The 72089-nt window shown below is 44.6% G+C and overlaps 1 protein-coding gene and 1 pseudogene across 1 annotated transcript; both read right to left on the bottom strand.

Annotated features, from left to right (window-relative positions):
* Positions 1 to 20226: 20226 nt before the first annotated feature.
* On the bottom strand, positions 20227 to 33815 carry LOC142847383 (fibroblast growth factor receptor 3-like). Its single transcript, XM_075968091.1, is given in 18 exon segments — positions 20227 to 20287; positions 20289 to 20368; positions 20536 to 20641; positions 20787 to 20924; positions 21122 to 21192; positions 21273 to 21395; positions 21513 to 21700; positions 21779 to 21889; positions 21965 to 22086; positions 22309 to 22514; positions 22805 to 22956; positions 23455 to 23599; positions 25258 to 25448; positions 25528 to 25651; positions 26176 to 26345; positions 29166 to 29219; positions 29514 to 29783; positions 33713 to 33815. Coding segments are annotated over 18 exon segments (2415 nt in total).
* A 14693-nt stretch (positions 33816 to 48508) lies between these two features.
* Positions 48509 to 50506, bottom strand: LOC142846905 (tyrosine-protein phosphatase non-receptor type 11 pseudogene; annotated as a pseudogene).
* Between the last annotated feature and the right edge of the window lie 21583 nt (positions 50507 to 72089).

The following is a 72089-nucleotide window of genomic DNA, read 5'->3' as shown; positions in this document are numbered from 1 at the left end:
CATTTGTATCAGACAGGCTCAATTTAAAAAGATTTTTGTATATATATGTGCCCATGGTTTTTGGTCTCTGTGCTTTCACCCCTCCCTTCCCTTAGTAGCCAGTCTCTCTCAGCACCATGCTGCCAGAGGCACTGGCCCCTCCCCCACTCCCTCAAGCCCACACTTCCCAACCTCCTCCTATGGAGCTACTTTCTTTCCCCTCGCTTTCCCAATGTGGAGGTTCAACTTCCACCTTCCCCTTCCCCTCCTACCTCACTGCTCCACTGCTGAACCCCCTCTGTGCACTGGGCTAGCCCCTCCCATGCTCCCTTTTCTCTTCCAAATCTCCCTCAGGTAGAAAAGCAGCTAGGTTCCTTTTCTACTAATCATTCTGTTTCCTCAGTCAGTACCAGATATTAGGAAAGAGTTAAAGAAAAAGTTAAGGATGGTCCCCAAACTCCTATATGGGAATTGGTGAATATGGCCTTGGTGAATATGGTGGATATTGGTGAATATTGGTGAATATGGTGGGAGTGATGGAGACCAGGTGTCTACTAACATGGGCTTAGACTCCTACAAGCCCTAGAGTAATCCTTGGCTGGGAAATAGTAGGTTCTGGATCTCTGAAGCTGTGCTACCTCAGACTTGTGTGACTGCGGAAGGTTGGAGCTAAAAGGAACCATGTGCACAGAGTAAAGACATTGTTTAGGACATTCTAGGAAGCAGTAGCTGAGCCTGAGCCAAATCCTCTCAGGACTGCAGGGTTGTCCTTCAGCTAGCAACAGGTTGCTTCAGCCAGTCTGAGCTACAGTGTACTCATCTGTAAAATGGGAATAAGAACACCCACCTCAGATTGTCGTTGTACCAATTAAAAGAGCTTATTCTTCTTTTAGTTAGGACTACTCTCCCAGTTTTTGAAATAAAGCCCCAAGTTTTAGATGGAAACCTAGCCACCCCAGAATGGTCATGCTTTATCCATTTCTAAAGCATCTGTGGTGGTTAATTTGAAGGAATTGAGTGAAGGATGTCTCTGTTAAAATCATAAACCCTTCACATGGTCTGTGCAAAGTGTCCCCTGGGGACCTCACCTCACATTAACGCCAACATTTTCTGAATCTGTGACCCATGAGAGCTGTGAGGTTTGAGTACACATGCACAAGACACTCTCTCTCTCTCTCTCTCTCTCTCTCTGCTTTACAAACATTCCCGAATTTTATCCTCAGGCTCAAGGTGAATTTGAAACTCTTTCGTTCAAGACAAACGTTATCTCCAACCTCCATGCCTGGGCTGTGTAATGACTCATCTTGAACATCAATGTGATTAGATAATGATCTGTGAGATTAATAAAGCATCTCTCTGTGTCTTTGAAGGCATTTCTAGAGATGACTGACATGTAAGACAGTAAATGGACAGGGGAGGACCCAGGATGGATGGGAGCAGTGCCATCCAACAGCATGTGTGTGAAAGAGGAGAAACAGCCATCACATGCTAACCCTGCTGTTCTGCAGAAAGCACATCAATATGCTGCTGTTGCCTTTGGATGTCATCTCATTCTCCAGTCCCTCAGCACAGCCCTACAGCAGTAGCTCTCAGAGGCTTCTAACCTTCATCTTCAGGGTGGGACTGCATCACTAATTGTATCTAAAGCAGAGCAGCTACTAGATTCTCTGGCTTTCCAGCCTGACAGACAACCAGGAGACTGTAAAGCATCTCGTGCTTGTGCATGCTACTCTAATAAATCCCCTTTTGTAACCTGAAGATTTGTTAGCATCATGCTATCCATCCATCCATCCATCCATCCATCCATCCATCCATCCATCGTCTGTCTATCTATCTATCTGTCTAAAACAATCTCTTCTCATTTTACATATCTATCTCCATTCCCACTCCCTTCCCTTCTCCCGCTCACCCCACCTTTCCCCCACCCCACCCCCAACCACTCCTTAGAGAGGGTAAGATTTCCCATGGGGAGTCAACAAAGTCTGACACATCTCTCTTAGGCAGGACCAAGGCTCTCCCTTGTATATCTGGGCTAAGCAAAGTATTCCTCTGTAACACCTGATTCTGTGTTACCCCCTTGGTACAGTTCGCACGCCACTGTACCATACGTGAGTCAAGCAAGGGCCTGAAGATTGAAAGAACACACAAAGAGACCTGGGTCATTCGAAAGGAGATCAGCTGAATGCCATTTATTCAACTTTGAGGAAATCCTTTTGTACCTCCCTGCTGCACAAGGATTTCTGACCAGGCAGGTGGGAAATTACCACACCAAAGATGGAGTCAACAATGCCCTACCGCTAATCACCAGGTGGGACAGAGGGAGCACAGGAATGAACAGAAAGCTTTAGTTAGCTGACCAGAAACTGTCCTCAAGATGAACCCAAGGAACAAGGGTAGACTGGGGCCCTATATTCCTCCAAAAGGAATGGGCTCCAAAAAGCCAGTTCAAACACTAGGGATAAATCCTAGTCCCACTGCCAGGAGTCACACAGACTTTCCAAGCCATACAATTGTCACCCACATTCAGAGGGCCTCACTTGGCCCTATGTAGGTTCCTCCACTATCAGTCTAGAGTCAGTGAGCTTCTGCTAGCTCAGGTCAACTGTTTCTGTGGGTATCCCCATTATGGTCTTAACCCCTTTGCTCATATTATTGCTCCTCCCTCTCTTTGACTGGACTCTAAAGAGTTGTCCCAGTGCTTAGCTGTGGATCTCTGCATCTTCTTCCATCAGTAACTGGATGAAGATTCTATGATGACAATTAAGGTAGTAATCAATCTGATTACAGGGGAAGGCCAATTCAGGCACCCTCTCCATTATTGCTTAGGGTCTTAGCTGGTATCATCCTTGTGGATTCCTGGGAATTTCTCTGGTGCCAGGTTTCATGATAACCTCCAAATTGCTCCCTCATTCAAGATTGATGTAGGAAGTCCTTCTGTATAGTGTTGCTTTTATCAGTCAATGAATAAAACTGTTTCGGTCAGTGGCTTAGCAGAGTAAAGTCAGGCAGGAAATCTGAACAGAAATATAGAAAGAGAGTAGGTGGACTCAAGGAGATGCCATGTAATTGCCAAAGGAAACAGACACCCAGAACCTTTACCAGTAAGCCATAGACTTGTGGCGATACATAGATTATAGAAATGGGTTAATTCAAGGTGTAAGAGCTAGCTAGAAATATGCCTGAGGCACTGGCCAAGTGTTGGGCTCTGGTCTACCCTTGTTCCTGGGGTTCATCTTGAGAACAGTTTCTGGTCAGCTAACTAAAGCTTTTTGTTCATTCCTGTTCTCCCTCTGCCCCACCTGGTGATTAGCTGTAGGGCATTGTTTACTCCATCTTTGGTGTGGTAATTTCCTACCTGCCTAGGTGGAAATCTTTGCACAGCAGCAAGGTATATAAGAATTTCCCCAAGGTTAAATAAACAGCATTCCACTGATCTCCTTTTGAATGACCCAGGTCTCTTTGTGTGTTCTTTCAATCTCCAGGCCCTTGCCCAACTCGTGTACAGTGGCACACGAACTGTACCGAGGGGGTAACACAGAATAGGGTGTTACAGACACACCGTGTTGCTGTTAAGAGAACTTTATTTTGGAATGCTTTCATTACTTTCATCTTATAGATTTATGAACACTCTCCTTTCTTTTGACTGTCAATAGTTTTAAACTAATTTCCTAAAAGAATGTTTCATTAGTAAAATATAGTCTACCAAAAAGGAATAGCCTCAGTACTAAAATGAACAGAAAGCTTTTGATCATGCTTTCTCCTCATCCTTTAAAGTAATGGGAACTAGGAGATAAACTGAGGTTTCTGACTTTTTCATAACATTAGATACTGTTCTTCAATTTAGAAAAATTATTTTTCATCAAATTTAATTGTTTTTTAATATAAGTGTCAGTTATATAATTCTATTCTAATTAAAAAATTAAAGTCAGAAACTTCCAGCTTTGTATTTCTCACTATTTTAGGATCCAGAACTGGGAGAGTTTGAAATGAGGGCATAAAATTTTCTTCAATGCATATATGCATTGACCATGGACTGAGCAAGATGGTATGCTATTTCCTACTGTTGCTCAGCTGTTCAGATATTCTTGTTTGGCTTACTTCATTTTGAAATTGAATCAAATTACTTTAGATTGAAAATTTGGTTGCAATGATATTGTTGCTTACAGAAATAAATTTTAAAATTTCTATTCACTGTCCAGAATTTTATATAAAATGTAACTGTCTGTGTGTACAGTTGTTCAATATACAATATGCATAAGAATGGGGAGTGGTTTAGAAGAATGAAGGGATGATATTATTTGCAGGAAACAAAAGCTATTTCTAACAAATTTCAACAGAGAAGTTGGGAAGCTCATCAGCTTATATCCACTACTAAATTTAAGGACACTCTGTTCTCCACAAAGGTATACAGAGAACAAAAGCAAACAATGCTCTTCCATAGTTTAAAGTACACTTATGATATCTTGTTCAAACAGTGAATTATGGAAGGCATACTGTTGAATATTTTCACTATAATAAAAAAAATTATAAAAATGAATATTGCCAGGTGGTGGTGGCACACACCTTTAATCTTAGCACTTGGGAGAGAAATTCAGTGAATACTGAACCCTGAATCTGTTCTTGTTTATGTTCCACACCTTTTTCTACCCCGTTCCAAAAGGGGATGGGGAATGCAGCATACTTCACTAACATGGTACAAGGAATAGACAGAGCATCCACAATCTTTGGTCCGTGTGGAGCAGATACACCTTTATACTCAAAATACTAAATAGCTGTAGCCTAGGTCAGGATCTCTGTGTTGTAGCCACCCATAGTTAACAACTCAGAGAAAGCAAAACAAGCTCAAACTCATTAACCACTATGCAAGGTGGAATGGACTCACACCTGTGGGCCCCCACAATAGAAATAATCCTATGGTAGGTAGTGTCAGGACAATGCACATGCCTATCAAATATGCTATACTTATAAAAATGCAACATTTAATTGTCAATTAGTCCCTTCAAAGTCTGGGTGAAAAAAAGAATTCACAAGATTAGGCTATAAACAAACTGGCTTTTTTCTCCCTTTCCTCTGATTAAAGTCAGTTACAATGCTGTGAAATGTCTTGGAACATGTGACAGGGAACGGGGAGAAGTGTTTGGTCAAGAGCCAGCAAGAAACTAGGTCCTCAGCCCAATAGACTGAGATACTGAACTCTGCATACAACTGTATATGAATGTAAGATGAAGCCTATCAGCCTTCATTTCTCATCACTAAAGTCAAGGTGTTGGCTGAACTTTCTGAAACTCTAGCAGAAAATCTATGTTCCTATCGCTAGAAACTTTCTGCCTTCTTTGGTTAACAACCCCTTTCCCCTTAAAAGGCAAGAGTGTTGAGTCTGGTTCAGTCTCTCATATGGTATCACATTGGCACTCCCTCTATATTTCCCTCTTGCATTTAAAAGCAACCTAGAGATTATACTTAACCCACACAGATAATCTATTCCAAGGGCCATCTAATGAAACCTTACACAAATTTAATTCTCCCTTTTCATGTGCTATTAACATATTTACAGATGCTAAGGATTAGATTGGGCATCTCAAATGTTCTCACGATTGTTGACTGTATGAAGTAATGGACTGTTATCAGCCTATTAAATCATTCACAATGCATATAATATATATTATATACACATCATTTACAGAAAACAAGGGTTCCTCATTCTTGTAATCATCATGTCATTTTAGTTTGTTTTAAACTCTAGGTCTTGCTGCCAGTTTGCTTTAATAGCACAGACTATGCTCTGGCATTTAAAAAAAGCAATCCATGCAAAAAACAACACCCTAGAAACCTCTGGAGGGGGGGGGAAGAGGTTTGGGATTCTTACCCACACCCTCTCCAGATAGTTAAACCACTTGATCAGTCCAGTAGCTACATGGAAAAGATTTATTTACAGAGATTCTCTTTTTTATATTATTACTTAATTAACTTATTAATTTTGTGTCTAAGTGTGTGTGTGCTCATGAGGGTGTGCACACATGTACATTTTCTAAATCATACATTTAGTGTCAGGTCTTTTGTACCACTATCTGGGTCCTAGAACTTGAATTCAGCTTGTTAGGCTTGGCAGCATGCACCTTTGCAAAATAAGCTATCTCGCTAACACTTGTTTACTGAGATTTACTTTATGTGACCTCATTCTGAGCTCATTCAGGGACTAAGCTGTCTGTAGGATGATAATTTTTTGGAGAGCCACTGGATGAGAAAAATGAAGCCATTTGAGTTGCCAAGAGGCTGAACAAAAGCATAAAGGAAGATTTTTAGGAATGAGATGTCTACAAGGTCTTTGAAAACTTCAAACCTAAATGTTTTGTGATGAGAATTTCTCACCTTACTAGACCTGGAAGGAGGTGGGAGGTCCTTGGACTTCCCACAGGGCAGGGAACCCTCACTGCTCTTTGGGCTGATGAGGGAGGGGGACTCGATTGGGGGAGGGGGAGGGAAATGGGAGGCAGAAATCTTTAATAAATTAATTAATTAATTAAAAATAAATAAATAAAAAGGTTTCATTTATTTGAAGATGATATCTATGTGTAAAGCTGTTCAGATGACACAGAAGAATCTGATGCAAATAAAACTAAAGCTATTTTTAATAAAAAGAAAACTTCAAACCTATGCCTACAAATTTACTACAAAAATGTGCATACCAGCCAATAAAAGTAGACATACATTCTGAACAGATACTCCATTACAAAAGATTGACAGGTGACAAATATGCATATCTGCAGATAATTCAACATTTTTACCCATTTGGGAAATACCACTGACAACCATAATGAGACTATGCTGCAAACAGCAAGCACTGAAGAGGATATGGAGAGCTAAGGGCAGGTTAGCCTGAAGTCACACGTAAATTAACCTCGAAACTTAGTAACACCACTCCTAATGAAACTAGAGAAGTGAGCCCTACACTTACATAAAGACGCATATGTCTCATAATATTCCCAAGCTATTACATTCTGGAAACTATTCGGTGTAGATTTGAAAATACAACTCACACGACTTTATAGGGAGGACGTTTCAGAGATCCTTCATGAAATCCTAAATTCACGTTCTGAAATTCACCTGCATTTATTATTTAAACCATTTTTATATCAAAATGTAAACCGAGGGTAATGTTCATTAACATTCCATTTCCTAGATAGCAGGGAGAATGACTTAGGTCACATCCACACCTATGCCTGCTCTGTCACGTAGACTGAAAAACACCTCTTCCCCAGGGGATCTCTTAAATCACAATAGAAGGAACAGGATGGCCTTAGCATAGCCTGACCACTTACTTAGGATGGTGTCAAGTTGTCTCACTCTCAAAAGGCAGAGACTCCTTTCTGTGTAGTAGATGCAATTGTGCCTTGCCAGGCCACTCAGAATTCTGAATGCCATACAATGTAAGAAAATGGGCCTGTATAATCCACCCTCTACCATCCGTTCCCTTATATTAACTTTAATAAAGCCTTGCTTCTGCAACAGGGCAGATGATTGTGTTTGCCTTAGGCAAAGACTCCTGCATCTACCGACGTTTACCATCAGAAACTAGCATTCTAATCATGGAGTTCCTGTCTTAGGCATCTGGGGAGAAGCTTCAAACCCATCTCTGACCTCTGTGAATAAAAGAGATTAAGGGAGAGAAATACCTTTGGGCTCTGTGTTTCGGAGCCATACTTTTTCTGTCAGGAGAGATCATAATGTTTTATGAATAATCATGCTCCTATAAGATATAGTGTCCTATTTAAAGGAGAGGAAGATTGCCTGAGTTGAAAATGTTTCTTCTGCTGGTCTAGAGCACCTCTTGATAATTTTATACTGTTTCAAAATCTAGACTTCTTAACACATGCATTAAGTCCAAACATTTACAGGACATGTCAAAACTTTTCTCAACATCTTATAAGCAGTTACAAACATTATCAGGTCAATACTATAATTCTAGAATGGGAATTAACAATAAACCCACAATTTAACATATGACACATTTTTAAATCCATATTAATCAAAAGACAATAAAAGTTTTTTCTGATAGGTGAGAGTCCAACGACACTGCTGCTATCAAATACCAGTTCCAGTCTCTGAGCCGCAGTTAAACCCTCAGGCCTGCCCCCCTCTTGAGTGAAGAAGGGCTTCAATCATTTCTAATTTTGTGTCTTTCCTTCCATGAGGAGAAAGCTTAGGTCTTAGTTTGCAGGTCCAATATTTTAATCAAAATGAGTTCTGTGTCCCAAAGATTAAAACAGTCAAAATTTCAGTCTGCATTTCAGCTCCAAAGTAAACAGGATTCAGACTGCAAGCAAGTTGTAGTCATCGTACAGCAGGACCTCTGTGACTGCGTGTGTGTCCCAAGTTTCTGGAAGCGGCTCAGAATGGCATCCAGCAATGCAGAGTGATGGCATCAGGTCCCGTGAATCAGGCACTCTTCTCTATGGGGGTGGAGAAGACTGTGGGCTTTTTATCCAACTCCTCTCACTTGGATTCCTCTAGGGGATGTCATCAGCTATGATGTCATCGGCACTGCCACTCCTTTCCTGTACGTGCAGTCATCTCATCCAGCTTTATTTTCTTTCTGTGAAAAAAGGACCCCAAATTAATATAGGGCTGGGTCTTTTTATAATTCATCACAAGGGTTTTTTTCACCTTGCCTTAACAAAGGTCACTTTGGTGCCACCATGCCAGAATCTGTTTGCAACGTTTATCCATTTAAGCTGTTTTCAAGAAGTTACAAGCACACTCCACAATTCCTTTTTATTATTAACCATATATGCAGTTCTTTCATTGGATGAACCATCTGTAAGATTTAGCAGAATATCCTTTAAAGAATCTTTAGCTATAACATTAGCAAAATACAGCTGTGCAAATAACAGCAACAATCGGCTGGGAAAAGATTATTAATCTGGCTTTTTAATTGAACAAACACAATTGTCCAAGAATCTTTACTTTAAAATTATCAATTAATTTATTGCTTATTATAAGAAACATTGATCATAGTCAGTACTCTGCTAAAACATCCCCTAGATTTCATATGCTCTTTTGTACTGTTCAATCCCCTGCTTTAAATTAAGAGTTTAATATCTAACTGGCAGAATGGGAAGGTGCAGTCATAAAAAGCAAACCATTTTTTCATAAAACTGCTGTAGAAGTAAGTTTTGTATTCAATATACATTCTTGCTAAGGCTGAATCAAAATTAATATAATGTACTCTCTGATTATTGTATAGTATATTCTACCTGCTTGAGTACCTGTTCGGCAGCTTCTATAAGCTGTCTATTGGAAATTGGCTCAATGCTTCCTCTAAGAATTTTATTTAGTGGCTCAAGAACTGCTATAAAAATGTTATGAAGAATTTAGCCATTGTATCTAGTTAAAAGTTTTTAAACTATCCTCCTTATAAGTTATAAGTCTGCCTAGCTTACAGGAAAGTGGAAATAAGAAAGCATATTCAAAAAATGATGCTGGCATAACTGGGCATCAACATGTAAAAGAATGAAAATAGATCCATATTTATCTATGTGGGCAAAACTCAGGTCTAAATGAATCAAAGTCCTCAACATAAAACCAACCACACTGAACCTCACAGAAGAATAAGTTAAAAGTACACTAAAATGCATTGGTGTACCTCAAATATAGCCCTAGTGGCACAGACATTGAAACAATTAATAAACGATATCTCTTAAAACTGAGAAGCTTCTATAAAGCAAAGTATACAGTCAACAAGATGAAATGTCAGCTTATAGAATGGGAAAAGATCTTTACTAATCAACTCCAAAACATACAAAGATCTCAAGAAATTGGTCATCAAAAGAAAAAATAATTCAACAAAAGTACAGGGTACAGACCTAAACTGAAAACTCTCAGCAAATGAATCTGAAATGACCGAAAGACATTTAAAAGATGCTCAACATCCTTAGCCATTAAAGAATGCAAATCAAACAACTCTGAGAGTCCATCTTATACCTATAAGAATGGCCAAGATTTAAAACACTGATGTCAACTTATGCTAAAGAGAATGCGGGGTAAAGAAAAAACTCCTATGCTGCTGGTGGGAATGCAAATTGGCACAGCCACTTTGGATTCAATTATAACAATTTATATATGTATATATTATACAATAATCTGTCTGCATGTATGTCTGCAGGCCAGAAGAAGGTACCAGACCTCATTACAGATGGTTGTGAGCACCATGTTGTTGCCAGGAATTGAACTCAGGACCTTTGGAACAGCAGGCAATGCTCTTAACCACTGAGCCATCTTTCCAGCCCATAGTATAGCAATTTCTCAGAACATTAGACAATAAACTACTTTAAGATTCAGGAATACAACTTTTGGGCCTATACACAAAAGATGCTCCACCTTACCATAAGGACATGTGCTCAACTATGTTAACAGAATTATTTTGTCATAGCCAAAACCTGAAAATAACCCAAACTTACCTCTTCTACACAGATGATAAATGAGTTGAGATAGAAATCAGAGAAACATCACCCTTTACTAATAGCTACAAATACCATAAAATATCTTGGAGTAACTCTAACTAAACAAGTGAAAAAAATCTGTATGACAAGAACTTTTAAATCTTTGAAAAAACAAAGTTAAGACATCAGAAAATGGAAAGATCTCCCATGCTCTTGGGATGGTAGAACCAACATAGCAACAAATGGCAATTTTACCAAAAGCAATCTACAGATTCAATGCAAACACCCATTAATATTATAGCAGAATTCTTCACAGACCTCAAAAGAACAATCCTCAACTTCATAAGGAAAACAAAACCTCAGGATAGCCTAAACAATCCTGTACAATAATGGAACTTCTGAATCATCACAATCTCTGACTTTAAACTTCACTACAGAACCACAGCACTGAAAACAACTTGATATTGGCAGGTCATGCTCCCTCTCTCTGCCACTTGGCTTTGTCTTTCTGGGTCTTTGTCTTTCTAGGGAGCAGGTGGTGCCCGTTCCTCATCCCCATTCTGCCTGGGTACAAGTCATGCTTTCTAAGTTCAAAAGTCCCATCAGAGGTCAGAGGTGAGTGGTACATTTATAGGCTCTCTGGTATCTGTCATTGTGGCTGCTCTAAGATCATGGCATGCCATCACAAGCTCCAGTGGGTGTAGCTGTGCTGATTCTTACTATCTTTTCTTTTTTATTTTAACTTGTAATCATAAAATTAGGAGAATTCCTGAATCTTCTACTCTGTCCTATTGGCTGACTCTGGGTGCTGACTGTGGGAGGTAGTATTAGCTCTCTGAACTTTGTCTCCTGCTTGCCTTACAGACAGACAGGTTAGACTCAGCTCACTACTTCATGTGGATCAAACTCAGTTAGCTACAGCACATGTGCATGGACAATCTCAGTGGTAACCTAGGTCATTTTTGGGCCAAATGCTATATTCCCTTCATTCTTTCTACCCATTCAGCAGCATTAAAAGCTGCATCTTTGTGATCATAATGCCTACAGACTCTAAATATCTCTGCCTTTGTTTCTGCTCCACTTTAACTTCCTTTAGCTGCTAACACACATAAATGAATACTGTCTCCTTGTCACATCTATATACCTTATTGTTTATGATTTTTATTCCTGATTTATTCTCCCACTTACATGCTTTTTAAAATTCTACCCCTTATTTCTGAGCACTCATTCCTTACCTTTCCATCTGTGGTGCAATTTTCTCATGGGTTCCTCACGTTCTCCTCCATATTTCTGGTCATTCTTCCATGTGTTTGGAGGCTCATCTATCAGCCTCACATTGTGAGGAGCCAATATTCAGGGATCAGCCCAGACATAAACTCTTCCTCATACCAGAGTGGAGGTGTGAGAAGGAAAACACAACTCACACAACTCTATTGGGAGGGAGGTTCAGGGATCCTTCATGAAATCCTAAATTCACACCCTAAAATCCATCCTCGTTTATTATTCAAATAGCTTTTATATCAAAATGAAAACTGACAGAGAAGTTTAGCATTCTGTTTCCAAGGAGGCAGGGAGAATGACTTAGGTCACATCCACATCTATGCCTGTTCTGTCACATAGGCTGAAAAACCACGCTTGAGACCTAAATTACAACAGAAGGAGCAGAAAACATATTATCATATCCTGACCACCTGCTTAGAAGAGCATCAGGTTGTATCACTATCAAAAGGCTAAGCCACCACCGTCTGTGTGGCAGGTGCAAATTGTGCCTTGCCAGGTTGCTCAGAATTCTGACTACCCTACAGTGTAGGAATATGGGCTTGTATAATCTGGCCCCTACAATATTCCATTCATAAATGTCACCTGGTTCAACACCACCTTCTGTCATAAAAGAGGCCTTGGTGGGAGATGGAGGAGACAACTTGAGAGGCTTCATGGTGTTTGTGATTTATATTTTAAAGTTAGATTGAATGCTACTCTGTTGTTGTGACAGCATTTATGTGACACCCTATCATGTTTTCTGTTATCTGAGATAGGATCATACTCTGAGTTTGTCTCAAATTTATAATCATTCTGCCTCAACTTCAGAATTTCTGGGTTTAGCAGCCTGTACCACCATAGCCAACAAAATGTATTTCTCAAAGTGGATTGTCAGATCTATATAATTTGCATTTATAATGGACATGTAATTTGAGCTTATATAACTACCACTAGGTTGCCCTCTCTAGAAGCAACTACAGAGCTTAAATCAGACCTAACAGCATCTTCCAGTTTCCTCTCTCTCAAAACCTTGTATTTGTGCCTTTCATGATGTCTTGCTGATATAGAGTGAAAGTTTGCAAGGACTAAGTTCTGAATAAGACACTTTGATGAAGGTGGCACATGCCTCCTCCTTTAAACATTAACCCCAGTCCCAAATCATTTCCCTATCTTGGCAACTGGTTTGACAACACCTTCAGTCCTAAAAGTGATCCAGATGGAATAGACAAGGTAGAACTTAGAAACCTCACAGTAAATTTTAAAAAATAAGTTTATTAGGATACAACCTTTTTCTCTTTTTTTTTTCCTTCGGAATGAGTTTCTATTTTAATTATCATAAAATCACTTGAACTTATGCTTTTGTTATTTCTCAGGCAAGAGAGACTACGTCATTCTACATTCCTAATGTTTATCACATCACTGGGGGCCAGGGAATGCCATGGGTGCAGGCTGAGTCATGCAAGCTCCCTGTCCATGCTGAGTCACAGGAACACCAAGTTGATGACCTGGTACAAAATCAACATCAGGTACCAGTTCCTCACTGGGACTAGACACAATATGTCTTGGCCAGTTCTGCAGAGTAGTAGCAAAGTCTATTCTACCTATGTGTGGACTTGACTTGCTTAGGGTACCTGTCATATACAAGAAGCAGTAAGATGTTGAGAGGGTGACTAGCTACTTTTAATTTTAATTCTCTCCTCTTTGTAAGAAAGCAGAGCTATATGGTAGCCTCTCAGACATGGCCAAAGAGGTTTTGTGGTCCAGGTATTGTGAGGCTGGGAGAAATGAGATGAGGTGAGAGGAGGTGAAGAGAAGCAGAGCAAGAACTGTGGGATGGTAGGTGTGCAGTGCTGGCCACAAGGCCCTCCCTTGTCAGCCAGGAGTAGGCCAGGAAGGCCAGAGTGTCTCACTTTTCTTGTGTGGAGCCAGAGGCCTGCAAATGTGCAGACCCCCAGTGTTCAGATACTCCTTAATGAGTCTCCCCCTTAAGATGCTCCAGATCCTTCCCACCAACACTACATCCCACCAGAAAGTGCCAGCCTCCAAATAGAGCCACACAAAACACATCCACTATAAATAACATGAGGTTTAAGCCCACCCCAGAGGTACTCTGGCCCAATGAGAAACTAGGGAGGAAGTGTTTTACCCCCGCCCCTCAACATGTGCATTCGGTCTGGAAGGCTGAGCATGTGCACACTAGAGACTGTTAAAAGAGCTGCCAAGGAACTGCTGAGGCAGTGGAGGAGGAGGTCTGTGAAATTCAGCATGGTGAGAGTAGCCCCGAGGCCATGGAGACCTGACTCTGGGCCTCTGACTGGTGGGTCTCACAGCTGGCAGACCACCATCTCCTCAGAGTCTGGTGACTCCTCACAGCCCATGTTCTCATGAGGGTGAGATGTCCTCTGTGAAGATTCAGAGGTGACTGGATGCAATTCCTCCCTTGCATCCCAGCCCTGCAGAGGCTGACAAAACAGATGCAAGAATTTGAAGCCAGCCCCATCTAGGGCTCCAGTCTCAAAAGAATAGAGCAAAATGGAGTGGAAGATGAGGTTTGGAGAGAGTGCTTTGTTTTTGTTTTTGTCAGTGCATTTGACCAAGAGAACAAGCAATGGTGTTGGTTCCAGCAGTTTCTACAAGCTACCAAGCTTTCTAGCCTACTGCTCAGCATAGGAAAGTGAAAGTTACTGAGCCCGTTGGCATTTTAAGAATCTCTCATAGCACAAGTTGCTCTCTGCTTTGCTCTATAGCAGAAGTTGCCCTTGGACACCTGGTAGGCCTCCCCTCTGCCTCCTCCTTGCAAGGATTACAAGCATTTGCCACCAGCTCCACCCGGCTTCCCAAAGAATCTTCATGTGGTTGTGGTGCTGCTGTTTCTCATGTAATGTGGTTTGTAAGTGGGATCCTTTGTTCACATTAGGAAGTAAATTTATTCTAATGCAAGTGGTTGCCATGCCTTCCTCTGAGTGGTCAGAGCTTGACCGCTTATTACATTTGATAAGCAAAATGCTCTCGCGAGTACCTAGTGTAATGTTGCATATATATTTGTGTTTCATTATATACATGTTTGCATTTGAAGATACTGTCTCAGATATCATGGTTGTGAAAACCTGTTTTCAGTATACAGAAAATGAAACTCTGTCCCTTATCTTCTACCACACAGACTCTGTAACAAATGAGTCATGGATGTCAGAATGAGACCTGATACTCTGAAAATGCCAAAGGACATGCTGGGGGGGGGGGGGGCTGTATTTCAAGATCTGCATTTTGAGCTCACAAGTTAAGAAAAATATTTACCTCTATCATCTCTGCAGGGTCTAGGAAATCAACCTGGCCTCTTATCTCCTAACAGAGACCTGAAGGTACCAGGCTCTGGAATCAGTTAGCATTTTCTTTTGTTAATCAACAGTTGCAGACCCTCAGTATTTACTTATCAGCTGGGGACGTCTCCAGACCTGAATTCCTGCAGACCAGTTTCCTGACACCTCCCCCCCCCTTTGCCCATTTGCTGTATAACAGCCTCTGAGAGGGAATAAAGGGAACAGCTTCAGAAATCCCATCTTGCCATCATTTCGTGTCTCTTGTCTCCTTTCATTCCTCTCCACTAGGTTTATCAGGGACCCCCGTTCATATCCCACAGGTCGGGATAACATGGTAGAGAAAATAATCCCACTTCTAAGCACAGGTAAGGGTTTTCTGAATAGGACTCTCATCTGATAGGAAATGAGACAAAAAATTAACAAATAAGATCTCATGAAATTAAATCTTTTCATTAAAAGGCAAGAAAAAAATCACTGGTGCAACAGTGGCATGAGAGTTAGTGTATAATTAGTTTCCTTCTGATCTGCACTACAAAAAATTAGTACGGCACACAGTACCTGATCAGAAGACCATGGCTGGAAGGGTCACAGCCCTTTAAGATTATGCTAGTAGTAACTGCTTTGTAGATATTTCTATTTCTACAAATAGATCTCTTCAGTTCTCAGTCTTGGTCAGAGGTTCTTCTTTCTGTAATAGGTAGCCATAAATGCACAGCCTCGAATCCTCAAAATGCTAAAGTGACCATGAATATTAAGTTCTGTATGGGGCATGAAGAAAAGCCACTCGCCATAGACTTAGAGAGTATTATAGAAATAGGTCCTGAATATTGTGACTGTGGATGAGGGACTTGCTGTGAAATGTTGTCTTTTGGACATGACACAGCAATAGTTGACTTACAAGACTCAGAGAGTATTATATAGAAATAGGTCCTGAATATTGTGACTGAGGATGAGGGGACATGCTGTGAAATGTTGTCTTTTGGACATGACACAGCCATAGTTAACTCACAAGAGTTATGACCACCTGCAGGTTCAGGTAAACATCTTCAGGACTAACCTTGAACATATCTATCTGGACTGAACCAAACAACATGGAGAGGAAGCCTGCTGGTGGAGGAAAAAGCCCACTATGCTTTTGTATCTGTGCTGATGGTAACATGGCCTTCCTGCAATGTATCTGGATAGAAAATCAAAAGGAATCTAGAAATTGACCATTGGTATCATTTACCAGTTCCCCTCTTCATTACCTGACTGCCTCCCAGGGAAGACAGTGCAAAACCTAGTCCCTCAAATTAATTGAAGTTAATTAACAGGAGTACAGGTAAGGGATTACTTACAATAATATGGATGACTTAAATGCAACAGCATCACCAAGGCTCATATTAAAATGGTGATTCATGAAAATCAGAAGCCTGAGTATCTCTGCATGACTCACCGCTTCAGCTATCCTGCTCAGCACCTATATAACCTTGGGAGGGGAAGGGCCTTATTAATCTTGTCAGTTTCAGTTTTCCCAGCCATGGTTTAATGCCTGAGACTTAGGAACCTCCTTCATCTTTTTATAGAACTTTCTGAGCCGAAGGAAGAGCATACAAGTTGGATATCCATTATCAAATAGCCAGTCCTGAAACCATACTTGCTAGCTATACAGAATGACTGGTTTACAGTTAGCAATATATAACTGTGTATATATAGCAATATATACACATGCATGTAACAATTAATAAAAAGAGATGTCATAAATTATACCTGTGACCCTGACAGTAGATGCACATGTATGCATAGTCCTTCTCCCATTATGAACCCCACTCCACACACCATGCTGACAATGCCCTGCCCCAATGTACTCTCTCCCCAGGCTCAGAGCAGGGTTTGGGTGACAGTGGTGATAGACCAAATGCTCAGAACCCCAGGCACTGGTGCTGCAGCCAGCGCAGCCTGAGTAGCCTAGACTGGCGAGGGGTGCCGGGATTGAGACACAGAGGCTTCTTTTCAGGTGGAAGCACAGCAACCTGTATTTTGCCCAGCAACCTTTTATACCTCTATTCCTTCTGTGGAGACTCACTGGCCAGAAAGAACACAAACATCCTTGTCAATTACAGACCACAAGGAAGGTCCGCTGTGGGTCAGGGGGAGTGAGGACAGCTGGATCATAACAACTCCCCCCATTTTATTTTATAATACCTTGTGTGTCATGGGGAATAGCCCTCTAATAGTCCCTGTTTTAGGTGGCATTCTGCTCCCAAAGTATTGCCCATCTGTGGCTACCCAGACACAGCCCTAAACCAAGTGTCCCCAGGACTGACAGTGCCAAGGAGCCAGACCAGCACTGCAACCATCTAGCATGCACTAACTGGGTGGTAAAATTAACAAAAGCAGCATTCCAAACCCTTCTCATATGATGGTTGAATTCCATAACAGTAGCAGAAGCATGCAATACAGTGCCATGAGTAACTCACAACTGTTGAAAAGTCCAAAGATAGTCCACTTGCTCCTGAACCAGAGCTACTTGTTGGTTCAAGGTCAATATGCCCAATTGAATTTTGAATGTCCAAAGCATTGCTGACTCTTTCAGCAAGCTGGTTGACAGTCTCAGCCATCTGCACAGTCTGTGAGAGAGCAAGTCCGGCAGTAGCTGTGGTGGCAAAGCTCTTCTCCAGCTGCCTTCTGGCCCCAGCCGCACTCACTCTGGATCCAAACTGCTGCATGGAGTGGAGCAGAACTCGGGGAATCAGGGTCACTGCTCCTGCTCCGGAACCATTTGAAGGGGCCCCACTTTATCAATTTTTTAGGGAATTTGGGCGTCGTCAACCTGTCTGGCTACTTCCTGCTGAGCGGGGGTGCTGCGTTCTTGGGAGTATTTTACATCAACATTTCAGGGGTTCTCGGTGATTTAAACCACATAAATGTGCATTGAATCCACAGGTTCTCATCCTCTGTGGAGACAAAAGCAGAACCTCTTTTCCAAAGCATCAAATCCTTAGGCCTGTATTTTAAAGTCAAAATACCTTTCTTAGCAGTTCCCAGAAACAAATGTCTTTCTCCAGTCCAGAACACAAAAGACAACACAATCAACACAATAACATGTATTTCTACACATTCCATCTTTTGAGGCCCTCAATTCACCCTCCTGCCTCCTCTTTATTTCTTTCCTACTGGCCAATCTTCCAGAGGGCATCCCTCAGAGCATCTCTGGGGATGAAGACACACATACTCCTTTTAATCTGACTTGGTTTGTTCCCAGTCTGGAACATTTAAACCCCCTCCTGTACAAAATCTTTGGCTGTCTTCCTTGTTACTTCCGTGCCTTGTTGCTTTAAGAGTTTCAGTCATTTTTTGAGGCCTTTCAATTCACCCTCCTGCCTCTTTATACTTGCTTATCTCTTGGGGGATGTTCCTCAGAGTTATCTCTTGGGATGAAAAAAAAAAACCACCTTACCTTCCCCAATACGCTCCTCGGACTGAGGAACCCCGATCATGAATCCCCATTTTCTAGATCTCAGTGGAAATCCACCTGCTGCAGCCAGCGCAGCCTGGATAGCCAAGACTGGTGGGGGGGGGGGTGCTGGGATTGAGACACAGAGGCTTCTTTTCAGGTGCAAGAACAGCAACCTTTATTTTGCCCAGCAACTTTTTATACCTCTATTCCTTCTGTGGAGACCCTCCGGCCAGAAAGAACACAAACATCCTTGTCAATTACAGACCACAAGGAAGTTCCCCTGTGGGTCGGGGGAGGGGGAGTGAGGGCAGCTAGATCACAACAACTGGGGACCCTTGTACAAAGTTATATGTGGAAGACAATCAAGGCAGTCCTAGGTATCTGGAAAATGCCACATGCCCACAGATTATAGATTGCCTTTTTGGCAAATTGCTACAGTAGGTACTTTAACCACTGAGGGTAAGATAGACACAACCAGTTGAGCCTCCATAGCCAACCCAGGATGATGGCCTGCCACAGGCCAATGTTAGTAAGAAGGAGTGTCAGACTGGAAACCAGCCTATTCTCAGTACTACTCAGAACAAACAAGAAAATCAACTATCGTTATCACAACCCATGTCCAAAAGGCAAGGCATCTGGGTAGAGAAACTCCTCTCGACCAGAGGAAACTAGACACAGTAGAAGGAACCTAACATCAATAGGACTTGGGGAGATTGGAGTAGGAGGCTCAGGCTCTTTAACTACTTCCTCCTGCCTGTTCACTGTCACCAGGTATCTTCATGGCTCTGAGTCCTTGGTATGAAGCTGTCTGGTGCCCCTTGTTTGGTTGCTGTGGGGGAACCAACAAACATCCAGACCTACAGCTTCTTCCCTACATAGATCTGGTTGTCCTAGAACTTGTTGTGTAGACCAGACTGGTCTCATAGACCAAGTGTTGGGATTAAAGGCATTCCCTATCAGTGTATACTGTTTAAACCAGGGATTTTGCCTACTTTCCTTCCCACAGAAGTTACTACATATATCTGAGCATCCTGTGTCCTCATAGGATCCCTCCTCTGGCAAGGCAGTCCCAGAGTACGTCCTTCACACCCCCATGGTACCCTCCTATGGACACTAGCTCTCTTAAATCCTCTCTTTGGAACTTCTAAACTGGTAACCCTGATGTTCTGACAGGTAGTTTGGGTCACAGACAAGCATGTCCAAGCCCAGCTGCCCTCACACTGGGAAGGAAAAGGTAAGACAATTAGTCCTCCTAGGGCCTGAATCCAGCACTTTGTACTAGGGACCAGTCAACAGCTAAGATTCCTCACCAGTTATTATCTCTACCCCCACAGAGACAAATCTCATAACCAGTCCCCACAGAGAGTGAGGATGTGGCTGCGCAGATGCCAGAATGGAAGGTAAGTGGCACAGGTGTGAATCAGAACTGGTTATCTCTTTATTTTTTGGAAAGTAAGTTGTTTGCATTAACAAAACTACTTCTGCCAATGTGGGCTGACAAACCACATGCTAGGATCCAAGAAAAGTTACCCTGAGACACTGTCCTGGCACTGCTAGCTTATAGGCAAGAGACAGCCACCAAAGTCAAGGGCTCAGTAACAGTACAAAAAAATAACAAGAGTAAGTTCACTGCTTTTTCTTACTAGGTTTGAAACATAATAGTCAATGCCATAAAACGAGGAAGTGTCACATAAGAAGTGTTAACCGTACAGCAAAGACAACTTGTAAAGACTCCATACATTTTATATACATAAACATTAACTCGGGCTTGGTCTATAGGATTCTTGGCCTGTCATGTCTGAGGCCTCCAATTCCTGGGTTGGGTTGGGGGTAGCAGGTTGTGGGTGAACAGTTATCTCTAAGGAACTGGGGCTCCTGGTATCCTCATCACCTGGCAAGCTCTGCTCAAAAGGCACTGGTAGGTCCAGGTATACCTGTTGGTAGAAAAGGTCATAGGACTATGTTAGTTTGCATCCCCTTGATCCCACGGCCATCTATGTTCAGGCTGGCCCTTGAAGGCCAACCCCATTACTGGAACTTGGAGGAGCATCCCGCCCAGGAATCAGAGAAGGCAGAGAGGGCAGGACTGAGTGGTACTTACGTGGGTTGATGTCACAGTGAGGATGCCATCTAAACCCTCTACCAGAAGCTTGAAGGTGGGCCTCTGTGAAGGCACTGCATGCCAACATTCCCGCATGATCCCATACCTGTGGCAAATATGACTGTGGTTTCTTGGCCTGTTGTCCATCCCTACCTCACCCAAGGCTACCAGCCTCCTATCAGGAGCCCTGGTAGGAAACCAGCCATTCCCAGGGACTAGTTAGAGGAGTGCACAAGGAATGCTTTGCTCACAGGTCATGTGTGCAGTTGGCAGGCTTGTGCATGCGGTAGCCATCTTTCAATAGTTTGAAAAGCTCTTCCACTGGGATGCCGGGATATGGTGTGCCCCCCAGTGTAAAGATCTCCCAGAGCAGGACTCCAAAGGACCACCTGTATGGGAGTGAGGGCAGAGGCCTGTTATTCCTGGTCAATTACTGTAACAGTTTTACAACAGGACAGGTTACCAATGGGCAAGGAGGAGTGTGTGTATGAGAGACATGGCAGGGCTATGCTGTTGTCTACAGCCTAAGGGCTGTGATAGGTGTGACTTGGGTCTTGCTATCCCCATCCTATGATAGGACACATACACATCACTCTGGTGGGTGTAGACTCCGTCAAACAGCGACTCTGGTGCCATCCACTTCACAGGTAGCCGGCCCTAGGCAGAGGGAGAGTTGTTGGCTGTCAGGTGTTCCCTGGTGGGGCACAGCACCCCAACCACCCTGAAATGGGGCTCACATCGGTGGTCTTCTTGTAGCATTCCAGATTGTGCACATCACGGGCCAGGCCAAAATCTGCAATCTTCATCACATTGTCCTCAGTCACCAACACGTTTCTGGCAGCCAAGTCTCTGTGAATACACTGAGGAGGCATGAAAGGAACCTGTGCTAAACTGACACCTCCCTAGCCTAAGCAAGCTTGATATCCACTCTTCCACTCAGGAAGACCCTACCTCGCCTGTGCCCCAGCTCTGCTCACCTTCTGAGAAGCCAGGTACTCCATACCTCTGGCCACCTGATAGGCACAGGACACTAGATCTTTGCGGGTAAGCTGTTTTTCTGGCAGCCTGGAGGCACCATAGTATTCCATGCTTAGGGGCCTTTGTGCCCGCAGGAACTCCCGGAGGTTACCCTTGGCGGCATACTCCATCAGCACATACAATGGCCCTGGAAGCACAGATACCTCGGAGATGTTGTGTGACTCAGGGGCCCCCATCTAACTGTCCACCCACCTGCTGTACTTACCACCCTGTGTGCAGGCCCCCAGCAGGTTGATAATGTTCTTGTGCTTGCCAATAGCTTTCATCATCTCCATCTCAGACACCAGGTCCAACAAGTCCTGGTCACTGGCATCATCTGTGTTGAAAGTGGGAATGTCAGGTGGTGGCCCTGCAGCCCCCACTGCCCTGTGCTACTTCTCTCCCTCCTCACCTTTCAGCATTTTCACAGCCACAGTGACAGGCTTGTCAGTGTTGTCCATGTTAAAGCCAACAGCCTCTGCCATAAAAACCTGGCCAAAGCAGCCTTCTCCTATAGAATTACCAAGTGTCAGCCTGTCCGAAGAAGCAGAGGCAGTGAGTATGTGCCCAGGACCCCCAGCCCTCATGGCCCTGTGCCACTGCATCCACAGCTGGCAATTGGGTTCTTGCTCATGAAGACAGAGTAACCCAAGTCTCACCCCGGACCCCACCTCCAACAGACCTCTGCCTGGTAGCCATCTAGCCCCCAGCCACAGAACCTCCTCCAAGTATACATAAAACCCCACCAGCACTGACCGAGTTCTAGATATTTCCCACTTTGGGTCGGCTGGCAGCTCAAGCTCAGAAATACTGGCCATTACAGTATGTTCTCTTGAAACTGGGTGGACGATGTGGACCAAGGGTATATCAGAGTTCATGGAGGTCACCTGCTTGGATCATTAGGGATAGGTTGGTGCCAGACAATGGATGCTGGGCATTGGGAAAGGGTTGAGGTGGTGTAACTTCCAGGAGTAGCAAGGTCAAGTCCATGTGAGGCAGTATGTAGGGCCAAGAAGAGGGATGCTCAAACAGTGGTTACTGAAGACTCAAAGTTGTTTTGAGTAATGTGGGATCCATGTGGAGAATAGGAATAGGGAAGGGTCAGCTCATCTGACTGCAGAGAAATGAGTACCAAGCAGGCCTCAGGTACTGCTGGGACTTTAGGAGGTTCAAGGTACAACAGAGAGATCAAAACTTGGTATCTACTTTAAGTTACCTGTTGCTCAGGTGTGAAGCAGAAGCTATTGTCAACATTGGGAGACCTCAGGTTCTTTCTTGAGACTCTACGCAGGTAGCAGAGTGTCACAGTTGCAGTCAAGATTAAGATGGAGAAGCCCACCCAGAAGCTGATGGTGCCTGCAGATAACCTGCCAGCCGCACTACTCTCTGCCAGCTCTCTCTCAGCTGCAAAGACATAAATGTTGATGCCTCATCCAGCCTTGTGGGACTTCCCATTGCCCTGATCTCTAGGTACCTGTTGGGGAGCAAAGCTACTGGGATACTCAGAGTTTGGTGACCTACATCCCCAACTCACATTGGTAGTCCAAAACATCTATGAGTCAGCAGGGACCAGACTCAGGAGAGAAGCCTGGCAGAGCCAGAAGCATCCACACCACCACCAAGGCTCCCAGGAGATCCCAGAGCCTCAAGGCTAGACTGTGGAAATCCAACTAGAGGATGGTGGCGGAGGCCTTTGCAAGATCAAGATGAGGCAGGGTGACACTCCCATACCAAGCACAAGGCCAGGGTGGTTACCACAGGATGGACTGCAGTAAGTCACAGTGCACCCTGCTGTCCCTGTCAGCTTTGTTATGTTCTGAGCTCGCACCATAAGAGGGCAGATGGAGCAACAGCACCAGCACCACCACCACCACCAGCAGCAGCAGCAGCAGCAACAAATACCTGGCAGTACCTCCAGCCATGCAGAGTGATGGGAAAATCCAAAATAATTTCCTGCCAGACAGGTGTACTCCCCTGAGTCCTCAAAGGTGATATTGCGCAAAGACAGAACTTCTAGCTCCTTGTTGTTTGTGTTAATGCCTGATGTCTACAAAGAGAAAACAGAAATCAATAGGCAAGCACCAGCATGTCCCTTTGGGTACCACAGCACAGTCCACACGGAGATGATCAGACAGGCTTCAAGGAAAATGCCGCCTCTGCTACCACCTTGACAACTACAGCTCTACCACTGCAATGGATGCTGAACCAAGGCATGGAGCCTGAAACCAGTCCCTCTATTGGTGGATAGTTCCCTGTCCCAAGGCAAGCATCGGGCACTTGGGCAGCATGGTACCACAAAGTAGCAACATGCAGGGTTAGTACAGAAAAAAAAGATGGGCAGACAACTAGAGGAAATCAGTGTCAGCCAGAGAATGGTGGAAAGTCGATGTTCTAAAGCAGCACAGGGCTCAGCCCCTGGAAGGTTCTGAAAACTTCTAAGCAAGAGAACAGCACAGACCTGAGGGGCTTTGAAGGAGGTAGGAAGTCAGTGCTGGCTGGGAGCTACCAGTATTATCAAGGCATCAGAAACAGAAGATGAGTCAGAGGTGGGTCAGTTATCACCTACTTGAGGACTGTGAACATACCACCAAAATGCCTTCTCAGCCATGCTTACGAAATTGATGGCTCAACAAATGTACTTGCCCCATCCCATTCTGACACACTGAAAGATAAAGGTGTGCATCTGCCTTCAGATTGTCACTGATCCAGGATATCTCTAGAAGACAATGAGGACAAGACAGGGCAACGGAGATGCCAAAGAATGGGTTGGGGGGAGGAAGCACTGGAAAGCTGCCTGAAGCGAGGCACATAATGGCAGTGGTGGGAGTGGTTTCTACACACACACACACACACACAGAGAGAGAGAGAGAGAGAGAGAGAGAGAGAGAGAGAGAGAAACGCACACACACAGAGAGAGAAACACAGAGAGAGAGAGAAACACACACACAGAGAAAGAGAGCACACACAGAGAGAGAAACACAGACACAGACAAAGAGAGAAAACCACAGAGAGAGTGAGAGAGAGAGAGAGAGAGAGAGAGAGAGAGAGAGAGAGAGAGAGAGAACCCATACTCTTCAAATGTTCATCCCAAGGGTCATATCACATCAGCCTGTGCTCACGAAACCACACACCCACAGTGGGAGCTACACTGGACATGGCCCTAGTGGTCTCTCTCAACAGCCAGGATACCAACACCTGCCAAAACCTGTTCTTCTCTCCATCAGACCTCCAAGTCTCTCTTTCCTGTGTTGCAAATCCCAAACTCTCTCTCTCTCTCTTGTGGCCCCCACCTGAGGCTATGAAGCAAAGCTACAGGCAGAGGGAGGCAGGAAGAGTCCGTCAAGGCAGGGTGGAGCTAGTGCTACAGTGAAGGCAGCTGGAGAGTGGACAGCCAGTACTCTGATGTCAGAGGGTACTAGTACAGCAGACATCCCCCTGAGCCACCACAGCTATCACCCAGAGAAGCCTTCTGTAGGCCCAAGCCTCAGAGCAAACAGGGAAACAAGTCCTACGGGAGGGCACAAGTAACACAGAGCCTGCCTGGAGCTCAGAACAGGTTCTGAGACTCAGGTGCCCCTTCCCAGAAACCCCAACATGTGGGTCCCAGTCCCAAGGTATTCCTCAGCCAAAGAGGGACTTAAGGACCAGGGCAAGGCACTTCCAGCTAACCCATCCACCCAACCAGATGCGAACAACAGAGCCCACCTTGAGTACGATGACATAGGGCTTGCCATCCGGGCCTGTCTTGCTGCCATTCACCTCAACATGCTTCAGCCACTGGATGTGTGGTTGGGCATCACTGTACACCTTGCAGTGGAACTCTACATCACTTCCTAGGGTGGCTGTCTGGTTTTCTGGCAGCCCAGCCTGCAAAATGGGCCGATGTGGGAAGCGCTCTGTAAGACACAGACAGTCGGTGCAGTGGGTCCAATGGTCTGAGGCTGACCTGCTTTAGTCACCCAGCCTGGCTCTTACCCAGTACATCCAGTGTGTAAGTCTGCTGGATGCTCCCAAACTTGTTCTGAACCACGCAGGTATAGTAGCCACTATCAGAAGGCACCACACTTTCCATGACCAGGCTCCAGTGCCGGTGCCTAAGCTGCAGGAAAAGTTGGTAGGTGTGACTGTGGATGCCCAAAAATGTGAGCCTGTTTTCATCCTGACAGATAGTTAGGCTATGCAAACATACTTCTGCTCTTTCTTTTGTAATATAAGGTTACCTAGGAAGTGACTGCTTTCAGGATACTTGGTCTAGAGTGGCTTCGCTACTTAAACAACAAAAAGCTAATGACTTGATACCTCAAAATGTTAAAGTAATTAACTGTTGTACCTGTAGTTTGTATCAAGTTAAGGAAGACTTTTGTTGCCTTCTTCTCCTTTTGTATTTGGATATAAACATACAAGGAAAACTAAACAGGGAAAATTTCAGTATTCACTGGAATGCCCTCCTGGTACTTTTCTATGGTTTCAGTTTTATTACTTTTCAATTTACTTCTATTTCTAAAATCTCATGCCCCTACCCTGGCAAGAGGTATTTTTGTTGAGGCTGGTCTATGACAAATGATATGGGCTATACCCTCTGAATCCAGGCCCTACCTATCTGTGCCCCTTTTCCAGACTTACCTTGATGCCCCCCATGCGATGCTCCCCTCGGAATTCCTTGCCATTCTTCAGCCAGGAGATGGAGGGGGTGGGGTTGCCAGCAGCTGCACAGTGGAAGCGTACTGTGCTGGTGGCTGGCACAGCCAGCAGTTTCATATCCATACGGTCTGGCCGAGTCCAGTAAGGGGCCCCTGATGGCAGAAATGCTCATAACAGCATGATCAGTACACCCTTGCAAAGCTCCCCTGCCAGCACACCCTCAAGCTTCATCCCTCATCTGTATTGAGACTCCTTTGCTTTGTCTGAACACTGCATCCACAGCTGTCCCACTCTCAGTCTTGGGCTATTCTCTTCTCTCCATCTGAGGCAGGCTCACAGGTATAGGGACCCAGGAAGTAGAACCCAGTAGGATGTAGATCCTGGGAAGCAACTAGGCCAGGTCATTCCACCAGTACACCAAACCTGAGTCAGCCTGTATAGTGCCCAGTGAAGGCAGGTGCCCTTCAGGTCATGCTTCCCCTCCACTGAATTCCCTCCTTCCTCTTGGGTGGGTGGAGGATGCTGTGGTGGACTATCAATTTAAGATGTGTTACATCTTTATATGTTGTGGAACAATTGTTTCATGATGCAAAGATATGTTTCACTTTTTTATGTTGTATTTGCTTAACTTGGTGAAGCTGTGTTACTCTGTCTGGTCTAATAAAGAGCTAAATGACCAATAGCAGGGCAAGAGAGGGAAATAGGCAGGGCTCGCAAGCAGAGAGGATAAAGAGAAGGAGAAAGTTTAAGAAGGAACAAGAAAAGAAAGAGGAGGATGCAAAGACCCAGTCACCCAGCTACACAGTCAGCCACAAAGTAAGAAGAAAGGTATATAGAATAGAGAAAGATAAAACCCCAGAAGCAAAGTGTAGATGGGATAATGTAAGTTAAGAAAAGTTGGCTAGAAATAAGCCAAGTCAAGGTCATACAATCATAAGTAATATGTGTCCATGTGTTTATTTGGGAGCTGGGCGGTGGGCTCCCAAAGAGTAGAGCAAAAACAACCAGCAACAGGATGCCATATGTTTGGACTCATGAGGAAGCTGAGGGAGGCAACAAATTTCCAAAACAGAGAACAAAGGCCGGGGCAGGGTCTTCCACAGTGACTCAATCAGAGGGCCCTATGCATCTCTGGGAGGAGGAACTGACATGTGAAATAGGAGAAAAGTGTGCAGACACTGGAGAGGTGTCCCTCCTAGCTCTGAATTGCCCATCCAGGCTCCAAATTTGGCCAGTAGGCTTGAGAGAAGAGTGCCACAATGGGAGACTACAGCAACTTAATGGTGCCCAATGCCAGGTAAGGTCAAGAAAGTGACCCTTCAGGCACCTTACCTAAGTGTTTATGGTGCAAAAACACTAAATACAACCTGGGAAGTCCAGGATGACAGAAGAAAACAGGAAATTACAAACACATTGGTAATTGTTGGGGCAGAAGCTAGAGACCAACTGGGTTAGAAATTCTGCTCTGAACAACCTGATAGCCAAAGTTGAAAGGGAGAATGAGAAACTGACCCACTTCTCAGGACTACTACCTTTTTTTGGCTTCAGTCCTAGAATCTAAGTCCATTTTTATGAGGGTTGTGAAACCTCAAACAAGTCCCTATACCTGCTCTCTTCACCCACACACACTCATAAGACTCATTACCCTGTTTTCTCATTAAGTTTGTCTCTCTGATTCCTCTCAGACCCTTGTCCACTCTACCCCAGAAGGTTCTAGGTGGTCTGAGTCCTCAGTTAACACCAACCTAGTCTCAGAGTCATAACCACTCCGCATAAGATGTCTGGACCCTCTGTCCAGACCCTGAATTTCCTGTAAACAACTTATTATGCTTGCAGCTGCTCTGTCTGAGCAAAACAACTTGTTTTTACTGTGTTTGTAGCTGCTCTGAGCATGAGACCCTCAGGAGTTCCTGATGGAAGGAGAGTGGTTTCTGGTGGGTTTGCCTGGGGCATGGCTATCAGTTAATGAGCCATATATAAGTGGTTCTGGTACACAATAAAGGGACATTCTTGTTTCAAGGATGACCCATGTCTCTGTGTTTCTTTGTGTGTTTAAATCTTCAGGTTCTTGCCTGGCTCATGGATGGTCCTTTAGTGCAGGCTCCACAATACAGGTGCAGTATAATAGTACACATTGTACTACAGATGGTACCTCTCCCTCTCTCTCTCTCTCTCTCTCTCTCTCTCTCTCTCTCTCTCTCTTTCTCTTCCCCTCCCTCTCCCGCAATGGTTCCAGGCCATACTATGGGCACTGCCATGTGCCCTCATATACTCACACCCAATCTATGATGCCCCCTTTACAATGTATGCCTCAGCATGGCACTGCTCCCCTCCTGCTGGTCTGCAGCAACAGCCACTAGGCCTGTGAATCTGCTGTCAGACAATGGTTTCTACCCTGTCACTTGTATTTTAATAAAATCCTGATTGGCCAGTAGCCAGGAAGGAAGTATAGGCAGGACAACTGGACAGGAAGTAGAGGTGGGTCAATGAGAACAGAATTCTGGGAAGAGGAAAGCTCTTTCTGCCATCCTGGCCCTGCCACAGAAGAAGCAAGATGTGAATGCCTCTCTGTAAATGGTACTGAGCCATGTAGCTAACACAGATAAGAATAATGGACTAATATAAGTTATGAGTTAATAAGAAGCCCGAGCTAATGGGCCAATCAATTTATAACTAATGTAGACCTCTGTTTGATTTCTTTGGGACTTAATGATTGTGGGAACCAGGCAGGAAAGAAACCCAGACAACATGAATCCCTGGATCTATGTCCTCGTCAGTGGCAACCTGAGCTCCTTGCCTGGTTTACTCATATTCCTTCCCACCAGAACTTACCAAAATCCCTGCAGAGTAGCCCTGAATCCTCATTGCCCCTGGGGCACTGTCTACCTGTAGCAGTGCCCCTAAACAACAAGACTACAGGAAGGAAGCAGCCTGATACTGACCAGGTCAGTGTGCCTAGGCTCTGATCTTACCTGTGTCTTCAGCCACGTTCTCACCATCTTCTTCATCTCCTGAGGATGGAGCATCTGCAATAGTTATAAGCAAGCAGTGGTCCTGTGACACTCCTACATCCAGAGACCTGCTGCTCCCTATTTTAAGAGTACACTGCTCTCCATCTTTAGGGATCACTGCTCCCTGCCTTTGCAAGGCCATTCATTCAAATAGCACAGAATTGGGGGCACCCCCCTGTGATGTGGGGAACTAAGCCAGCAACACTCTTGAGTCAGGGATCCTGGAACCATGCTGCCTAGGACTGCCCTGACCTCCCTAGCTATGCAGCTGCTCAACACAGTTGTCAGCCCTAGCCACCAAGAACTTACCTGTCACATGCACAGTGAAGCGGCACAGGACATCCTGAGTGAGCTGCTGCTGGCACATGTAGACCCCGGCATCGTCATGGGAGATGTTCAGCACTTGTAACCTCTGGGGCCCCACCAGGATGCGGTGGGAAGCTATCAGCTCTGTGTCATCCTTAGACCAGACAGTGCAGCCTGTGCCGGCACCTCTAGGCACAGAGCAGAACAGCTCCATGGTGTCCCCGCAGCCAAAGACCACTTGCTCTTGCTGGTTAGGCCCAGGGCCTGGGGCCTCTGTGGATGAAATGGAAAGCTGTAAAACAGATTCTTCAAAGTAGCATGCTGAAGGCCCATACTTTGCTTTGCAAACTAGCAAAGCTATGGCAGGCAAGTGAGAGGCATGCTCCTGGGGCTTGGGGTTCTGCCAGACAATGTTCAAACCAGGAGTAGGCAGACTATTTTAGTAAGAGCCCAGGGGTGTCAGTACCTCAACTCTGTTAGTGGTGTGTGTTAGGGTTTCTGTCTCTGTCCTGGAGGAGGAAGCTGTCTTCCAGGGATGATATGGAAGAGACACAGCTGCTTAGGACCAGCCTAGATTGGATTCACACATTAGAGGGTAGGAGCGTGATGATTAGAATTATTAAGCAAAGAGAAACAGAGATGAGAGAGAAATAAAAGATAAAACACAGAACTGCATCAGGAGGGAAATTTAGTGAATACTGAGCCACCCCTTTATTTTCCATATATCTTTTCATACCCCACTCCAAAGAGGTAAAGGAGGAGACAACAGACTTCATCAACAAGGTAAAACAAATAAACAGAGCACCTCTGATCTTTGGTCAAGATGAAGCTGATACACCTCTGTACTTAAAATACCAATTAACCACTCTAGGTCAGGACCACTTGTTTTGTAGTCACTTGTTGTCAACAACTTTGAAAAAGCAAAACAAGCCCAAACTCTCTGACCTCTAATCAAGGTGGAATGGACTCACATCTGTGTGCCCTGACACACAGCAGCACTCCTAGTAGCTGAAAGATCTGAAAATGTCAAGAAGGGTGGGGGCAGCTCTATGGTACAGCACCTGCCTGGAATGTCTGAAGCTTTAAACTCCTACACCTGGGGTTCCCATTTCACAAATGAGGACCATGGTTTGGCTAGGGGATGTGAGCCAACTGGAGCTAGAATCACAGTCAAGTGGAGACAGCCACCCATCCTGAGAGTTAAGAAACTGGAGTTCTTGGGTGGTTAGACACAGGTAGCCATACACTTCTCCCCTACCCAGATGGTGCCCAGATCATGAGGAGACCCAAAGGCCTCACACCTAGGGAACACACCACTAGCTGGTTATCACACCCAGATTTCCCTGCTAGGACCTAACAATGACCATCACAGGCACAGATGGGCTCGGGCTCCAGGACAGGGGCAGGTAGTCCTGCTGGTCAGACCTCCTTCCTTAGATTCAGATGGACTGGTTAACATGTCACTTGCCATTCTGCAGATGCATAGCCTACATTCAATGCCCAAATGTCCATTCAAACTAAACCAGTACCAGTTCTGCCCATCCCAGAGTCATCCCACCAAGATTCCAACAGCCGGAGAGACTGTCCTCAAAAGTATCCACGAAGCTTGTGTCCCATGGAGCCAGACAGATTTTGTTTGTCCCTGAGTGGGCCTCACAGTAAGGGATCTTCTATCCTGACCTCTAATTCTCCTGCTGCCATGTCCTATGGAGGCAATCCAACGCTGGAAGCTTCCTGAGGCACCAAAGAAGACCAAGAACTGTCTAGTCAGTGGCCTCAGGGCAACCATTACCCAAAAGCAACAGTTGTGATTTAGTCTGGGCAAGACAAAAGGTCAAGCTATTCACACAAGTACTCTCATCAGGAGAGTGACTGGGGAAAGACATAGCATTCCACAGGATGGAGAGACAAATGCCTGGATGTATGAGGTGGGGAAGGGAAATGGCCCTGAATCAGCTGAGCTGACATTTGATCTATCTACCTATCCTGTCCACTAGAAGCCAGCACAGCCCAGATACATTTGGGCTCAGGCAACAGCAAATCCAACACTGTGATCCCATTCCAGTGTCACAGGGCCTATAGGAGCTTGTGTTGTGAGTTCCGCAGGTAATAAGGGAAACACAGTGTGGGATGTGGCTTGAGACAACACAGTATATGGTATATGCTGAGGAGAGAGTATCAGATCATGGTCTAATGGAGCCCTCACACCCCCATCAGCCTTGAGACCTTCGAAAACACAGATATTTTAGATTACAATTCATAACACTAGCAAAATTACAGTTAAGAAGTAGCAATAAAAATAATTTGATGGTCAGAGGTTACCATAACATGAGGAACTGTATTAATGGAAAATTAATTAGGATACTTGAAAACCACTGCAGGCTACTCTCTACCCCTACTGAGAACCCAGAACCCAGATTGCCCTGCCTACCAGGGGTGGCCAGTGTGGTTGCGGCCTAGCCCTGCTCCAGAACCCTTAGGTCCAGCCAGCTCCTGCTTGGTGATTTATGTTCCCAGAGAGAGTCAGCCATGTCTTTGTGTTTTCATTGCCAGGCCCATCTAGTTAAGGAATAGGATGAAGTTTATTGGCTTGTAAACTCCCTGGGTGGGGCAGGGCTGCTGCATTTTCACCAATCCACCTTCATTGCCTGGAGCACAGAGAGGGTTCATGCTTTCCTCTGGACCTAAGATCACTGACATCAGACACAGGGAATAATATCTTCTCCTAAAATTAATATGGTTTCTGTCACTGGCCATTTGGCTCCTGGGGAAGCACTAATATGCAAGCCGAGGCTCAAAGAGAGTGCTGATTTCCTGACAACTGCTGTCATACCAGCTGAATGGCATGCACACTCAACCTTCCAGTCCACTTCCATTCACCAAAAAAAAGTTCCAGGCCAGGCAGTGGTGGCTCATGCCTTTAATCCCAGAACTTGGGAGGCAGAGGCAGGTAAATTTTTGTGAGTTCAAGCCAAACTTGATCTAAAAGAGCTAGCTTCAAGATAGGCTCCACAGCTGTCTCAGGAAAAAAAAAGGAAAATGTTCCAGGAGAGCCCAGCTGCTGAGTTAGAAAGGTACTTGAGGTACTTGCCCCCACCTGCACCTTCCTGGGAGGCTGAGCTGAGCTGCCGTCAACTGGGTGGAGGAGAGGAGGCCGAGCTGTGCCACCAGGGTACAAAAGCCAAGGTTTAAAGGAGTGACTGTTGGGACATCTGCTCCAGTGGGGAAACAGCTCACCGTGTACTGTGCGGCACCATCAGGCCATTGGCCTGCATTGCCACACCATACCCAGGCACAGTGGGCAGGGGGCAGAGGTTAGGAAGAGCCAGTACACATATTTACCTCGGGGAGGTAAAGCCTCAGACTCTGGCTTTGTTTGATGGAATTCAGTGTCCCATCAGACTTTGCTGGCCAGCCAGTCTGTTTAGCTGAGCTGCGATCCTGGGACAAGTGCCTCTCACCTCCCAGAGTGTGGTCTACAGAGGTATGCCTCTGAAAGAGCACCCCACAAGACACCTACCGGCAAAGAGAGGAGTGGAAGCTCTCAACATATCATGTGAGACACTGGGTGACAAAAGCTGAGCTTTGGCTGGAGTCCTCCTGCCTACCCCCAAACTCTAGCCTTCATTTTGGCTTAAGATGAGCAAGAACTGTCCTCAGTTCAAAATGGAGCTAGAAACCAACAACAGGCAGTTTTTGTCAACAATGGGAATCATGGAAACCCAGCAAGTGGCACTCTGACTGCTTAAGCTGATAAGTCTGAGGCTCCCTGTCACAGTGATCCATTCTATTGGGTGCCTTACACTTGGGTAGTGATCCTGAGACTCAAGATACCTCATACAACCTGGGCGGTGGTGGCGCACGCCTTTAATCCCAGCACTCGGGAGGCAGAGGCAGGCGGATCTCTGTGAGTTCGAGACCAGCCTGGTCTACAAGAGCTAGTTACAGGACAGGCTCCAAAACCACAGAGAAACCCTGTCTCGAAAAACCACAAAAAAAAAAAAAAGATACCTCATACACTGACACATAGCAATCTATAGATTCGGGAGAAGAACCGAACTCACTGCTCCCCATGGTGCTACTCACCCTGACATCCCCTACTCACTCAGGGGCTATCTGCCATTCCCAAAGCTTCTGACGGCCACCATCATCATCCCACATGTATCCCACCCTTCAGCCAGGCACATTGAGTCAGTCCATACCTGGTAGTTTCCTCACAAGTCTCTGCTCTGTGCTAGGAGGTTGGGAGGCAGCTCTGGTCCCAACCACTATGCATAGCACTAGCAAGCAAGCCAAGACTCCCATGGCTGGAGATGGCAGTGGCACCCTCATGCACAAGGCTCATATGAGGGTGTTACATCCCCAACGCCTAACTTCTGGTCCAGTGTGGGTAGATCCACTCTGGAGAGTCTGTGGGAGGAGACCAGCAAGTTTATCTGAGCAGGTGTGGTGGGAGGGGTCTAGGGGGTGGGGGCAGGGGATGAGGAAGACAGGAGGGCCTCAAGTACCTGAAAAAGGAAACCAGACCATTCTACCTTCTGTGGTCCCTCTCTTTTCATTCCCTCCACAGAGACAGAGCTCTCCACTATATTTTCTCAAAGTTTTATTTTTTCTTTTGACTACAACTGGTAAAATTAAGGTAAATTTAATTATGATGTTTTGGATCCATTTACTCTTAAACCCTCTCAGCAGTTTTCTAGGATGTTTGTTAAGCAGGCTTTGGGAGACTTCTACCTAAATGTTTCATTGTATTCTTTTTGAAAAGGTTTTCCCCCTCCAGACCCACAGGGACTGGCCTTCCTGAGAAGTAAACAAGTTGTTACTCTTCAGACACATGCAAAACAAGCAATCAAGGCCCCAGGGCCCATTATCCCTTGCCGCAGCAGAATCATGCCCTCTAGGGTCTCTCTATTCCTCTGCAGTCCCCTGGCCCTCCAGGTATCACTTATGGCAGTCTTGCTCTGTCACCCTCGGACAGTTGGCCCTTGCACCCATCATCCATGTGTGACCCTCAGTGAGACCAGCAGACACGTGCTGCAGAGGGAGACCAGCAGACAAAACTTCCTTTAAGTTAAAAGACTGAAAAACAATGCAAGTTTATTTATAGTAACATTGCCACAAGCATCTTCTTTGACTATCTGAGAGCTGCTACAAAAGGGGATGGCTTGATGGAGTTTTTAAAGGCACAAACCTCAATTGTCTTTACTCCTGGGGTATTTTTGCTATGTGAGAAATTATCCTGTTCTTGTTTTTTAGAGCAAGCAAGGATAAGTGAGATTACAGAAGCAGAATGAGCATCTGGCTAATATTTTAAAATAACAATTATACAGTATGGAACAATTTTGAGAAATGATCCAGGTGGCTCTGGGATCAGTCTTCCCTTTAGATTGCTATCGAGACTCAAATGCTGAGGGTCATGATTTAGGGTTGTAGTCCAGACATCCTGTGGTTAATAATCCTTAGGCTGAGACTCCAATGTTTTTCTTTTTTCACACAACTTAGTTTGACACTCAGTTTGAAATGGAGCTAGTTTTTAACCACTACATGAGTAAACAGACCCAGTTTCTGATTTTAGAGTAGCCAGCGTGGGGATCAGGCAGGTGGGCTCAGCATTTGCACACAGAAGGCTGTAGACAGCCTTCAACACAGGCTGCTGATTTCTTACCCCTCATGCAAAAGGCTGTTAAAACTAGGTCCTGTGTGGCCAGGAGAATATGAAGTCGGCAGTTGTGATAGCTCCTAACAGAACCCTCACTAGTCAGTAGTACTGATGTCTCTAGTTCAAATTCTCAATTTATTCACGTTTGATGACATAAGCAAATGGAGACTTAAGTGAACAGTATCTTTAGAAATTAGGCCTTACTGTCAGGTTGTAAAGGTTTAACAACAGCATAAGTAATAACATGATATTTGGGTGGTATACTATGTGACTTCTTTAGGAACAACTCAATAAGATGTAGCATATTCCTAGTCCTGGAAATTTGATTTTATAGCATATGATATCTAACTGGAGTACTGTCTTCCCCATCACATAGTAACCATCTTTAAACATTTTATATATGTGCATATTTCAGGAAACTTCTAGAGTTCCAGGTATCAATAGAGCTTTTCAACCTCGCTGTTTTAGCCAATATTCTATTGCTGTATAAAGACACCATAACCATAACAACTCTTATAAAAGAAAGCATTTAATTGCAGCTTGCTTACACTTTCAGAGGCTTAGTCCATTATCGGTATGGTGGGAAGCATGGTGGCATGCAGGCAGACATGGTGCTGGAGGAGCTGAAAGTTCTACATCTACACCAGCATGGAGCAGGAATAGAGAGTCACTGGGTCTGGACCCCCAGTGACACACTTCCTCTAACAAAGCTGCACCTACTCCAATAAGACTATACCTCCTAATCCTTTCAAAAATGCCACTTCCTGATGTCAAATATAAAATTATATTAGCCTATGGGGGCCATTCTTATTCAAACGACCACACTTCCCATATACCTTCCTTTACTTTGCCCACCCACCTACCTCCTCCATTGAATCTTCCCTTATCCTGTTGTAACACTTTATTCAATTTTCTGTTTTTTTAAGAGCCCGTACCCTACCAACCCCTTCGTAGATACCTGGCCTCTGTTTATATCCTAAATGAAACACATTTAAAGATAGCATCCATGTATAAAGTGGGAAAAAACACATTATTTGTCTATTTTGGTCTTGGTCACCTCACTTAGTAGGATTTTTTTCAATCCATTATTTACCTGCAAATTTTATAATTACATTTTGTTTTCACAGCTGAATAATATCCCATTGTATAAATGGATTATATTTCCATTATCCCTTCCTCTCTTGATAAACATCTAAACTGTTTCCACTTTCTGGAGAGAGAAGCCGTGAACATTGGTGTGCTGATGCAGGTGAGGCTCTTTGTGTGTATGTCCAAGAGTTGTAGAGCTGGATTCAGAGGTATATCTATTTTCAACCCTGAGAAGCCTCCTCACTGATTCAGTAGTGGCTGTACCAGTTTACACTCCCACCAGCAATGAATAAGTGTTCCTCTTTCCCCACATCCTCAGAGGCATGCGCTATCATTTCTTTCTTTCATCTGGGCCATTATGGATGGTATAAGATGAAACCTCCAGGTAGTTACAGTTTTTGTTTCCGTGGTGGTTAAGGATGTCAAACCATCTGCTCTATTCACATGCAGTGAACATATATACATACATACAGTGACACATCCATACATGCGAAGTAAAACAACAAATCTTTACAAAATAGTTGAAACAAAAAAAAAAAAAACGGGACTGGGATGGCAATAAGGCTCTGCAAGTAAAGGTGCTTATAGCCTGACAACCTGAGTTTGGTCCTCAGAACATTCATGATGAAAGGAAAGAACAAACTCCAGCAAGTTGTTCTTTGTCCTCCAGGACACACCCCTCCAATAAATAAATAAAAATTACCAAACTGCCCAAATCAGTAAAATTCTAACAATGACAAAAACAAATAAATAAATAAACCATTGAAAATTGTAGATCAGATGATCAAATTTCTCTCCCATACCACCTTAAACTGCCCAGAAATCCCTGCAAATCTATTGTCATTTCTTTCTGGGTACTTCCAGAGATTTTTGTTGTTATCGATGTTTTTAATAATTTATTTACTTATATTTAATGTGCATTTGTGTTTTGCCTGCACAAATGTTTGGGTGAAGGTGTTGGATTCCCTGAAACTGGAATTACAGACAGTTTTGAGCAGCCATATGTGTGCTGGGAATTGAACCTGGGTCCTCTGGAAGAGAAGCCAGTGTTCTTATCTGCTGAGCTAAGTCTCCAGGCCTTTTTTATTGTTTGAGACAGGATCTCACTCTGGCCCAGGTTGGCTCCAGAATGATCCTCCTCTCTCAGCCTGCCAAATGCTGGGATTCTAGGCTTGACCCAATATACAGAATTTTTTTTTCAAGTAAATAAAAGTCGCTAGCATACAAGTTCAAGACCCAGGAAGGAGAAGACAGGTTAATGCATAACCAGCTTAACTTCTTAGTCACACAGAAGGGATCCCCAAATCTTCTAAAATAGACAAAGAAGAGAAAAATCAATGTGAATGTCTGTACATGAACACGGGACTGGGCAGAGAGATGGGTCAGTAAATAAAGGTGCTTGCCACTAAGTCTGATGACCTGAGTTCAGTCCTCAGAACCCTCACGGCAGAAGGAAAAACTGACTCCAGTTGTCTCCTGACCTCCACACACATGCACTCACACACACACATGCCATAGTGGGATGTGGCCCATGAATTTAATCCCAGTTCACAGGAGGCAAAGGCAGGTGATACTCTGAGTTTGAGGCCAGCCTGATCTACAGGGTGAGCTCCAGGACAGCCAGGGCTCCATAGAGGAACCCCATCTCAGAAAGGCAAAAGAAAAAGAAAAAAGAAAAATATGACCTAGAATAGTCCACAACACTACGAGGATGAACCTGTCTGACTAGTGAAGGAGGCCAAGGATGCCTCTTAGATGGTCTTCATCTGGGTGGTCAGCTTACCCCAAGTATCTTTGGCAGGAGATAAGATCCCAGAATTCACCAACCTTGTGACAGGACTATGGTTCCTCAAGACTACAGAGAATTCCAGGTTAAAGGAATGATATTCCTAGAAGTTACAACCAGGGTGTGATGGTGGATACCTCTGAATTGCAGTACTTGGGAGACAGAGGCAGGTGCATCTCTTTGAGCTTGAGGCCAGCCTGCTCTACATAGCAAGTCCAAAGCCCACTAGGGCTACATAATAAGACTCTGAAACAAAGAAAGGAAGTTAGAACCAGATGGACTTTATGATATAGACCTAAAACTCAGCATTTGGTAGGGGATAGCAGAAAGATCAAGAAATCAAGACCGTGCTCAGCTATATAGTGAGTTTGAGGACACTATGATTATATAAGATACTAACTGAAAAATAAAAGCAAAACTCTAAATCAAACAATACAAACCAAAAGCATCTCCTTGCCATATATGTGTCTCAAGGTATGGGGACCTACAGACAAGGGACACGCATACTTACAGACAGAAAGTCAATTCTTTTTCATTTTTACAAAGTGATCACAGTTTCCAACCTACCTCATGTTATCAGGTGGATATTGCAACAAGGCATGGAATGCTGGTGATATGGCAGGCCCAGTATCAACAGACTTACTGGTGTCATCTCAGTTCAACCTCTAACAATCCTGTAATATGGTTACTTTATTTTTTTCCATTGTACAGAATGGGGAACAGAGGCTCAAGGGAAATGAAATAACTCATAGATGACAGTGCTATGAACTGTAGGAGGGCAGGATTCAAATTCAGGTCTTCTTGGCTCTCAGCCCCACATGCTAAGTGTTTGGACTGCCCACTATACAGCCTCCAGCATGCGTTACTGCCTTGTTCCTCACTCTTTATGACTTCTCCCTGTTAGTGAATTAGTCGTGTGTTGACACTTCTAGTCTCAGTCTAGTGGGTTGTTTATTTAACTGATGGATGTTGCTCCCCATTTGAAGTATATACGAACATACCTTTATATTTATGAATATATATTATATAATATCAATATATTAGTGAATATGTATTTTATATATTTCTACTCTCCCTAAATAATTAAACAAATATTATTATTATTTCAAATACCTATCAGTAGAGTAGATCTTCACACATTCATTATATGAAAGTTTATTTTAAAATGTCAGAATAGAGGACTGGAGAGATGGCTCAGAGGTTAAGAGAATTGCCTGCTCTTCCAAAGGTCCTGAGTTCAATTCTCAGCAATCACATGGTGGCTCACAACCATCTGTAATGGGGTCTGGTGTTCTCTTCTGGCCGGCAGGCAGACACACAAATAGAATGTTGTATACATAATAAATAAATAAACAAACAAATAAATATTTTTAAATGTCAAAATAGAGAAATAAATGTTTATAATAATGAAAAATTATAGACAGCTCAAAACTGTCTGTAACTCCAATTCCAGAGGATCTGACAGTCTCACAGAGGCCTACATGAAGGCAAAACACCAATACATATAAAATAATAAAAAATAATTAAATTTTTGTAGGAGCCAGTGGGGACAGGAGCACCACAAGAAATCCCACAGAACTAACTAATCTGGGATCACAGTGGCTCACAGAGACTGAACCACCATCAAGAGAGCATGCATGGGACTGACCTAGGCCCTCTGTACACATGTTACAGTTGTGTAACTTGTGTTCTTGTGGGACTCCTAACAGTGGGTGCAGGGCCCGTCTCTGTTGCTTGATTTTGGGACCCATTCTTCCTACAGGATTGCTGCATCCATCCTTAATAGAAGAGGACATGCCTAATCTTGCCACTACTTGATAGAGTATGTCTGGCAGGTATCCATATGAAGTCCACCTTTTTCTGAGGAGTAAAAAGAGGAGGAGGAATGGATGGGGAGTGGGAGCAGTGGAGGTAGGAGGGAGTTACTGAGAAAAGAGGAGGGAGGGGAAATTTTGGTTGGGATGTAAAAATAAAAAATAATAAAAATAAACTCATGCCCAAAAAGGAGAATATCAATGGTTATCATACTTAAACTTGAGGTATTAAAAGAATGGCCCTCTAGGGACATTGGCACTTATTGTAATTTTCTTTTTATAATGTGTTTGCAGTTGTATAGAACTAGTTAAACAAAATTAGGCATAATTTTGATCAGATCTAATACATAATGTATTTGCCTTCTTCTTGGAATAGTTATATCATGTTTAGGCATTATTATGACCTGATATTCACCCACCTGAAATAAATAAGTGTAATTCTCAAAAGTGTTTGAGCTCTTGCTGCTCTTGCAGAAGGCTGAATTTCAGTTCCCAGCATCTATATGGCGGAACATAATAATTTGTAACTTCAGTTCTGTGAGATTCAATGCTCTCTCTGGCCTCCAAGAGTACCTACATTCATGTGCACACACAGCCCTTCCACCCACCAAAAACAAAACAAAAGACCACAGCATCTTGGGTCTGCTCCTTCTTGGTGTAGTCCATCTCTGTTTTTTACATCACTGCTTGTCTTAATCAGAGCACCTCGAGAATCCAATCCCCACTTCTTGTCTTCATGTATTTCATGTATACTCCCTCAGGTAACATGCTCTCACACACACACACAAATGAAAATAAATTTTGTGGTTGAGAAGATAGTATAAAAATTATAACAAATACTTATTAAAAAGCCCTAGGAAACCAAGGATGAAAGCCATTGTCATGGGAGTCTCCAGATATGCATTGCTAAAGTTCCCTGGCATCTTGCAGGTGAATGCTGAAACAGTGAAGTCCTGCATCTGCACATCAGGCTAAACAGGCAGCTATCATCAGTGAAATCCAGAACGGCATGAGCATTAATAGTAGGCATGTGATGCCGCTCTCCAACCTTATGACCTACAAAGTGCAATGAAGGGGAGGTTCCAAGATGCTGAATCTTGAAGTTCACTGTCCACATACCTGGGAGTGTCTATGGCATATAAACTGTACCACTGTGAGAATTGACCTGGACAGAATGTAAGGTGTCACCAATAAAAGCCAAATTGAAGTGACAGGGTCAGACATTCTAGTAAGTTCCCAGTGTGACAACTGTAACACAGCCAGTTGAAACATGGCTTTTGCCCATATCCTAAATCTTATCCCATAGGAAAACTTACCATCACCAAAAATCAAGATACCTATGGTGACCTAGGGTCTTAGTCCCTTAACCCATTTCCGGTGCTGCTTTCATAGCCATTTCCAGAGAGTATGGCTGAGGGTGTAGGTCAGTGGTAGACTGCCTGCCTAGCATAGATGGGGTTTGATCTTTATCAACACACAAACACACACACACACACACACACACACACACACACTACCTTGCTCTCTATTGGAAGTTTAGGGGAATCTAAATTTAGGGTGTCTGATTCTTGGTAAATATCACTCCCAGCATCAAAACATTATACCATGTGTGACAGTAGGAGCCCCGAGGACTGGGTGTTTTCAAGTGTATTCTAGTCTGATTTTTTTTAATGCATATACCACTTCACTGTACCTGACATGCAGGTTTTCTGTTTTTGCTGTTGCTGTGTACATGTAGGTGCATATTCATGTGGATACCCCTCCATGTATGTAGAGGCCAGATGTTAGTCAGTCTTGGGTGTTGTTCCTCATGAACCATTGGCCTTTTTATAATATCTTTATTAGCATATATTAATTATGAATAACATAAATTTCATTCTCATCTTTTATGTATGTATGTGACACGCTTTTGTAGTAGTGATCTTTCTTTACCTTCTGTTGTAGGAGCTGCGGTGCGCTGCGTTCCTGCCCAGCTCCGCACGGCTGGCTTTACCCGAAATAATTACACAGAAACTGTATTCTTTTAAATACCTCTTGGCCCATTATATCTAGCCTTTTTTCGGCTAACTCTCGCACCTGGACTAGCCCATTTCTTATAATCTATGTAGCCCATGAGCTGGCTTACCAGGAATGATCTTAACCTGCATCTGCCTGGAATGGGAGAATCATGGTGACTCCCTGACTCAGCTTCTTTCTCCCAGCCTTCTGTTCTGTTTACTCCACCCACCTAAGGGTGGGCCTATCAAATGGGCCTAGCAGTTTATTGCTTAACCAATGAAATCAACAGATTGATATATGACATTCCCACATCAACCTTCACTTATTCACTCACTCCTATTCATTCCCTCTCTCTTCCCAACTAGTCCTTCTGTTTTCATGTCTTTTATTTTTCTAGTAACATTTCAAAATGTTTTTCCATAGCATTTCAGTGAATGACATCAGGGCTGCTGTCAAGAACATGGGTGTGGAAGGGTTGTGTACAGGGACATGAGTACCTTACTAGTGTTTACACCATTGAAGACAATGCCTGACCATGCCCCCATCATGAAGCCCTGCCTTACATGATAAGATGTTGACAGGACAGGTCTTCTGAGGGTCTTGTGCATGTTTGGCACAATTGATAGGTAACACTCTCCATGTCCTTGGTAACTCTATTGCATCACTGACCATGAGGCTGCACTGATAACCATCAGCCTTTGTGGTACCATGAACAGCTGCTTGGTTGGTTTTGTTGATTCTGGTGTTGGGACATCTGCTACTTTGGTTTGGAACTTCTGAGAGTGGCTTGGGACCCACGCTTCTGGGCATCTCCCCTGATATGGGATGAAGTCCTGGGTATTATCAGGTTTGGCCTGGCCTTGATACAATTTATGATGTGGTATCCTCCTTTTTTTAATTTATTTATTAAAGATTTCTGCCTCCTCCCCACCACCGCCTCCCATTTCTTTCCCCCTCCCTCGATCAAGTCCCCCTCCCTCGTCATCCCTAAGAGCAATCAGGGTTCCCTGCCCTGTGGGAAGTCCAAGGACCACCCACCTCCATCCAGGTCTAGTAAGGTGAGCATCCAAACTGTCTAGGCTCCCACAAAGCCAGTACGTGCAGTAGGATCAAAAACCCATTGCCATTGTTCTTGAGTTCTCAGTAGTCCTCATTGTCCGCTATGTTCAACAAGTCTGGTTTTATCCCATGCTTTTTCGGACCCAGGCCAGCTTGGCAGTTTCTCAGGATTCGGGATCAACCTTTCCCTGGACCCAGCAATACCACTCTTGGGAATATACCCAAGAGAGGCCCTATCATACAACAAAAGTATATGCTCAACTATGTTCATAGCAGCATTGTTTGTAATAGCCAGAACCTGGAAACAACCTAGATGCCCTTCAATGAAAGAATGGATGAAGAAAGTATGGAATATATACATATTAGAGTACTACTCAGCAGTAAAAAACAAGGACTTCTTGAATTCTGCATACAAATGGACGGAAATAGAAAACACTATCCTGAGTGAGGTAAGCCAGACCCAAAAAGAGGAACATGGGATGTACTCACTCATATTTGGTTTCTACCCATAAATAAAGGACATTGAGCCTATAATTCTTGATCCTAGAGAAGCTAAATAAGGAGGTGAACCCAAAGAAAAACATATAGGCATCCTCCTGAATATTAACCTTCATCAGGCAATAAAAGGAGACTGAGACAGAGACCCACATTGGAGCACCAGACTGAAATCTCAAGGTCCAAATCAGGTGCAGAAGGAGAGAGAGCACGAGCAAGGAACTCAGGTCCGCGAGGGGTGCACACACACTGAGACAATGGGGATGTTCTATTGTGGTATCCTCCTTTTAAGGCCAAATTACATCCAACCAGAGAACCAGGTGTGAATCTTGATAAGATTATGAAAAAGATATTCCTATTACTACAAGGTTCCTTTATATTATTTTTCAGCAGACACGCCAATTGGCACCCCATGAAAATACCTTTTAAATGACAAACATTTTCCAAATTTCCATTTTTTGTCCTCTTGCTTGTTGTCTTAGTTCTGGGTTTCCATTGCTGTGAACAAACACAAAGACCATGGCAAGTCTTTAATTGTGATAGCTCACAGAGATTTAGTTCCTTATCATCATGGGGGGAACCTAGGAAGCATGCAGGCATATATGGTGCTAGAGAAGGAGCTGAGCATTCTCATGTCTTGACTCATAGGCAACAGGAATTGGTCTGAGAAATTGAGTGTAGCTTGAACATATATAACATATAATCCAAGAATAAGAATATAAAAATGTAGATTCCAAAAATAAGAACATAGAAGTAAAGAAATATAAAGTTATAAGCCTAGGAGAATGAGAGCGGACTGTCAGCAGCTTTCTCAGCAACTTAAGGATTAACTATTAACACGGGTTACTCCGCTTTATAACCCATAGCTCTACTTACAAAACTGAAGCATCTCTCTGCAAACTGGAAGACCAACACATCCACCCCCCCACACACACACCATTCTTGATTAACAATAACAACAGATATTAGCTGCGTTAAGTTTAAGAAGATAGGAATAAATAAGGACTGTCTCCTGGTAGTTGACTGGAAAAGTCAGTTGAGACAAACAAAAGCAGGGGCCACAGCAAGTGTCCCAAAGAGCAGAGCTATGGGGTCTCTGCTCTTGTCATCATGGGTTAATCCTTGACATTGCTTTCTGTGTTTGGCTGGAGTCAGCCCCCTCTTCACAGGAATCATAATAGACTCCCCTCATTCCAAGCCTTGATCTCTGTGTCCCCAATTCTGCCCCAGTTATTTTTTATTTATTTATTTATTTTACTGATTTTTATTGAGCTCTACATTTTCTCTGCTCCCTTCCCTGCCTCACTTCTCCTCCCTTCAGCCCTCCTCCAAGGTCCCCATGCTCCCAATTTACTCAGGAGATCTTGTCTTTTTATACTTTATACTTCCCATGTAGATTAGATCTATGTAAGTCTCTCTTAGAGTCTTCATTCTTGTCTAAGTTCTCTGGGGTTGTGGTTTGCAGGCTGGTTTTCTTTGCTTTATGTTTAAAAACCACCTATGAGTGAGTACATGCGATAATTGTCTTTCTGGGTCTGTTACCTCACTCAAAATAATGTTTTCTAGCTCCATCCATTTCTCTCCAAAATTCAAAATGTCATTATTTTTTTCTGCTGTGTAGTACTCCAGGTTTGGGTACACTCGGACCCGCTGGGCATTAGAGGGACGTTTTGAAGCCATGTACACTCAAACCACCCCTCGGCCAGAGATACTAAGTAGAACCTCTGGACTTACCTTGCATTCTGTATGCAAAGAACACACCCCTCCAGTCTCTATTCTAAGTGGTACTCCCTCCTGGCAGGTGGGGCCCTTAAAAACTCGCCTTTGAGTAGATGCAAGACAAGCCCCTTGAAGGTGCTGCTCTGGAGGTCAGATCTGCATAGAAAGCTGCAGTCCCTATGGTGGACAGGTGCCAGCGGCACAGGGACACATATAGAATTTCCACCAGGAAACCTGGTGAGCCTCCCAGTGTGGATCCTAGGAAACAAACTCAGATCTCCTGGAAGAGCAGCAAGTGCTCCTCAGACCCAATTTGTTTTGTTTTGTTTTGTTTGTGAAATAGGATTTCTGTGCAGCGCTGGGTGTCCCAGAACTCGCTCTGTAGACCAGGCTGGCCTCAAACTCAGAGATTCACCTGCCTCTGCCTCCCATGTGCTTTAAAAGGGGTGCACCAGCAACTGCCCTGCTTCTTGTTTTTCTTAACTACACTTTCTGTGTGTGGAGCATGTAGGGGTCAAAGACAACTTGGGAGAGTTGCTTCTTTCCTTACACGATAAGGGTCATGAGAATTGTACTCAGTAACACAGTGTTGACAGTGATCGTTTTGTGGTGTTGGGGTTTAGTCCTGAGGATGGAGCCCAGGCCCTCACATATGCTAAGCCATCACAAGAAGATGTTTGTTTTCTGATGGCAGGGATAGATCTTGGGCCCTCACAATGCCAAGTGAGCACCTTGCCACTGAGTGGTCCCAGCTTGGCAGTCTTGTTTGTAACCTCTGACAGGTTTGTTTACTGCCTAGTTTTATTAACATAGCCATGTCCTGAGGGTGACAGAGTCTTCGTGGAGACATTGTCCAAGATGTCTAGGCACTCAACTTTGTCATCCCTGCTGTTGAAGTCCCAGGACCTCACATCCCCGTCTTTGACTGAACCTATTTTCTAGCCAGCATGGCAGCACACATGTCATCCCAGCAATTGAGGGGCAGAAGCTTCTCCTGAACAGTGTGAAGTCAGCCTGTGCAACACAGTCAGGTGCTACCTCCGTGTCCAGCTACAGCCACAAGCCAAGCATGCAGACATCCCTAGTCCTGGGAGGAAAGCCACATGGTACACCAGAAACCCAGTGATACCCAAGCTGCTCCAATGGGGCAGCTGTGACTGAAGAGGAAAGGCTAGGAAGGCAGCAGCTGCTGCTGGTTTGCAGTGAGGAACAGGGCCCAGGAATGCTCAGAGACACTGAGGCCTAGGGGCAGAAAGACCCAGCAGCAGGCCAGTCTGTCTCAGCCTGAATTGACCATTTAAGGAGGAAGGAGCCCCGAGTTTTTAGCCCAAGCTGCTTGTGGCCCCATGACCTGGGCTGCTGTGGGTTTCTGGGTTCAGGAGAAGGGACATGTTGGGGTCCTGCTGTGATCAGAGGGTGCAGCAGAGCATCTGAAGGGCAGACAAGGAGCAAAGGAGAACAGACAAAGGTGGCAGAGATCTTTTAGTGCTTATATGAAGCAGAGCTGGGAAGTGAGGTACAGGTGAAGGGGAGCAGCAGGCCATGTCTGTAAAGCTGGGGCAGTCCAAGGGGAGAGGTCCCAGAACCCGGGGACCATCCTGGGGTTAAGCATGATGGGGCTGGAGGGTCTCCCAGAGGAGGGGGTTCTGTTCTTCCCAGGACAGTCTCCATCAGAGCCTGAAGTGCTGGGCCTAGGAGGTGAGGAAAAGGGGACAAGGGAGGGACTGTAGAGTGGTGGGAAAAGAGGGGCCATGGGTGAGGCTGTGATGTAGTTGGGTCTTGCTGGTCTATGCTGGGACAGGCTAGACAGTTACAGGAATGAATATTTTTTTCTTCTGCTGATTTAAAGAATAAAAAGGTGGGGAAAGCAAGATCTCAGCAGTCAACCAGACAAACTTTACTAGGGGTATACTGACTAGTTTTATGTGAACTTGACAGAAACTAGAATCATCACAGAGAAAGCAAGCCAGTGTGCAGCACCCTCTATGGCGTCTGCACCAGCTCCTGCTTTCCTGATGGCTCTGGTCCCACTGCCGCTCCACTCTCGTGCTTCCCGCTGTGCAGCTTTGGAACACGTGTCATTTTGTGAGACCAAAACCAGTTATTTTCTGGGACAAGTGGCTGATAGTGGCCATATTGGTACCTGGCCTTGCAGGTGCCTCTACTTGCCTCTGTCCTCCTGACTTATCCTTGACAAGCCAGCCTGGGACTACAGTACCTTAGCCCAGGGTAGACATGAATTTACTAACAGTCGCCGGGCGGTGGTGGTGCAAGCCTTTAATCCCAGCACTCGGGAGGCAGAGGCAGGCGGATCTCTGTGAGTTCGAGGCCAGCCTGGTCTACAAGAGCTAGTTCCAGGACAGGAACCAAAAGCTACGGAGAAATCCTGTCTCAAAAATCTCCCCAAAAAAAAAGAAAAAAAAGAATTTACTAACAGTCACCACATGAGCCTGACAGTAGACAATTGTTAACATGATATGACAATTAAACAGAATTGACAAGACATTGCTGCATGTTGGGTCACAATGAGCCCTTATCAGTCCTAAAGTGTCATAAACAAAGGACCCAATGGCCAGAGGAGGAATTGGAGCATCCCCCATTTCCCTTAGGCTCTGAAATTAGAAGCATGTCTACTAGATCTTCTTGAATCCCTGGATTGTCCAGACACCAGATACAAGATAAAACCAGAAACCTATCAATTGGTAAAAACAGTAATAATAAAGTTTACCAGAGACCAGAGACTGGGGTGCCCCCCCCCAGAACCAAGTTTGTGCTTCCCTGTATGGGTCACCAAAATGTTAGGTCCACAGGGGGTTGTACAAAAAAACCACTGAAGTCTAGTAAACCAGAAGCAAACTTTATTCCAGGAAAAAATAAAAATGAAAAAAATAAGTAAATAAATCTCCTTGAGAGCACAGCCAGAGATGGACTTGTAAGACTGTGGCAAAACCTGGTATCTGAACTCCTCCTTATAGTAAGAAGCAACAAGAATTAGGCAATAACAAAGGAATTTTTAAAATTTTGAGATGAAACTTAGATAATTGCTTTTCTTTACAATGTCCATTAACAGGGTTTCTTGAGTTAAACTAGTGTTTGTATTCAGTCCACTGTCTCTCTCTGGTACTTGTGGATAGTGTTTACCAACGCTCTGCATTCCCGATACTGCCACTTTCACATAGCAGGGAAGGCTATGGGACAATGTAAAACCCATATGTCAAAAGCCACGTACATCCCATCATTTAAAAGTTAACTCAGCTCACCTCAATTATGCTGGTCATGAGTGGCCAGGGGATTATCTTAGGGCTAACTCAATTTGTAGATGGATGATTTCTCCTGCAAATGGAGAATATAACTACCAAAACAGAATAGCACCTAACATCTACCTCGACTGTTTATACACATTTTCCATGGTCTTAAGCTTGACAACCACAGCATCAATCTTGGACATGATGCTGCCTATGGAGTGCTCCACACAGTCAACACGTCTTTCCAGTGCCTGGAACTCTTCATAGAAAACCCTGTTGGAGATACTGTCCCTCCTCTGGGAGCTATGCCCACTGTCGTCATTATCATCCTTCTTAGAGTCATCCAGGGTTCTTGGGAAACTTCTGATGCTCGTGGGACATGGTAATGATCTATGTTCCAAGCCCAGAACCTCCCTTACTTCTGCACTGAATGGTGTTTGAGTGCAATGTGGCATGAGGTTCTGGTCACTGGTTGTCTGGTTCACCAGGAAATTCTTACTGTTGATATATTTGTGTCCTTTCCTTTTGTTTTTATGTTTCTCCTTGATCCTGTGCTGCAGCCTCTGGATGTAATGCTGGACAGCCATGTAGATGAACCGGTACTGTGCCTCTTTCTGGACCATTCCTGGCCTCTGGGACCGCACCATCTGAATGGTTTTAGAAACATCGATGTCATGGTCAACACCTTTCTCTCTAATGATGTCAATAAGGATATCAATCACAATGAATGTTCCCGTCCTGCCAATTCCAGTATTGCAGTGAACTACAACAGGGCCTGCATCCATGATGCTCTCCTGCTTGTGGTGGACCTCCTGCAGGAAGTCCAGCACACCTCCAGGGTCACTGGGCACACCATGGTCGGGCCATGTCTGAAAGTGGTAATGCCAGACAGTTCTCTCCGTATTTCCTTGTCCAACCTTGGAGAGCTTGAGTTCTCTTAAGGTGTAGTTAGGAGCAGCACTTTCTTTGATGTTCCTAACACGTATGACCCCATAGTCTTTGAGTGCATACTCATCAGGCCAGTACTTGACACATTTGCTCTTCCCTCTCTCCACCTCCTTTGTGGTCATGCTGATGACTCGAGAGTTCTCCTGGAACACCATCCTCCAGAAATCATTCACCGTGTTCTGCAGGCAGCCTTGAGTGGCAATGTAGCTCTTTTTGGGTTTTGAATTGTGGCACTTGGCTTCAAATTCAGGCATGATGATGTTTGCATTGATGTAATCAGAAACGGGCTCATTGGGATCGCCATCGTGCAGGACAACCCTAGTGTGATCGAATGGCAAGATGTTTTTGTATCTACTTTTGTTTTTATTTTCTTGTCTCCGACCTTCTTTTTGGCTATAGAGAAATTTGTATTCCTGTTTCTGTAGTGTCTCAAATTCTTCCCAAAAGCCCTGTTTGACCATACCTGTGGTCTCAGCTACCTTGCTTAGCTCTCGAACCCTGCTTTCAATTTCAGCAGCATTAATACGAGTTGTGTTGAGAGGCTGCTTGAGCTGCAGGACTATGCCAAGTGTCGCCACAATGGGGTTCTTCTTGTAATGCTCCACTAGGTCTCTCAAAGAGTCAAAATACTCTCCTCCACCAACATCATATTTCCGTTCCTGACATCGGATCATAACGTGGCTCACTTTGGACTTGCCATCATTGCTCTTCCATTTGTCATCACCTGTGACGACAGAGAGAACAAAGTCTCCAGGGTATCTCTGGCTCCCTCGAACAAGAAAGCTGCCATGCTTACCCTTCTCCATTAGCAGTTTCTCTGCTTCTTTACCAGACAAGGGACCATGGAACCACCTTTCAGAGGTTGGGTCTGCACAATTCAGTGGGTACTTGAGCTCAACAACATCTCCATTCTTTTCTTTTAGCTGCTCGTGATGTTCCATGTAGTACTGGAGTAGTTCTGCCAAGGTGGCAAACTTCTTCCCACCATAGAGGTCATAGTAGTCCCCAGTGTTCTGAACCTTGATGTGATAGACCGCTCCATTTCTTCTAACAGACACAGTAAAATCTCCAGGGTTACTCTCACTAGGCCTTGTCAAAAAGCTGCCATCAACTCCTCTGGTTAGAAGGAGATTCTCAGCCTCCACACCAGTGATGTTGGGGTGAAACCCTCTCTGAGATGCCATGTTCCCCTTGGCTCCTGCTCCACATAGACCTGCTGCTTGCTCAGGCTCCTTGGGACACTGTCACATGTGTGTTGGAGGGGCTAAGCAAAGACCCACTGAGGAGTAAACACATGTGCAGGGCAGGTAGAACTGGCCCACTCTACATGCAAAATCCCCCACCAGACCTGGATCCTGGATACTGGCTGTGCCCCACTAGGGTCACTCTGCTTCAGTCCTGGGCTTTGGCTCCTGCTCTGGTCTCACCACCGTGTCCACCTTAGGCAGACTGCCAGAGCGGAGGTGGGAGCTGGAACTATGGGTGAGGTTTGTTTGTCCATCAGCACAACTGGTATCCCAGGGGGCAGGGCTCATGCCGCGCTCTAACAGTCATCCCCAAAAGCAGATCAGTCTCTTTGTCCCTGTCCTTCTCTACATAAGCTATGCAACAAACAGTCTTAGAGCTTTAAACAGAGTTTGTAGACCTCACCATAGCAAGTTATAAAACATCTGTGACCTTGAGAAGTTGCTGCCCATACAATAACTATAGACATATATAATTTGGGCATATCAAAAACATTTACACTGTAGCCAACACACAAGGTCAATGACAGAAATATTATTTATAAATGCACATATATTTACAATGACATCTCTGGTTATATGAACAAAACATACAACCCATACATAAAAATGCAACAAGAATATAAAAGCCGTTGCTCTATATTTACAGCTTTACTCTTGAGCCACTCACCACACCGTCCTTTATTTTTATCTGAGCACTCACTTTTAATTTGTGGTGTCCATCACTTTACTCCTGTTCTCAAACCCCAGCAACATCCAGCGCCATTCGTCTTGGGCCAGCCGACTCGTCCATATGTTCCTGAAAAGTCCAATGTGGATTGAGGAAAGAAACGGACAAAAGACTGAAGACAGAGTCAGGAGATCATCCCAATGAATACTGAATCTGCCTCTTATTTTTTCATAGCCCTTTTATACCCCAAGCCAAAGGGGTAGGCAAAAGACTGTTTGTTTGTTTTTTAATCATTATATAAAGAACAAATAAGACTGATTACTTTATTAATATTCAAAACATCTAACAGCAATGCCCTAGGTCAAACATCTTGCTATTTGGAGCAAAACATCCATTAGCAACACCTTAGACAAAACATCCTATTATTTGGGCAACATATAGAACAACTTTACCTGAGGCCAAACATCCTGTTGTTTGACCTTGAAGGAGCAAAAATATGCTTGAACTCTCTGACCTTTTGTCAGGATGGAGCAGAGCCACTTCATGGGCCTCCACATACCCTGCCTTTGGGGACACATGATTCTGGGAGGGTGACTTTTTGAGTTTCAGACACTGTGGGGGACTCAGTATGCCCACTCCAGCATTCAAGAACCCTGGACTGGTAAATGGAAAGATATTCCCAGGCCCCCAAAGGCTCAGGGTTTAGGGACCTAAGGTTGTAAGCCTGCCCAGATATAGCTTCATTTCAGATTCACCCCTTCAAGGAACAGTCACTCACCATGGCCTTGCCTGGTACTCTTCCCATTATCCTAGACACTGGTGGTCTGGGTGCCTTCTATCCCTGCATCAGTGGACACAATAGTAGCCAGAACATGCTGCCTTCATTAGACCTCATTCTGAGCTGCAGCCTGGGACTTCCTGTCCTGTCAATGCTACCCCGGCTTCTGGAACTTTGACAAAGAGAAGGCTATACCTTGAGGAGATAACCCTACAGCAGAGATCCCACACCCACAGATCCACTAGGGTCAGCTTGCTCACCCTGGAGTGTATGGGAGGTTCCTGTGTGTGCTTGGGAGGTCTGAGTATCCTACCCAGGTCTTTCTGTCTCTCCAAGATGCCTCACAACATTGGGGACAACAATGGAGAAGAGTATCCTGGCTTCAGCTCTACTCCTACCCCTAGCACCTCCCAGCCCAGGAAACATTTGTGAACCAAGAGGCCATCTCCTGCTGCCTAGTAAAAAGAAAAAAACCCTGTTTGGACAGGGTCCAGCCCTCCACATCACCCTGCCATGGGCTCTTAGCCCTTTCTGAAGCCAGCCACTACTTCTCTGTGACTGGTATATTTTTGTTATTGTTGTTGTTTTACATGAAACACCTGATGGTCTAATAAAGAGCTGAATGGCCAATACCAAGACAGAAGCAAGATAAGGCAGGGCTTTCAGGCGGAAAGTATAAAAGGTGAAAGGAGAACAAGCCAGCCACCCAGCTACACAACAAGCCATGGGGAAAGAAGGAATGAAAGGTATACAGAAATAGATAAAAAGAAAAGCCCAGTGGCAAAAGGTTATGGGGTAACGTAAGATTTTTAAAAAATGACTAGACACAAGCCAAACTAAACCTGGGCATTCATAACTAAGAATAATCCTCTTCTGGGTGTGATTTATTTAGAAGCTGCCCCCCCAAAAAAGCCAAAGAAGTAAAATATCCCACAACAGGGGATCCTTGGAGCACTGGTCACTGGCCCTCAAAACTCCAAATGTGACTTCTGAGTGAGGTGGCCAGGAGGCAGAAGGCCTGTGAGCTGCCTTGGAATCCTAGACACTAGGGAGTTTTCACAGGCACTGCTCAGTGAAGACCCACTGTTCAGAAGAGGTAGTGCCTGTCACCAAAGCACTTGGAGACTGAGGAAGGAGGACTACAATTCCTAGAACAGTCAGGGCTATGTAGTGATATACAACCCACAAAAAAATGGTAGGGAGAACCAAGCAGTGGAGGCACATGCCTTTAATCCCAGCACTTGGAAGGCAGAGACAGGTAGATCTTTGTAAATTCAAGGCAAGTCTGGTCTAAAAGAACTAGTTACAGAACAACCAGGGCTGTTAAACAGAGAAGCCTGTCTTGAACCCCCTCAAAAAAAAAAAAAGAAAAAAAATGATGGAGAGAGGGTTCCTATGGAGAAGAAACTGTGCAAGCATAGAAATCTGAGTTCAAGTCCCTAGCACCTAAGTATAAAAGCTGAGCATGACAGGGCACATCTGGAAACCCCAGCTGGCAAGTGGAGACAGGACGGTCCTTGGGGCTCCCTGTTCAGTGTGTATAGCCCATCAATGAGCTCCAGATTCAGAGAGGGATTCTGTCTCAAAAATAAGGTAGAGAGTGCTAGAGGAAGACATAACATAGACCTCTCCTCCACATGCACACACAGAAAGCTTTCTGGAAAGAGGTGTGGAGAAGACCAAAAAAATAGAAAGAAACAGAGGTTCAGAACGGCAAGTATACATACACATCTGAGGGGATATAGCTCAGGGCCACATCACATGCTAAACACCCTAGGTTACATAGTCAGGTTACAATGTAAAAAAAAAATTCTGCCTTCAAGGACCCTTCATCACTCTGTCCTTGTGTGGCAGGGCTAGCCTCAGAGTGTGTACTGGATTCTGGGAACAGTAGAATCCAGAACTGGTAGCCAAAATTTGGAAACATAATTCCAATTTGAGATGGATGATGAGACTTACATGGCTATTTCCTGCTTTGCAAGCCCTAATCTAGCAGGATGTGTGTCAGCAGGTCCTCAGGCTTAGTCCCTTCATGGGGAAAAGAAACCAAGGCCTGGAATGAGCAGCCCACAGTATGTGAGAGAAACAGACTTCATGGGGACAGCCAGGGCCTGGAGGTTTGGTAATTATGTGTCAAAACTGTGAGCCATTTACACTCAATCAAGGCTTCCCTGTCTGGAGTTGAGGCCAGAGCCACATACACACTAAGATGTCTGGACCTCAATGCTTGTGACTGGGGTGGGAGTTGAGGAGGAGTGGATGGAGAGGAGAGGTGCCCATCAACAGTGTCTATGGGAATAGCTTTGTGACATGGAAGGGAAGGAGCAGGGATGCCTATGAGTATCACCATGCCAACTCAGGTACAGGATGGTCCCAGGTTCCAGCCCTAATCAAGAAAGGACATTCAGGCACATCTACCGCATAGATGAACACATTAATGCCTTCATATTGAGTGAGCTAAGCCCATCACAGAGACTGTGGGATTTCTTATGTATGAGATACTGGAGACACCAAGGTCATTGGTGAAGACAAACAGTAGGACAGTTGTAGCAAGTCTTTTTACATACACCAGCTCCCAAACAATGACACTGAGACTTATTATTATGAAAGCTTAGCCTTATCTTAGGCTTATCCCTCTAGCTCTTATAACTTAACCCATTTACTTTAATCTACACTCTGTCATGTGGTGCAGCCAGTGCAGCCTGGATGCCAAGACTGGCAGGGGGTGCCGGGATTGAGACATGGAGGCTTTTTTTCAGGTGGAAGAACAGCAACCTTTATTTTGCCCAGCAACCTTTTATACCTCTACGCTGACCCAGTGGCCAGAAAGAATACAAAGATCCTTGTCAATTACAGACTACAAGGAAGTTCTGCTGTCAGTCAGGGGGAGTGAGGGCAGCTGGATCACAATAACTCCCCCCATTTTATTTTATAGTACCTGGGGAATAGCCCTCTAATAGTCCCTGTCTTAGGTGGCATCCTGCCCCTAAAGTATTGCCCATCCGTGGCTACCCAGACACAGCCCTACACCAAGTATCCCCAGGACTGACAGCACCAATGAGCCAGACCAGTGCTGCAATCATCTAGCATGCACTAACTGGGTGATAAAATTAACAGACCCCTCTCATATGATGTTTGAGTTTGAGTTCCATAACAGTAGCAGAAGCCTGCAATACAGTGCCAGGAGTAATGCACACAACATGACTAACTGTTGAAAGTCTAAAGATAGTCCACTTGCTCCTGAACCAGAGCCACTTGTCATTTTGAATGTCCAAGGCATTGCTGACTCTTTCAGCCAGCTGGTTCACAATCTAAAGAGCAATAATAGCAGCAGTATCTGCAGTGGCAGAGGTAGCAATATTCCAAGGTATATTGCTTCTGCCAATCTTCTATAATCCAGCACTTGTTGTCATATTTGTTGATACTCCTGACACTGCTGCAGCATCCCCAGGCCGGGCACTGACTGGGTCATGGCATCATGACTTTCACCACAGCCACCTATCAGAGCTCTGCTCCAGCTGCCTTCTGGTCCCAGACGTGCGCTCTCTGGATCCAAACTGCTGCATGGAGGGGAGCAAAACTCAGGGAAGCAGGCTTACTGCACCTGCTCCAGAACCACTGAAGGGGCCCCACTTTAACAATCTTTTAGGGAATTTGGGCATCTCTGGGGATGAAAAAACACATACTCCTTTTAATCTGACTTGGCTTGTTCTAGTCTGGAACATTTAAACCCCCTCCCATAATAAACCAGGGGCTAACTTGAGCTATTGTTTGTAGAAAATCTATGGCTGTCTTCATTGTTACTTCCATGCCTTGTTGCTTTAAGAGTTTCAGTTGCTTTTTGAGGCCTTCAGTTTACCCTCCCGCCTCTTCTTTATACTTGCTAGTCTTTTGGAAGATGTCCCTCTGAGTATCTCTGGGGATGAAGAAAAAAAAAAAAACACCTTACCTTCCCCAATGCACTCCTTGATTTAGCTGGTGGATGGAGCAATCCCGTTCACGAATCCCCACTTTCCAGATCTCCGTGGAGCCTCCACTTTGCTGCAGCCAGTGCAGCCTGGATGCCAAGCCTGGCAGGGGGTGCCAGGATTGAGACAAGGAGGCTTCTTTTCAGGTGGAAGAACAGCAACATTTATTTTGCCCCAGCTAAAGCCTTTTATACCTCTACTGCTTCTGTGGCAAATCACCAGCCAGAAAGAACACAAACATCCTTGTCAATTACAGACCACAAGGAAGTTCTGCTGTCAGTCAGGGGGAGTGAGGGCAGCTAGATCACAACAGTCATCTTTCTAAACTGCTTATGCTATTTTATCCACCTATGGCTAGCAACCTCATCTTTCCTCTTCCCTCTCTGTCCCCAGAAGTCTCACCTAACCTCTTCCAGGCTAGCTATTGCCCATTCAGCTCTATATTAAACCAGCCACGGTGACACATTTTCACACAGTATAAATAAATATTCTGCAACAGACTGTGGGTAATAGCTGATGAGGAGTTGGGGGTGTTTGTACAAGTTGGAAGAACTCTGAAGAGAGATCATAGTGATGGTTAGACATATATGTCCATACATATATTAGACTGGACTAGAACTCAGCATGCAGTCCAAGATAGCTTGAGCTTTTAAGTTAATGTTACATTGTTTTGTGTGTGGAGTGTGTGCGAACAAATATGAGTGTGGAGGTCAGAGGACTTGTGGGAGTCAGTTGGTTCTGATTCCACTACGTGGATACTGGACATTGAACTTAAGTACTAGCTTCTTTGGCAAACACCTTTACCTGACAAACCACATTTCTGGCCCACTATGAACAGAGAGAGAGAGAGAGAGAGAGAGAGAGAGAGAGAGAGAGAGAGAGAGAGAGAGAGAGGAAGGGGGGGGAGAGAGAGAGCCTGAATGTGGACATCATGTTTCCTTAGTATCCATAGAAAGCAGAAGAGAAAGTTGGATCCCCTGGAAATGGCATTAAATGTATATGAGACTCCATGTAGGTTCTGGAAACCTGGCTCCTCTGCAAGAGCAGCCATTGCTCTTAACCACTGAGCTTTCTCTCTATCCCCTCAATATGAATAATTTTAAAAAATAATTTATTTACATTTAATTTATGTGTTTTTTTATTTTGCCTGCGTGTATGACTGTGAGTGGGTCTTGTGGTTATTGACAGTTGTTAGCTGCCATGTGCATGCTGAGTGTTGAAACTGGGTCCTCTGGAAGATCAGTCAGTGCTCTTAATCACGGATCCATCTCTCCAGCCCAATATGAATGTTTTTCTTCCCTCTCTGTAGCATTGGCTGAACTGTAACTCATGATATTGACCAGGTTGGCCTAGAACTCAGAGATCCGCCTGACTCTGTCTCCTGAGTACTAGGATTAAAGGCTTTCACCACCACCACCCAGGTGAATATGAATGTTTTGATGACACTGAAGGGTTCCTTTAACAAGTAGGTGATAGTTAAATGTGTATTTATCACAATTGAATTGGGGGAAACAGGTCTTGCTGTGTAGCACAGCCTAACATCAACTTCCTGCTCCGGCTATCATCACATCTTGAGAGCACCTCCACCTTCTGACTCATTCTCAGGGACCACATGAGTGTGTGGTAATGCAAACATTGCATGATACAGAGTTGACACTCATGAGGCCATGTGAGACCCCCCCAATTTCTTCTGCAAGGTTGAACACCCACCCTATTGTCCCAAACTCCATGGGTGAGGACAGGAGCATGCCAGGTCTTACAGCATAAGATGATTCTGAGGGCCCCATAGAACCTCCACCCTGCATGATAAATGTGGACCAGGGAGACACCCTGTTTACCAGGGGTAGTCTGCTGTCACTGTTTCATGAATCCCCACCACAGTAGAGAGTGATGAGTCATGATAGTCCTTACAGCATGGAGAGAACCATAGGCTCTGGCAGGATGTGGCTGTGCTGTGAGGTTTTGGTGTCAGCAGCTGTGGGTCACTAAAAGTTCCCTGCCATGAATTCCATGAAGACTTCCCCAACCACTTCAGGGCACCTTCTCTGCTCAGCCTGATATCCAGGCAGTAGACAAAGCAACACTCATCCTTGGCCATTAGCTGCTTCTGTGGTGTATCAGGGATAGCCATGGCCATAGCAGTCCAGGGTAAGGGCACAGAGAGGGAGCCCTGGGAAGCAGCTCCTGAGTGGATAATGAGGAGTGTCACCTGGGGGCAGGGGCAGGGTGGGGAGGGTTGGCTGTCTTGGAGACACGCCAGGTGGCACAGTGAAAGCAAGTACCACGAAGCAGGGAGGGTGTTCTGGTGGGGTCAGGGCTGGACAGCCTGAGAGGCAAACAGTTGGTTGTCGAATTGGTGGGTTTTGCTGCGTTGAATTTTTGAGACAGGGTCTCATTGTACAGCTCTGGCTGTCCTGGAACTGGCTTATATAGACCAGGCAGGCCTCCAACTCACAGACATCTACATGCCTCTGCCTTCTGGGTGCTGAGGTAGGTACCATCACTGGACAGGCTAACCATACAATTTTTTTAAAAACAAATTTGTTACAATTTAAGTCGTTTTGTATGTTGGTCCATGAACCACAGTGCATATGACTTGGTTCTCTCCTTCCATTATGTGGGTGGGGCCTGGGGACTCAAACTCAGGTTGTCAGTGCCTTTAATCATTGTGCCATCTACACCCTCAAACTGGTTTGTATATACAAAACCAAAATGTGAAAAGAAGATGCCTCTATTGGATGGGAAAAGATAATTAGAGAAGAATATTCTAGAAAGCAGTCCCAGGTCAGGGAAGCTGCTGTCACTTTGGGCAGTTTCTGCCCCTCTGTGCAAGTGTTGTGGAATAATCTTTTTGTACACTATGTAATGTGTCTTTTCCAAGGCACCTTCTTATTGACTGCATAAGGCACCTTCTTATTGACTGCATAAAAAGCTAAACAACCACTAGATAGGCAGAAGGTATAGGTGGCACAGTCAGACACAGAGGACACTGAGAAGAAGAAAGGTGGAGTCACCAACCAGATGGACAGGAAGCAAGACATGCAGGAGAACAGGTAAATTCCATGAGTCAAGTGGCAACAGGTAGTGGATCAGAAATGGGTTAATTTAAGTTATATTAGTTTCCATGTCCTGACTTGAGAACTGTCATTAGGGACAGAAAAATCTGCCTACAGGAAATGATTTTGGACTGTGCTGCTGAAGCCACTTGAAACTCAGCCATGGAAGAGAACTGGCCAGGACTCTTGTAGGGAATATTGGGTGGACCCTGAGATTGGGCATCAATATTTAATTTTAACATGCAAATAAATAGAAAAAGAAAATTTTAAAACAGGTGCGAAGAGAGGTGTTTGAGAAATTCCTCAGAAATGTAAAGGGGGAAGAATCATGCAAATGTGCCCAGGTTCTTTGATGGGGAAGAAAGGCCCAGAGGGTCCTGGGTGGCCCAGGGTCCCCATGTGCAAATGCCCTTTACAGGAAAATAGAGTTTTCCCAAAGTGCTGTGGATATCTTGAGAAGCACGTAGCAGAACCTGGGTAGACACCTGCTCCCCAGTGCCCAGGCCAAGGCAAAAACAAAGCAACCCCCCCCACACACAAAAGGGCTCAAGAACCTCGAATATGGCACAGCAATATGGCCCTGTGGAGGACAGCTGCCGGGTGGTGAGTGGTTAACAGGCTCATTGCTCAGGGGTGGGGCAGTATCCCCAGTGGGCAGCTGGGAGAACTCCTGCTGGAGAAGTCACAACCACTAGGAGTTCTGAAAAGAAAAAGTACGCGTGCATCTAGAACTCTGTGGTAAGGGGCCGTCCATGAAGCACAGTCCCTGCAGTTGTCCAGGGTCTGCAATGCCAAGAACTACAGCTCTTGCTTGCCTGAAGTCAAGGTACACCCTAGGATCAAAGTGGCAAAAACCCTTTTGGGGTCAGGACGAGTAGGATTGGGGGACTTCACATGCTGGAGCTTCCAACAGATCCTTAGGGCAAGGCAGGTTGCAGCTGTACTGTATGGGGTAACTAACTAGTCACCAACAGCCTGTGCACACGCACAGTTTTGCAGTCTTGCAGGGCACCATGTCCACCTCCTCACCTGTCAGCTTCCACAATTACATCTCCAGTCAGTGGCTGTGCCACTCCTCGAAGTAGGTGATGGTGATCCAGAGAGAGAGAGAGAGAGAATTACTGGGGCCAGGGTGTGGGGAATCACAGTACAGGGCTATGGGTTCGGGATGCTGGGCTTATGGGCTTGGGATTCGGAGCTCACTGGTCTCTAGCTCAAGGGCTGAGGGCTCTCCCAGGTGATCATGAAGGTGGCACTAGCTCGATATCTTGCAGCATTATATGTAGTCTTCAGAGTTCAGAATGAGCCATCTCGTGCATAAAGTTGTAACAGGCCTGGCCCATGGTGGTACAAGAGATAAAAGGGGCTTTCCTGTCCAGTCCAAGATTGAAACAACATTGGAATCTTTCTGGGAGGTAGCAAGCACTTTAGTTTTCCCTCAAGAAATTCCTGATTCATCCAATGTTGAAATATGTTGAAATAACCAGGCTAGCCAAGGATAAAACAATTATATTTTATTTATTATAAGGGAAAAACTCACAAAACAGGAAAGGAGAAATACAAGCACAGCAATGTCCCGCGGGAAAAGACTCAGAGAGAGATAGAGACAGCCCACAAAGTTACACACAGTTTTTCCCTGGGTCCCAGCGAAGCCACACCTTAAATGAGACCCATCTCTTAAAGATCATTGGCCAACAAGGTTTCCCATCAATCCAGGACGTTCTAGTTCTGAAAATTTCTTATCTCCGTCTTCCGCTGTGTCTGTATTGACAGCACACACACACGCACGTGCACACACACACACACACAGATACCATATGTATATGATTTTGGTTTTTCAAGACAAGATTTCTCTGTGTAACCTTGAGTGTTTTGGAGCACATTGTTGAGTGGATTCAATCTCAAGATCCACCCCCGGAGGGAAATGTGAGGAGGGGAGGAAGTGGAAATTTTGAATGGTATTATTTATAAAGCATAAACATTTTAAAAAAAGAAAAAAGATCCACCCCCGATGCTGGGTATGATTAAAGATGGAGACTTAGAAGAACCTAGTCCCAGTCCCAGCCCTATGTTTACTCTCTATAGAACTTTGGACAAGTTATTGTCCAAATACTAACTAAAGGCCAGTTTTTACAAACATTATGTAGGTGGAGCACTGCTACCTGCCTTTCTACCTCACATGCTTAAACTGAGACGGACGAGTTCACTTGGATTATATTTTGTGAATGAAAATTCATAACTAACGAGTTCCTATAACAAGATGAAAATTTTCCTGGTTGATTATAAATGCCTTCTGGGTGTACATTCATGATCAGTTCACTAAAGGGATAAAACTTTTTAATCTGCTGTATACAGATTTGATCTGTGGAAAAGAAGAAGAAAATAGCATTCAGTAAGCAACTAATATAATCCAGGCCTGTATATTTACTTATACCTATATAAATCAATGGCTCTACAAAAATGTGAATCACACTTGATTTTCTGAAAAATACAGTTTATTGACCATGCAACCCTCTGCTCAGAGCAGTGTGCTCAGGCTGTCAAATCCTAGGAAAGGATCCTCCACCACCACATTTCCAGGATTCCCAAAGTGAAGAAGTATGGAAAATGAAAGTATTTATCCTTTATTGCCAAATTTGTAGAAATTCATCTAGTAAATTTGCCATGGAGTACAAGTTTTAAAGCAATAACCTTGGCATCTCATAAAATATGTAGTCCTAATTCATGACATTTGTCTAACCCAGGGGATTTCTAATCACTTTGTTTCCTCAAGTATCGTGCCAGGACATATAAAAAATATCATTTGGTTATCTTCTAAGTTTCAGACTAGTCTAGAAATGAAACACTGTGACTGGAAATCTGCCCTTGGTTCTGCCTTTGCTCATTCAGTCATATGTATCAGTCTTCTTACGCTTGTTTTTTTGAGTTTTGGACTTTTACTTGTACTCTTTCCTTGCTTTTATGAATTCTTCATGCTGTCTTTTATTTCTATCTTTCATCTCCATGAAATACATTTGTTTCTTTAATTTTCATCTCTACTAACAAAGAAAATACAGTAAAAAATCTGTAAATTATTCAAGAAATTTGTTTCATAGTTTCTTTATTCAAAGATCTTTTTTCTTCTTCCCATATGCAAGTGGAGTCTTAAATAGTTTGTATAGGCATATCATAGTTATGAACCTTAAAAATGTAACCCTTACAGGAATAAGCAAAAAATAAGAGAATATTGAAATTAAGAGCATTTCTTCAGTATTCTTTCTAGAGAATATTGTAATGCTAAATAAAAAATGACAGTATTCATAGCATAAAATATCTTGGAGTAACTCTAACCAAATAAATGGAAGACTGTATGACAAGAACTTTAAATCTTTGGAGAAAGAAATTTAAGAAGACACCAGAAAGTGGAAAGATTGCCCATACTCCTGCGTAGGCAGAATTAACATAGTATAAATAAATCAAAAACAATCTACAGATTCAATGAAATGCCCATCAAAATTCCAGCAAAATTCTTCATAGACCTTGAAGGAACAGTACTCAACTTCATATGGAAACACAAAACACCCAGGATAGCCAAAACAGTCAGTCCTGTACAATAAAAGAACTTCTGGAGGCATCATAATCGTGACTCTACAGCAGAACTTTCACACCCACATGTCCACTGGACTCTGTTTGCTCACTATGGAGCCCATGGAAGGGCTCCTGTGTGTCCTTGGGATATCTGGTTATCTGGCCCAGGTCCCTCTTTCTCCAAAATTCCTTACAAATAACTGGGTCAAGGATGGAGAAGAGCATCCTGGGTTTTAGCCCTATGAACCTACCCTATCCCCACCTCACCCCTCACCCCGTCTGGCTCAGGAAACATCTGTATATCAAGTGGCCACTTTCTACTATCTAGTTACGCAACTCCTGTTTGGATGAGTATCCAGTCCTTCTCCACATCTCTCTTACATGTGTGTTCTTAGCCATTTCTTAAGCTACTCCTTTTTTCCTATCTGTGGCTGAAAGGATAAAAAGCCCACCCAATGTGACCTGGCTATGTCAGAGCAGACCAACAAGGGCCAGCAAGATGATGCTACAGCTAAAGGTGCTTGCCACCAAGCCTTACTGCTCATGAGTTCAATCTGCAAGACACATAGTGGAAAGAGAATGAATTCCCACAAGTTTTGCTATGGCCTCCATGTGTGGCACCTTGGCATTTGTATATACACATGGGCACACAGACACACACACACACACACACACAACTATAATGGTCATGCAAGCCTTTCATACCTGTACTCCAAGAAGCAGAAGTTGGGGGATCTCTGTGAGTTCAAGGATAGCCTGATTTACCTAAGGAGTCCCAAGACAGCCAGGGCTACATATTGATAATGTTTTACATATAAATACATAAATGTATGAATCTAAAAATCTAAGGACATATCAATAATTATTGCTTCCCAGACTACTCCCAGTTCTCTTAGGACCACCCTTTTATTATCCCATCTCCTTGCATGGTTTGGACTAAAATGAGGTCCAGAAATAAGGCATCCATGTGAACCTGGGGATCAGATGGAGATAGCCAAAGGGACTGTACCCCTTTCATAGATTTAATACTGAATGCCTGCTGTAAGGCAGGGTATGCGGACCCTTGGAGTCACTTGTTACCTGTCCTCAAAGCTTCAGGTGTGATTTTAGAGGAAGGTGGCCAGGCTTCTTCAGAGGACCCCCACACTACCTGGGTTTCCTTGGTATCCAAGACACTATGGGCGTTGTTACAGGCAATGCTCAGTGGGTATCAACTGTTTGGAAAAGGGAGTAGGCATGCCTGTCATCCCATGACTTGGAGGCTGAGGCAGGAAGATTGCCATTTCTAGGGTAGCCTGGACTATGTGATGAGAAACAGTTCACAAAGTTGGTGGGGAGAGGGCTGCTTTGGGGATACTACTGTGCAAGTATGATGACCTGAGTTCAAATCGCCAGCATCCATGTATAAAACCTGGGCACAGCAGAGCACGCTTGTAAACCCCAGCTGACAAGCAAAGAAAAGAGGGTCCTGTGGGTTCACTAGTCAGTGCACATAACCTATCAGTGAACTCCAGGTTCAGAGAGGGATCCTGTCTCAAAACTAAGGTGTAGAGTGCTATAGGAGACATGACATAGACTGCTCCTCCACATGCACACACACAAAGTTTTCTGAAAAGCGTGGGGAGAAGAGGAAAAGAAAAGCAGGAGAAACTGAGGTTCAGAAGGGAAATACACACGTCTGAGATTATGTAGTTCAGTGCTGTGTGCATGCTGAATACCTTAGGTTCAAGTCCAGAGATGTCAAAAGTGAGTCTTGCTGGAAGGACCATACCACCATCCTGTTCTTGGGGACAGGGTTAGCCTCAGAGTGTGTGCTGGAGTCTGGGAACAGCAGAATCCAGCACAAGGTGGTCAAAGTGGGGGAATATGAATCCTATTTGGGGCGGAAGTGGAAAAGACCCACACTATTGTTCATTGCCTGATAAACCCTAATCTAGCAGGATGTGAGTGAACAGCTCAGTCTGGCCTCCAACTCACCATGAAGCTAAGGCTAACCTTCATGCTCTGATATTTCTTTCTGGCTGGATGTCAAGGCATGTTTATATGGTGCTGAAATGGATCTTTGAGCTTTGTCTTCCATAGGAAAGTCCTCCACCAACTGAGCCCCTATCCTGGTCTGCTTGTCTTCTTTGAACCAGAGTTTCTGTAATCCATGTTGTTCTGGAACTCCTAGTTATCCTATGTTGTTAACCCCAACACTGGAATGACAGGCTTGTGTCTCATACAACTTCCTTTTCAATCAATTAACACCTCTCCAGTATCCCCAGGGTCTGGTATTGGGCTACTATCATGAGAATGTGGTCACGAGGGAGGTGAATGACACAGTCACCTGGGGTGTCATGCAAAGGCGCATTCCCAAAGTCACACAGTCATTGGGCACCCTGGACAGGATTAATATGCTCAGCACTATTTTTGGCTGTAAGTACTTGGATGGAATGCTACTGGCATGAATGAAGCAGGGCCCTCAGAATTGCTCTGTGTCCCCCAATATCAGGAAAACCATCCACTATAACAAAAAAGGACTTGTCTTAAATATCTAAGGACTGGAGTGACCCACAAATCCACATGTCATGATATGTTTTTGAGATGGGGAGGCGGGGAAGCATGGAAGATATCAGAGCCAGACACAGTGGAAGGATCCAGGAATACAAGGAACAATGTGATAGGACCAATGAGGAAAATGTGAGGCACAGGCCAGCTGGGCTAGTTTGGTAACCGAGCATCCAGTGTGGACATGAGAAGCCAAAGAAAGAGGATCAGATCCTGAGACTCCACAAAAGTGGGAAGGAGCTAGAGTGCCACTTGTATCAGATAGGGACATTGTGGGGATTAATGGAGCATCTGGGAGGAGCAAGGTCCCATGCAGTGGTATCTGCAGGTGCCAATGTTGCTTACAGTGGCAGAGGTCAGACCTATGACAAGCAGGTAGGCTCTGGCTGCGGATGGGAGGTATGGCACAGGCACTGTGATGCCCCAGTTCTGGAATATTTCATGTGTCTCATGGGCTGCAAAATAAAGTCAAAGAACACTAGAAGGCAAGCAGGTTCCATGCACAGAACAGATATCTCTGTGGACCTTTCTAGAAGTTGAATAGTCCACCTGTCAGTGGGCCCCAGGAGCAGAGTCACCTGGAAGGCATCAATGTCCTGCCTGTTGATTTTTAAATTGGTGAGATAACTGAGTATTATGGCAGTCTCAGGGCCCCATAGAGAGCAAAAAATCATCCGACATCTCAAGAAAGAAGCAAACTCAACCAACCAACCAAAGAAACAAAGCAAAAAGTGTCTTTCTATGGAGCGCAGACTGGTCTTAGGCTTCTTCCCCTCCTACCTCAGAGTCACTGAGGCTTCTAATCTGCTTTGAAAAGCAGTTGATTTATAAACTAGGAAGAAAGATCAGATTAAGGACCTGTGGTAGGAGCCATCCAAGGATACAGTGATGGTGGCATTATAAGTGACATAGTGTCCAACTCTAAGTTTGTTTCATCTGCCAAACAGTGAAGCCTGAGTCAGCTCTATTGTCTGGAGACATCACACCATGGGACACTCTGTCTCACACACATTGCTTTTTAGGTCTGTGTAGTAATATGAAGCGGCGGGGCTGCGTCCTCAACACCCCAGCCGCCTGCACGGCTAGCTTATGCCCGAAATAACAACACACAAATTGTATTCATTTAAACACTGCTTGGCCCTTTAGCTCTAGCCCTTACTGGCTAATTCTGATATCCCAATCAACCCATCTCTAATAATCTGTGAGCACCGGTCTTACCGGGAAAGATTCAGCATGTCTAGCCTGGCGGCTTGCTTCATCACGAGCGTCTGCCCAGGAGAGAGGAGCATGGCATCTCTCTGAGGCATCTGCTCCCGAGAGGAGAGCTGTGGAGTCTGAGCTCACTTCCTCTTCCTCCCAGCGTTCTGTTCTGTTTACTCCTCCCACCTATCTTCTAACCAATGAGGGCCAAGCAGCTTCTTTTTATTTAACCAATGACCTTCCTCCATCAGGTCTGGGCCTCAGGATTGGAATGAAGCAGCCACTCAAAAAACACTGGATTCTGGATTTCCAAAGTCAAGAATACCCCATGTAAAATGCCTGGGAGCATTTTAGATTTTGGATCTTTCTGGAGATTTGAACAATTAGGAGTACGAAAAAGGAGCTGGACACAGTAATGCATACCTGTGATCTCAGCACTTAGGAAACTGAACCAAGGAAATGCAAGACTGACTGCACTGCACATTGCAGGCCAGCTGTGTCTCAGAAACTAGTCATGGTGAACTGTGCCACTATTCTCATGGCTTCTGAGGCCAGACTTGAGGGCTTGGAAGCCAAACTGTACTCTGTGCAGCTATAAGTAGGCCAGAGGAGGCTGTTCCCTGGGTCACCTGAAGCATGTGAAAGGAGGGAGAAGAAATCAGCTGACCAGTGAGACACTTGCCTCCAGAGCTGTAGAGAATGGTAAAGCTGAGATTCACAGAGGGGAAGTCTCAAGCTTGAACTTTGAGTCAGCTATGCAAAGTCTAATCTCTCAGTTCATTTCTGAACACATCCAGGTGCTAAAGGTGGGCTGAGATGAGCATTGTGGAGGGCAGGTGCTGTCCCCTATCAACTGGATCTCAGGGCATTTGCAAGACCATGGTGCCTCTTCTGGTATGGGACATCAGTGAGATGAGGGACAGGCACATGCAGAAGTGTTTTCTGTGCACGTTTTGCTAGGTAGATAACTATATCTACTGGGCTGCGTATCTGCTCATGGAAGTGTGGTGTCTCACAATGAGTAGTTGGAAAGGCCAAACTCTCTGAAGTTTCAAAAATATAGCTGACTCCAGGCCTCTTTCTAGTCACTGGTATCTTCAGGCAATTCTTCATACTTTTCCATCTAGAACACTGCTCTCATCTCTAGATTTATGTATGCAAGCATACATGAAGAGAATGAGCGAATTTCCATTCTCTTCCCCTCTTTATCTATATCACTTCTCTCTTCTGGTTTCTTTACCCCCCCCCCAAACTGCGCTATATGTTCTTAAAGAGTTTTTATAACAGTTTAGGCATATGCCTTGCTCCTAAATTCCAGTATCCTTAACTTGTTGGTCTCTATAAGACTCTATTTAGAAATAAGGTTGATAATCTTATTTATTTGATTAGAGTTTCACCATCTGAAATAACACAGATCACTCAACAGAGTCATCAGTCCTAGGTTGCCAGGAACATGCTTTGGGGTTTAGTAGAGAAAGTATGGAGACTGGCTTGGAAAAAAAGGGCGGAACCCAACCCTGGGAACTCTTTGGAAAGTGAGCTTTCAACTTCTCACATAAAATGTTTCTAATGAAACAGAGGGCTAGATTTCTGGTTTAGAAGGACAATGTGCCTAAAGGCTTCCCCTGTGGCCCCAGAGAGGCTCTTGAAAATGGTACCTTAGTTTCAGGTCACTTTTGGGTGAAGCAGTTATAAGGGGTGTAATATCTGTATGATGAGGTCAGCAATCCCCTATCTAAACATTCTATTGTATCCTGGTGAGCCCTGGCATTCTCTGTGATGTCACCAGTGTTAAGGCAACACCAACTGCCTTTGGGACATTCATTCAGTGCCTATGTGGTTTACCCACAAACATGTTGACAAGAACAGGATGCTTGGGAGACAGAATGGAGAGCATAGGGACACCAGAGAGAGGCATAAGAAAGATGACCTTCATTCTCCGAGTCCTGCATCAAGAAATAAATGGTTCTTGGGAAAGCACAGTGAGTAATGGGCAGAGGATAGAGGGGTGCCTGAAAAAGGAAGGCTTCAGTTGATCCTGTCAGGAGTGGGGCTCAAGAGGTGGGAGTTTCTGGGAAGCAATGGTCCTCTTCTACTTTTCTGAGTTACTAAAGAGCAGACACAGAGTCAAGGATTTCTGATGGTTAGTTTGGCAGAGAGCCCAGGATGGTCAAAGCTTCAGCTGCTGTGCTGAGGGCCCTCTGCTTTTCCTCTGCATAGGAAGGAAGTGCAGAGGAACTGAAGAGGCTTCAGTCCCAGCCCTGCACTTCACCCACACTGGATTTCTTTTTGTTGTGTGTCACTAAAAGCAGGGAGAGTAAAGTCCCCTGGACAAAGCTGGAGGTTCTCACATTTTACATCACAACCTTTTGCAGGGTAGGAGCCACCAATTATTGGTGCATGTCAGTGACCCCTAAGGTTTCTGAATTCCTTTTCTCTCACTCGCCAATAAACTCCCCTCTAAGGAGAGTGCAAAATGGGCCATCACTCTTTTGACAAGTATTTGTTCTTAGTGTCTGAGGGCTCACCTGTGGATGGCCAGCCCTTAGGTATATTCAGCCTTACCTAGAAATAGTTGATCATGCCTTTGCTAACATTGTGAGGGCTGTAAAGTATTTTTCTGAAGTTTTTGACATATTTTTCATCATTACTTATGTGATGTATCTTTGTTCTGACAGGACACCCACAATCTCCAGCCACCTCTTACATTGTTTCAGTCCCATGGATTTTTCCCAATGTGTAAATTAACTCATAGAACTGATCTTCCTTCCCAACATCCGGAGCTAATTTCTTAGCATCCTTTATTTCTCATCTTATTGATTAGTTGTCTTAGGGATCTGGAGAGCCATTCCTGGGAAGTGTCTGAAAAGTAAGTTTTGACCTCCACACAGGGTAAACTAGTGAATTAGAATGAAGTAGATTCTAGTGAATCAGGGAGACCCCTAAATTGAAAGGGAGAGGTGCTGAACGGCTTCAGCTGTGACTTAGAGAAAGCTCCTGGAAAGGGCAGCTTGGTTTTTGGTGAACTGGGAAAGAGCTATCTATCAGATAGGTGATGATCCTAAGAGTCTCTTGTCTGGACATTCTACTGTATCCTGGAGAGCCCTTGACATCTTCAGTGTCATGGCAACGCCATCTGCCCTTGAGGCATTCATTGTTTATATAGTTCACCAAGAGACGTGTTGGCAAGACTAAGCATACTGGTTGGCAGAGAGATCTTTGGTTTTCTAAGAAGGAGGTGAGACTCAAATTGGACCTTCTAGAAATGGGGTTTGGTAACTGGGACCATCTGAAGCAATCGGCCTATGCTGCTTCTTTGAATTCCTAAAGAGAAGATCAAAATTGGATGATTTCTGATGGTTAGTTTGGCAGAGAATTAGGAATGGTCAAGGCTGCAGCTGCTGTACTGAGACCTCCTTAATATAATTGAGTGGAAAGAATGCCACCAGGAGACAGTGTCACTAATGAGTTGTCAAGGTCAGGTTTTCTGCACCTCATCCTCAGTGGATTTCTGTAGCTTCCATGGATATCTGATGTGCATATCAGGGAGGGAAGCTCCCCATCCCTGCACTCAGGTCTGAGACATTCAGTTGCTGTTAGTCTTAGACACAGGTTAGCTGGTATGAGAGGTGTAAAGCACCAGGGACTCCAGAACCTTCCTACTTCTTCTCATCAGAGATGAGCTGACATTTTCAAACCAGCATGACTGGGCTAGCTTATATCTGCCAGGGCCAGTGGGGCTGTAATAAGGACTGATGTGTTGTGGGATACTTTACTCTTTTGACTTTCTTGGGGTCCTGTCACCAGGCTTCCAAATAAATCACACACAAAGGCTTATTCCTTTTTATGAATGCCTGGCCTTAGCTTAACTTGTTTCTTATCATCTTTTCTTGACTTAAATTATCTCAACTGCCTTTTGCTCTGGGCTTTTTTCTCTTCTGTAAATCTTACTTTTGAGCTGGGTGGTGGTAGTGTACGCCTTGAGTTCTAGCACTCGGTAGGCAGAGGCAGGCGGATCACTGTGAGTTCAAGGCCAGCCTGGTCTACAAGCACTTGTTTAGGATAGGCTCCAAAAAAGTATGGAGAAACCCTGTCTCAAAAAAAAAAAAAATCTTACTTTCACTCTCGTTCCATGGCTGCTGGGTGAGTTGGTGCCTGGCCCCTTGAGTCCACCCCTCTTGTTCCTGGGTTCCTTTTTCTTTTCTCAGATTTCTCCTTCTATTTATACTCTCTGCCTGTTAGCCCCACCTATCTATCCCTGCTCCTGCCTCACTATTGGCCCTTCATCTCTTTATTAGAAACATCAGATATTTTAGACAGGCACAGCAATGTAGCTTCACAAAATTAAACAAATGCATCATAACCAAAAGTCACACACCTGAAAACGATATTCCCCAACATTGATGCACATATCTAGCCACAGTGATTGTGAAAGGAAACACGGCTTATGGGTCCCAACTTGAGAGTAGTTGTTCTGCTCTTTGGGGTCTTTAGTGGGTTCCATGCATTTCCTCTTCCTCAGGCCTCTTCTTGCGACTCAAGATGATCTCTCATGGCCCTGTACCATCTAACTGGACAAATTCACTGATGTTTGTCTACCTACAGGGAGTACTGGAAAGGCATCAACCTCAACCTCCCTCACTGAGCAGGAGCAGCAGATGAACAAGGTCAATAAACTGATGCTTCAAATGATGACCAATGAGAGGAATGAACTTCATGGAATCCTGACCAGTTATACCAACAATGATTTGAACAGTGGGTAGTCATTATGTACAGTTCTCTGGCGACTGTCTTGACCCTCCTGTGTCAGCCCCAGCATTTCTCTTGTCACTTGAGGCTGTACTCTCCTGCACAAACTAATTTTCCTGAGTGCATAGGAGATGCAGAACTGAAGCTTGGGTAGGAGTGAGATGGGACGCAGGCTGTTCTGCTTCCTCTAAATGAAATGAGCCTATGGCCTGAGCCACATTCTATGGATAGGGGCAGTAGTATGTGAGCTCACAACATGCATTTCAAAGAGGGCTTGAGAGGTGTTGGCTTGTGGGAGAGGCTGGGTAATGAGTTTATGGTGAGTCTCTGTATGTGACTAGGCGATTTCTTGCTGGTTGCTCTAGGAGCAGAACCTGGTTCTACTGGGTCCATTGCAGTATTTTACTGGAGAGCCTGGGCTCATCCTGGCACCTCTCTGATCTTGTTCCTTGTACTTTGAGACAGTGCCACCTACCTGGATTTCTTTGACATTCTAATTGTGTGTGGGTTTATGTGTGTGAAGGGCTAATAGGCATTGCAAATATGGCAGTGGCAGGTTTTGCCCTTTTCACTTCCCTCTCCCTTGATAAACCATTAAATTGCATTCCTAAAATCAGCCCCAAAGGTTCATTTCCTTATTTGTCCACTGACGAATACCTGAAGCCAAACACCAAGGTCCTGCAATCACAATTCATTATTTGGCTGTACTGGCTTACCTGTCCAATCATGTCTCACCAACTCATCCTAGCACAGACTTCCCCTGTCTCCTTAAAAACCCATTACTGAAAAAAACACCTGTTGCTTGCTCTCAGCCCTTGCCTGATTCAGAGCCGGGCCCCCAATTCCATGATTGCTCCTCTGGGGCAATAAGTCTCCTTTGTGCTGTAGTGTCTGAGTTTGTTCTGTACTCTCTCTGAGGGGCTCCTTTATAGTGTGTGTGTGTGTGTGTGTGTGTGTGCGCGCGCGCGCGCGCACGCACGCATGC

The sequence above is a fragment of the Microtus pennsylvanicus genome, chromosome 3 (genome assembly GCF_037038515.1).
Source record: "Microtus pennsylvanicus isolate mMicPen1 chromosome 3, mMicPen1.hap1, whole genome shotgun sequence".
Taxonomy (NCBI): Eukaryota; Metazoa; Chordata; class Mammalia; order Rodentia; family Cricetidae; genus Microtus; species Microtus pennsylvanicus.
The sequence above is the reverse complement of the archived record's forward strand: the minus strand, read 5'-3'. Positions and strand labels throughout refer to the sequence as shown.